This window comes from Nothobranchius furzeri, chromosome 16 (assembly GCF_043380555.1).
Source record: "Nothobranchius furzeri strain GRZ-AD chromosome 16, NfurGRZ-RIMD1, whole genome shotgun sequence".
In the NCBI taxonomy this organism is placed as follows: Eukaryota; Metazoa; Chordata; class Actinopteri; order Cyprinodontiformes; family Nothobranchiidae; genus Nothobranchius; species Nothobranchius furzeri.
This window is the reverse complement of record NC_091756.1, coordinates 29,102,205-29,162,169: the sequence shown is the minus strand read 5'-3', so window position 1 is coordinate 29,162,169 and position 59,965 is coordinate 29,102,205. Positions and strand designations below refer to the sequence as shown.

The window sequence follows — 59,965 nt, the reverse complement described above, 5'->3', positions numbered from 1 at the left end:
ACCCCTAGGGAGCTTCAGAAAACAATCAGCCATCCACCCATTCACATGCATATTCACACGCTGGTGATGATGAGCTAAGATGTAGCTACAGCTGCCCTGGGCCTGTCATACACTGGTGCCACCAGTCCCTCCAACCATCACCAGTAGGCAAGGAGCGTCTTGCCCTAGGACACAACAGTAGCACTCTCTTGTTGGAGCCGGGATCGAGCCTGTGTAGGGTTTGGTAAATTGAGTGCTTTAAAAGCTCAATATCTATACTACCTCTACTTATGACCAATAAGCTGTGATACTCTATCTAAATATAGAATATCAACCCTGCTTGGTCTTTGTGTGTTTATCAGAAGATTCTAGGTTTCTTCATTTATTAAGGGATTGTACACACTTCATTTTGATTCAGAAAAGAGTCAGGTTTATAAAAGTAAGAATTTATTTCACCAACAATTAAAACATGACAACTAAACATTTACTGTGATGGATGGAACTAAACGTGATGTATGAACCTATGTGTGAATGCAATGTTAGCCAGAACTTCCATATCTAGGACAGCTGAGTTCTGGATGTAAAAGAATTTGGTTCAAACTTCAATCATTGAGCACAGATTAATGAAACATTTCATTATATTATAATTATTATAAGTAGCTATAAACAAACGTTTATTTAATGATTATCTAGCTTATAAGTTGTAGAAATTCATATTTGATTTAGGAAACCATTCTTTGATTTAGCAACTAAACCGGGCTGCGGGTGTTCCTTATATGGAGGCATGAAGAATCCTGACAGATTGGACCTTGAGGAGAGAACATTATTGTTGACATTTCGTTATCTGTGTTCAGAGCAGCAGGCTCTGAGTTCCAGCTGGTGGGATGAAGGCTGGCTGATTTAAAGGGAAAACATACAGTCTCGTGTCTCCTTTTTGACCAGATGTTGAATGGTCAAACAGTACCTAAAAACTGACCATTGCTGGACATTACACCTGCAACCTTCTGATTACTGGACAACCACCTGAGCTACTGCTGCTGAGGTGTGGAGAGCAAACATTCACGATGCAAGTAAGTGCCCATGCCTATTTGGGCCCACCATGGGCTTTTGTGAGCTATGACTGGGGTAGTGTGGGCAGGGCAAACCCACACTTACCCCAGAGTTCACTCACAAGGATCTTGTGCATGGTTGTATGAATGGTGCATATATGTTGCCCTTTTTACAAGACACACTGTACCGGCAAATCAGCGCAATATTACTGCAACAGCTGTCATGGTCTGCGTCTGTGTCTTCCCTCATGTGTTCTCCTTCCTCTAGGTTCCCATTTTGGGTCTCACAAGCGCCCTCATGTGTCCTTTGTCTGCGTCTCATTAATGTGTCTTCTCTTGTAGCTCCAGCCTTTTTGTCCCCAGCTCGGTGTGTGTGTGTGTGTGTGTGTGTGCGTGCGCGTGTCCTTCCCCAGCTGTGTGTGTGTGTGTGTGTGTGTGTGTGTGTGTGTGCACGTGTCCTTCCCCAGCTGTGTGTGTGTGTGTGTGTGTGTGTGCGTGCGCGTGTCCTTCCCCAGCTGTGTGTGTGTGTGTGTGTGTGTGTGTGTGTGCGCACGTGTCCTTCCCCAGCTGTGTGTGTGTGTGTGTGTGTGTGTGTGTGTGTGTGTGTGTGTGTGTGTGTGTGTGTGTGTGTGTGTGTGTGTGTGTGTGTGTGTGTGTGTGTGTGTGTGTGTCCTTCCCAGTCAGGTCTGGTGTCCTGCTCTGCTCCTCTCCTCGTTAGTGCTTTCACCTGTGCCAGTTCCCCACACACCTGCTCCTCATCTCCTATCACTCCAGCCCCAGTGTATAAAGCCTCTCCTTGTCTCATTGTTCTTGTGGGTCCATTGTTGCTGTCAGTGTGACTGATTCTGTCAGTCCTGCTCGTTCCTTTAGTGTTTTTGGATCTCCTGATCATCCCCTGCATTGTTGGACTTCGGCTTCCTGCTCCTTTTGGTTTTTATGTTCGTTTTGGGTTCATCCTAAAATAAAAGGATTTTTCTTTATCTACTCCTGCCTCGTGTCATCCTGGGTATCTGCATTTTGGGTCCGAACCATCCTCCATAACGTGAAAACGGTGTGTCTTATAAACACGGCATGCCGGCATGGCAATGTACAAACTTTGCAGCATTCGTTCTGCCTTGCTTGGTAGTAATATTGAGGCAACTGTCTGTCTTAAAAACAGCGATTTTGCCCTGGCGCAAGAGAGGGAGGTGTAATGATCACATGAAGAGTTGCTGCCAAGCTCAGGCCAGCAACTATATTGAAAACGAAAGTAAACACAAACCATAAAATTCAGTTTTGTAAACAGACTCAGCTGAGACGTAAAACTGAATGGATGCAGAGCTCCAGGAGCTTCTCTCCATTAGAGCTGGAGGTCAGATCACCAGAGACCTCACAGGGAGTTTGGAGGACAGACACCTGTAGGAGCGGCTTGTTAAAAAAGCTTATTGAGTGTGGCTTTGATCGCAATAAAAGCAAGTTATGTCCAAGATAAACGGAGGTCCCCGGCTGTGCAGAGGCCGCCCCATACCCTCTTTATACCACCATCGTGTAATCTTCTGTAATAAGGACACGATTGCACAACATTACCGCCACGATCTGACCACTTATAAACAACCTAAGGCTCCCTGATGCCGCTTCAGCGTTGCAGGAAATTGACAGCATTGTGTTGTAAAAACAACATGTTTTCCCATTTGTTGGGGCCATAGCGGGAAGCCTGTATGTGTGCGACAGGGTACCGCTGTGCAATGTGGGGCACATGAGGGCCCAACAGTGATGGGCCAATGTGGGGCAGTCCACACATGTGGGCCAAGCCCTTTTGGGTCCCTACATGGCCCCAAATGATGGGACCCGCATGTGCCCTACATTTCACAATGACTGTGTCCCATAGTGGGCAACCATTCGTTGAGATCCCACACGGGGGCCCAAACTGGCATGTTCACTGGGTGGTAGAATCATATGGCTGTTATCCAATCTGAGGCAAGATGTCCATAAGACTCCAAATCCTGCAGCCTGTGGCCACTCTCTGTGACAGCAGACTTGTCCTTGCTGATGCAAGAAATTCTGAGCTGTTTTGCCCCAAGTACAGCTTGCAAGGCATTTATTCCTACCAGAGACCACTGAAAATGTTTTGATTAAACTAGTTTCACACACCTTTAATTCTTGGAATATTTTACACCCACCTATCTAAAAGGTATAGCATCAAACCAGGTTTCCCAAAACAAGGAAAATAGTTTGTTTGGTTTTTATTTTATCTATCCATTATCTGAACCCGCTTGTTCATGCAGAGTTGCAGGGGCTGGCGCCTATCTCCAGCAGTCAACGAGCAATCAGGCGGGGTACACCCTGGACCGGTTGCCAGTCCATCGCAGGGCAACACAGGATGAACAACCAAGCACACACACACTCACACTTAAGGATAATTTAGAAAGACCATAATAACCTGACAGTCATGTTTTTGGACTGTGGGAAGAGTACCCAGAGAGAGCCCACACGTGCACAGGGAGAACATGCAAACTCCTTGCAGAAAGACCCCAGGCTGGTACGTGAACCCAGGACCTTATTGCTGCAAGACAACAGCGCTAACCACTGCACCACTGTGCAGCCCTGGTTGTTATTTTAATTCTTTTAAATTGTAGATTATAACTTGCCTGATATGAATATTTGTCAGCTGACTTCCCAGATAAAAGGTAAATACCCTCAAAGAAAATTTCCTTTTCTTTCCCAGCAGTACCACCCCAGTGAAAGGTGTTACTGCTAGGAAGGAAGGGCAAATCAAAAGATCTCTTCAGCAATCCTTAAATGGTTTCATCAGTTAGTTCAGGTTTATCGTTTCACCTACAGCAACAAGAGAGAACTAGTTTAATTTAGCTGTTACTCGTTGTCTACATAAGATCAAACTGTGCAATGCAGGCTGTGAAGTGTGTGGTGGTTGGAGATGGGTAAGTTAACTCTATTTGTAATTAAATTTCAACTTTATTGTTTAACACTCTGACACATGCTGTAGCAAATCAAAGCAAAGAGTTGGTTTTGCAGTTTGCAACAGGAAGATCACGGCTAACAGATCAGTTTGATATCATGTATTGTGTATTATGTATTTCTACTCCAGGCTTTATTTTTCAACCCTCTTGCAGTTTTTGTCTAAATTTAGAGCACCGCTGACACATACTGAATAATAAACACGCTCATTTTGTATGTGTCATTGGACACCTTAAGAATGAATATGTTAAAAACAATTTGCTGATATTTGCACATTGTATGTTGTTATTATACGAAGGAACAAGTGTTTCAATAAAGGTTGGAATAAAAGCTTGAGGAATCCTGGCGAGACCAGTTCAGCACATTTACTGGAAGAGGTTGAACTGTCAACCACGTGTGTAGAAGGAATGATTTGTGCTCATTTACTGTTGGATTGAGATTGTTTTGATGGTTCTTTTACACAGAAATCATCACGTTCATAAATGTTTTAGGACTCTAAATGGAAAAGCAGTCCATCACAATTTAATTAGAAACTTTCATAAGTTTAATAAGTTAATTGCTATAACTTGATATACGTGGCTTTAGGATGGTGCTGCTGACCTTAGTGACACATTCCATCCATTAAACCTTTGAGAGTCAACTTATTTACCTGTTTAACAAGCTGAGTTAGTTCTTAGATATCTGATGAAGATGATCTGCTGAAAATGTGTTTGCACACCAATCTACTGTCTTGGTATTGCTCTGTCTGTCTTTTCAGGGCTGTGGGTAAAACATGCCTGCTCATCAGCTACACCAGCAATGCCTTTCCTGGAGAATACGTCCCCACAGTGTAATCTCTCTCTCTCTCTCTCTCTCTCTCTCTCTCTCTCTCTCTCTCTCTCTCTCACTCACACACGCACGCACGCACGCACGCACACACACACACACACACACACACACAATGTTACCTTGTTGGGCTCACATCAGAAATGTGTTTGTGTTACCTCTCTGCAGTTTTGATAATTACTCTGCCAATACACTGGTGGATGGGAAAGCAGTGAACCTGGGTCTGTGGGACACAGCAGGACAGATGGATTATGACAGGCTCAGACCGCTGTCCTACCCACAGACGGTGTGTTTTAAAAAAATAATCACACGAATGCACTCATCAGCAGAAACACGTACACACCTCTGTGTGTCTTGTGCTCATTAGTGTCAGATAGAATTAGCACTGTCATTGTTTTACCAGCATCAAATCAAAATGAATTTCTTGACTCTAAAGCTCAAAACACTCATAACTGCTAAAGTACTTCCTGTCAGGAGGGTGACAGATAGTTTTATGTTGATGATAAGTCACAGTGAAAACAGGGGTGTCTCAAGGATGTGTACTCAGTCCTTTGTTTTTTCCTCTGACTGTACTGCTAAATACATCACAAACCAACTGTTTCATCTGCTCTGATGATGAAACTTTTCACAGAGCTAGAACAGAGAAAATGGAACAGTCAGTCAGCAATACTAAATGATTGTGATTTTAATCTTGAGATGCGCTATGTGATAGATTGTTTCTTCCTCTTTTTCTATAAACTGAAGAATTTAGAAGCAGTGCTTACCTAATCTTCATTCACACCTGTGTTTATTTTATGTCATGTTGGCAACATTTTTAATAGATTTTTTTTGTCATTTTTTTGTCAGGATGTGTTCATAATTTGTTTTTCACTTGTCACACCATCTTCGTTGGAAAATGTCCGTAGCAAGGTGAGTATTCAAGTCCGAATCCATTATTTAAGAGGCATGAAAAATGTTTTAAGCTAACTTGTTTTCCAAATTTGCTACAGCTGCTTTAATTACAAAGTAAGACTACAACACCACTTGTGTAAATAAATTAGGGCCTTGTGTCTAAAACTATCTCTTAAGATACTACATTTTGCTAAAATGCAATGATAACGTGTCTAGGGTACAAATTACATTCAATATTTTAATAATGTAGAAAATGAAGTTCTGCTCTGAGTTTGTCAGTAGTGTCAGTCTCTGTACTCCTCCCTCAGTGGTATCCAGAGGTACATACCCACTGTCCCAACACTCCAACAATACTGGTGGGCACCAAGCTGGACCTGAGACAGGATGAGAAAAAAGTGGAAGAATTGAAACTCTCTCCTCTCCTGTCTTCTCAGGGCGAGGCCATGGCTAAAGAAATAGGTCAGCTGTAGCTCAACATAAGCACCAAATATATTTTTAAAATGTAATTGTCAAATTGTTTTGTTCTTCAGTACCAACAACATCATCTTACAGTCATCACTTGTGTTTAATATTAACACAACATAGTAATGAACATAACCAATCATTTTGATTTGTACAGAATGTTATGGAAACAAATGCAGGTTAGGTAACTGGTTTTGTGTATTTTGGTCACCAGGTGCAGTGAAATACCTGGAGTGCTCAGCTTTGACACAGACCGGCTTGAAACCTGTGTTTGATGAAGCTGTCAGGGCAGCGTTGAACCCCAAACCCCCTCGGAGGAGGAGGAATTGCAACGTTTTGTAAAAGAGATCCAGAAAGATGAGAGAACCTGGATCCAGGAACAGTTCTGGCCCTCAGACAGACCTTCATCACCTTGTTGCGAAGAGGATGAATTTGAACTTTTTTTTTTTCACCTTAAAGTTTTCTGGGCGCTCACGTCTGATTAGTTTTTCGGACAGAGTTGATCTTTTTATGTTCAAAGACATTAGCAACGTGAGTCAGCTTCAACTTTGTTTACATGAATCAGTTTTCTATTGTGATTTTCTTACCGTCTCTATTGAGATACTTTTCTGACTTCCACATGAACACAACATGCCTGAGTGTGTTAATCAATACAGATCGTGACTTAGTTTAATTATTATTCTCATTAGTTGATCAATAAGGATGTTAACTGAAAACAGGTCACCTTCTGTGTTTTAGTTTGAAATGATCATAAAGTAGGGATGTTCAGTGGAGCCCACACATTTGACTTTGTAGTATATTTTGATGTTATTATGAAATAATTAACCAAGTATAATCTACCAAAATATCTTTAATTGCATAAAATTTGTTTGACTTTTTTAAATGTATTCAGTAATTGCTCTAAAACGTTTATTCATATAGTGTTCACACCTGCTTGGACTAAACAATGATCAATACATTTTATTTATATAGTGTCCTGTATTGTGTTATATTGTGTAACTTGTCACAGGAGTTGTTATCAACATGTATGCAACAAATTCAGTTAGTCAGGTTCACTTTCAGTACTATCCTAACTGAGGCCAATGAAAAAAGAGTGATCAGATTTAATTCTGTAACATTCTAGTTTAGAGGGAAAACCCAACAGTACTTCACTCTTCAAAAATGTCCAGCAGCGGCTCTACTTCCTGGGGTTCCTGAAGAACAACACCCCTACCAACAAGGTGCTAGTGTCATCTACCTGCTCTGTGAAGCATTCTGATAACCTGCATCCTAGTGCGGTATATGTACAGTCTATGGTGACTACGGACAAATGCATGAGAGAGTTAGCAGCCTTGGAACAGCTTGATGAACTACTCTCCCCACATGTTTTAAAAATGCTAATATGCTATGCTAAATCTGCTATGCTAAACAATGATTTCTCTATAGAACTACAAAGTCCGGCTGGGGGAGGAGAGTACAGGTCTGCACTATGGAGGGGGGCGGAGTTTATAGCTCCTCCTCCAGTTTAAAGAGACAGTACCCAAAAACGGCTCGTTCTCAAGACTCTCCTCAGAACAGGGGTAGATGAGGGTCTGTAGAGCAACAATAATGAGGAAATCAGACCAAAGAGCTGCAGTTCCACTGTTTTTAGACCCCCAACTGAAGGATTTAGATGTAAAAAGGAATAACTTAAAAGCATGTTATGTCTCCTTTAAGTTTGCCAGCTTAAGTTTGCTTGTGTCACAACAGTGGAGGGACTGAATATTTTTGTCACATATGAAAAGGTTTTAATTTGTTTTTGCCTTTGTTTTGTCACAGGATGTGTTCCTAATTTGTTTTTCAGTAGACCTTCCATCTTCCTATGAAAACATTCGTCTAAAGGTGGGAACAGGCAGACAAGTGTTCAGCTGAACCTTGGCTGACTATTGAATATGAATCATAATGAATGAAGGCTAACCCAGTAACAATAACTTTGACACTAGGGGTGTAACAGTACATACATTTTCCGCTGCAGAACGTTTGGTTTGGCTCAGTATCGAGTTGCCACATGGACGTTTAATTGTGTTACACACATTAGCCATTAGCCAGCAACACAAACAGCTGTGTTCATTTTAGGGGGTGCCTTCTTCAAAAGACTCAGTGTTACAACCAGGTTCGGTGTTTAAAATGAAGGACATGTCGAAACAGAGCAGAGGCGTGTGCAGGTTGGTAAAATTCAAGCAGTTTTTATTATAAATAAGGGTTTTAATAACACAACGCTCCAAATCTAAAGGTTGAATATATAACAGTGTTAAAAAGGCAAGTGGTTACATGTTTAATATGAGCATTCTCAATTAAAACAGACATCTAAAAAGCTCCCAAACATATCCCAAAGGTGCACTGATCACACTCACAAAAGTTTGGAGTTGAGAAGGAGCCAGCAATCTTGGTCCCTCGTCTGTTTTAAAAGCCTAAAAAGCACTATGGCTTTCTCCCATTTAAAACAGTCTGAACTAAAACCCTTAAAACACTAACGGAGCCAACAGTGAGATGTGGCACATATCTGGTCTCAATCTCTCTCTGAGTCTCAGCCAAAGTCATTATCCAGTGGCAACTCCTCTCCTTTATGCTGCACTGGGCTGATGAGGGGATTGGGTCCAGGTGTGTAGGCACAAGGGAGGAAGAGGGGAGGTCTCTCATGATTGCTGTGTCTTTGTGAAGGTAGGAGATGGCAGCAATTTATGTCCTAAGCTCGCATCCTTAGGGCAAAAAGGCACCAGCTGTAACACTCAGTCAACCCAATCAGTGTAGTTTGGTATTGGTACCAGACACCAGTTCATTCACTGAATGGTTAGACAGGAAGTGAATGGCTGTAAATTTAGATTAGGGATGCGCCGATATGAAATTTTTGGGCCGATACCAATATCTGATATTAAAATCACTGTTATGGCCGATAACCAATATTTGCCTATATCGATATACTGACATTAATGCTTCTAAAAGCAGATTTGTATAGAATGAAAATTTTTAAAGCTGAATTTACATTGTTATATACACACACCACACACATTCACGCTTCTGAGATTATTACAATCACTGTCACGTGACTAAAAAAATACACATCACCCCCTCACCCTCTGAAATACGGAAACAAAATGGAAAAACATCAGTTGTTACTATAGGCCCGGTTTTATTTATCAGACGATAACAATATGTTAAAAAATGACAAACACTGGCCGATACCGATATTGGTGCAGATGTATTGTGCATCCCTAAGTTAGATCTTACATCCCGTCCTTGTCCTGCCACCGTGCAACCACGACACTAAACAGAAGGTAATGGCACCTGCCAGGCAAGCTATTTCTGTCCGTAGCAAAAGGATAGCTGTCGTTGTGTCTTTGGGCAAGACATTTAACCCCCCTTGTCTGCTGGTGGTGGATGGAGGGACCGGTGGCACCTGTCAGTGTGTCCCAGGGCTGCTGTGGCTACATTGTAGCTCATCACTGCAAGCATGTGAATGTGTGAATGGCTGGTTGTGCTGTAAAGCTGTTTTATTTACCATTAATTATTCTATTTTATACATTTTTATGTTAGCATTTTGTTGGAGTATTACTGCATGTAGTTTTATTTTTATGCAGAAGTGCACATTTTCTTTACCCCCTTTTCTCTAACTGTAACGCAAGGAAAGAAAACAATCTTTAATATAGCACCTCTCAAGATAAAATCACAAGGCGCTTCAAAAACACACACAAAAAAATCAAATATAAAAACGATTTCAAAAAATGATTTAAAATATGTTTAAAATGAGAAAAAAATAAAAATTGTGATTAGAAAAAATGTAAGGAAAGGGATAGAGAAAATGAATAGGAAGGAGGGAAGTCATGGATCCTGGGAAAGGCGAGGGTGGTGTGGGAGGAGACCAAACCTTCAAAACAAAACCAAGATAGCTATGTACCGAAGAAGAATTATTGAATTGCTGTTACACCCCTATTTGACATATAACAAAATTGTGTGTACTGCCATTGTACTCTCTCTCTCCCTGTTCTCTTTTTTAAAGTTGCTAGTAGTCACAGTATCTGCTCATATTCTTCAGTGGTATCCAGAAGTGCATCACCATTGTCCCAGAACACCTATAGTCCTCGTGGCCACCAAGCTGGACCTGAGAGATGACACGGACACCCTGAAAAAGTTGGAAAAGGGGAAACTCTTTCCGATCTCAACTTTACAGGGCGAGTCCATGGCTAAAGAAATAGGTCAGTAGAAGTGAAAAAAAACAGCTACTACTACACCTAAAACACATTTGAATGTATTTGTTTTAATCAGAGGATGTTCATCAATAGTTGCTAGTTGTAACTTTCGCTAAAGTACCTGGGTCATAAATCATGTTAACACTGACAGTTCATACTGGTTCCCTATTGCTGGGTGTACTCACTTAGCTAAAACAATGAGGAACTTGTAGGTTCTAAATAACAGGATAGTTTGCAAACGCTTATTCTGATTAGTTTGTGATTTCTACTCAACATTTGTAACGCTTTGGTGCTGAAGGCCATGACCTGGATAATATTAGGATGAGAGAGTGAAAATTCAACTTTTGGCCTCAACAAAAAATATAATCGATTATCCTATGATGATGTTGTGGAAACAAATACTAGATAATATTCAATTTCTTTTTTATTAATCCAGGTGCAGTGAAATACCTGGAATGCTCAGCTTGCACACAGTCTGGTGTTAAAACTGTGTTTGATGAAGCCATCAGGGCGGTGTTGAACCACAAACCCACTAAGCAGAAGAAGAAGAACTGCGTTATTTTGTAACAGAGTACAAAACAGTAACAAAGAGTACTTTTCAGTTGTTGAACTCATCTGAAAGCAACATCCATCCACATATTCTCAGTACCAGCATATACAGTGTGTTCATATGTGTCTGTTATATGTATGTTTGTTCCTGGGAACTATAAAAACACTAAATAAATTCATTCCATATCACCACCATCAGACTGCAATAAATCTTCACTTTCCATGAGAAAGTCCAGAGGGACAGGCCACAGTGGAGAGGAACTACTCCATTTTAACAAGATGGTGGCTGGACAAAAGCCTCAACCAGCTGGACAATCTTCCATGTGTTTCTTCCCATGGTTACTCATCCACAGTGAGCCCTAGGGCATAGACCAGACGATGCCCGCACAGCCATGGAATACACCTCATCAACACTAACACCATATCGGAGCAGGCAGAGGGAGACTAGGGGTCTTAGCACACCTCTGTTGTCGCTTGGCTTCCTGGGGTTGGAGGCTAGGAGGGAGATCCGGCCGTCCGGTTGGGGTCTGGGGTGGTGGGTTGCTGTGCTCAGCGTTGGGCAGGGGAGCCTGCTCATCAGCACCCCAGCAAAAAGGGTCGAACTCTGAGAACCGGTAATGGTTGTGCCTCATGTGCAGCAGTACCGGGACCAGAGTGAATAGGGTGTGTATGGGGAGCATGAGTGGGTGCCTGGCGTGCATTTTTGTAAGTCTTTGGTTGTATGTGTATGTGTGAGCATGAGGTGGGGGTGGTCGCCCCTGGGTCCCGGGTCGCTGGGTCCCGGGCTCGACTGGCTAGGGGGTGAGTTTGTTGTCTAATAGCACAAGGAGACAGTTTCAGTCAATCAATCAATAAATCAATCAGTTGATTTTTATTTATATAGCACCTTCTACTGCCTTTGCAGGAGTCCAAGGTGCTGAACACAACATACCATGGAAATAAACTAACAGACATATAATAGGACAATTAAAAAGGTTGAAACTGAATTAAATTACATAAAAGCAAAATGACTGATAAAAGTAAGTCTTCAGGCGACTTGTAAAAACCTCCAGTGATGGCGACTCTTTCACAACAAGTGGCAAGTCATTCCACAGAGTAGAGGCCATTACTGAAAAGGCCCGATCCCCTCTGCCCCTGTACCTGGCACAAGGGATAGACAACCCCGACCAGCAGAGCGAAGAGACCACAGTTCAATATGCTGTTTCAACAATGCAGCCAGATATGGAGGAGCAAAACCATGTCAGGACCTGTAGACATGCAATAACTTTAATTTTGTCCAGTAGCACACAGCCAACCGATGTTAAAGATGCCAACACATGGGTAATGTGTTCTCTTTCCCTCGTCCCAGTCAAAAATCTAGCTGCCGAGTTTTGGACCAATAGCAGCCGATTCAGTGCTGCCTGATTCAAACCAGCATACGATGCGTTACAATAGTCCAGTGTTGACAATACAAATGCATGTGGCACTGACTGAAGTTGGAAAGACAACTGTACATCCCGCCCTATGACTGACATCTGTCTATGGGTCAAGGCCATCCTATATAATAACACATATACGATATCTTGTCAGGCTATAAAAGTAAAACATTTACACATATGTTTACAAAAGATTGAATCTTGTTTCAGTTGATTAGTTTTTAATCAATGTCCAGGTGCTCTGTGCGTGCTTTTTCATTTGGCAAATGTGGTTTGTTTGTGTGGGACCCAGCAGCACTTGTGCGGTGCTGTCAACTGTAAAGTATGCTATTGAGACACAGAGACTGAAAACTCAAGCTGGAAAACAAACTGATGTCAAAATAAAATGTGAAAAGGACAAAAATGAACACTATGGACTTCAGTTGCTGACCCGATAAGCTTGTGTGTTCATTTGAATGTAATATCATGTCTAATTTATCTGTAAATTTGATAATTGACTTCATCTGTAAAACTGCTTATTTGGAGAAAGGAAATAATTGTTTTTGGATTTGTAGTCATTTTCCAACTGTTCATTTTTATACTTATAATGGACTAAGAAAATAAACCTTTTTACTCATCGTCCCACCAAGAATTTTTGTTTCCACCAGCCGCCTGTGGATTCTTCATTTGCTTGAGCGTAAAAACAATCTTTGTCAGAACTGTAATGTCTTCTTTATCCTTACATGTGAGCAGGGGCACCCCCAGAAAGAATGGGGTCCTTGTGGTAACTGGGAGAGTTTAGCCTGTGGTGATGCACTGCTTTGCTGCTTTATGCTCAATATAAATCCAAAACAATTAAGTCAAATTTGAGAAATCCAAATATTTCAGAAAAATACATTTCGGTTATTTGAAATGTTGTTTTGAAATTTATTTTAGAATTATATTTTTTAGTTTGATTCACCTGTTGCCGTCTTCACAAAAATTATGGAGACATAAATGTTTTAGAAAATGGTGAGAAGCAGAAACATAATATATTTTTAAATAAATTCAGGGTATTTCTTTTCTCATTGATTATATAATTTTTTCTTGTGTTTTACATTTTTGTCTTGAACAAATAAGATTAATTCATGGTTTGAGTGAACAGTAATATAATTTATTAACACTGTTTTTTCCTGAGGGGGGAGACAGCAATTTAGGAAGGGCCCCCCTGGCCACCCCTTGGGATCGCCCCTGCTTGTGAGTTATTGCATGTGTATTTTATGTTATGTCCTTCTTTACATTCAGCAGGTTGTTGGATTGTTTTGTTTACAAACTATAGTTAGTCGGTTGACTTAAATCCTGTTTGCTAGTCTAGAAAGTAAAAGAAAAATCTGATCTGAAACTGAATTTACTAGAATAACAAAGTAATCTTCCCTGTTGTGCTTAACATTGGAGATTTAAAACAAAAGAGCACACAGCATGGATGAGTTCCCTGATCTTACAAGTGGTAACACCCTTGTGGGAATTGTTGCTGCTGTTAAGGAAGGCGATGTCAGAAAATTCCTTCAGGAGTCTCTGATGTTTTCATCAGCCACGCCAGGTTGTTCTTCACTGACAGCATAAGAGAACTGGTTCATTTTAGCAGCTAGTCACTAAGAGAGGTCGAGCCGTCTGATGCAGGCTGTTAAGTGTGTGCTGGTGGGGGACGGGTAAGTTCATTCTGATTTTTATTTTAGCTTAGCCTTTGTTAAAACAACCAAAGCTAACAGATTTATTTTGGGATGACCTAGATAGCAACACCTGATGGACAATATTGTTCATTATGTTGTTTTTATAGGATCTGTTTTTAGAAATATATTCCAGTTTTATGTTTGAGAACTTCAGAGACCAGAGAAACCATTCAAAACTATTTGATTAAATGTTTTGAGGTCATAAAAAAACTAAATCCTAGATTTTTCTTCTATAAGAGGATGGTGTAATTTTCTCTATGCTTCATAATCTGCAGTTCTTTTTCAGAAACAAGAACTTTTGAAATAATACTTTATAAAGAAATGTTTGTATTTCATTGAAGCATCACAGCAAACTCAGATGCTATCACTTTTGTGTTCCCTTCCCTTCTTTTTACACAAAATTTAAGGGTGTCAACCTTTTCACTTGTCAAACTAGACTAGTTAGACTGACTCGGTGAGCTGTAAAACATTTTAAATACTTGTGTAGATTATAATTAGCTGAGAAGATCTTGGTACTGTTCAGAGTGGAGATGTGCATACTAAACACAATGGTTCTCTCTTGGGTTTCCCCTCAGGGCTGTGGGTAAGACATGCCTGCTCATCACCTACACCACCAATTCCTTCCCTGTAGAATACATCCCTACAGTGTAAGTCCTGTGTTGCACATCATGATGTGAGGCTATAGTGTGCTGAATGCTAACTTTCCTACCCTGCCTGCAGCTTTGATAACTACTCTGCTACTGTGATGATGAAAGGGAAACCGTTGAACCTGAGTCTATGGGACACAGCAGGACAGGAGGACTATGACAGGCTAAGACCCCTGTCCTACCCACATACGGTGTGTTTTTACAGAGTAAATGTGTGCTGTACACTGTGTGACTTGGGGAGGTATTCTCCCCTCCCCTCTCTACTAAACTCAGTGTCTCACTAGAACAGGCTTAAAGTTTTTCCTGATTGTCTTCATCTGTTCTCTGAGCCAGAGGCTCATGTGAAAGTGAAAGCAAAAGTCTATTTTTTAATTAAAAGACTGAGCCCAGTGAAGCTTTCAGTCATTCATGCATACATACATGCTAAGATCACTTTTGTTGTTGTTTTTTTCTTCTTTTGTCTGGAGCGTCATCCCGTCAGTCACTGAGAGTACATTCCCACCAGAGATTCCAACAATTCCAAAACATTATTGTAGGAGGATCAGGAAAAACAGGTTACCTCACCCTGACTAAGGAAACCAGGGCACCCTTCTGGCTGAGGGGTGGGTGCAAGGGTGGGGGTGGGGTCATTGGTGTGTGCCATCAACATATATACTGGACAATTCATTTCCAAAGGCTCCAATAACACGCTTTTGTGCCAAAATGGGAGGTGGCCACCACCGCCATTTTGACCGTGTCACAGGTTCTGTGACAGGTACTCTACCTGCAAAACTCAAGAAACTCAGCAGCAAAACAAACAAAGCTACTTTCATGAAGTCAAAAGCTGATTTTTGGGCATAATAATCTGTGTTCTAGTAAAAAAGATAAAACTTGGTTTGTGTAATCCAAAGTCCCAGCATCACACTGAGCTGATTTCTGACTGTCTTGTGCTTTTTTTACCTGCTGGAGGATGTTTATAAGTCTCTGATGCCACATTTCGCCATTTTCCGATTCTTCATAATAAAAAAAACTCCACGAGGTGTTCTCAGCTGCTCTACTACAACAAAGGATGTGAACTGTGGAGAATATCCGGTTCTGTCCTGACCTGAGACTCTGCCCTGCAGGTCTTCTGTGCGTGTCTTCATGATCGCTATACCCCTGTGCCCTAAGGCTCTCCTATTCTTTGTATTGGAGAGGGGATCCAGCGCACATGCACCAGTTAGCGTAGGCCTATGGTAGAGATTGCTGCGCCCAAAAGAAACAGGAAATACGCCCCAAGACAATTTGATCGTGGTAAAGGTGTAAACAACCTTTTTGAGCTACACTTAATCTTTTCAGATAGTCCTTGCTTGTGCGGTGTGTAACCAGCACTCTGATCCACACAGAAGGTCGTCGGGACCGCTCTGAACATAAATCTGGGTTTTTCAAACATGTTGGATTGTCTTGGTCTGACTTTCACAAATAAGCGTGCTGCCTGTTGATTCTAGCCAATCAGAAAGCGGATTGATAGAAGCACGTTGCATGCTCCTACCATGTTTGTTTACTTCCAAGTCATGTTTGATCTTGCGAGATTTCCCATCTGACCAGGGAAAGCCTGTGTGTGAAATCAGTTCCTGTGTCGTTTTGGCCGAGTTCCCCAACACAACACTCTGTACGACTAAAACTGGTATAATAACTATGATTTCTACCACCACACGTGTGGTCTCTCATGCTTTGAAAATTGTCAGACAATTAAAAAATCCTGCCATGTGAACCAAGCTTCAGTCTGAGGTAGGGGTAGACCAATATGTTGGTTGGCCAGTTCATCGAGATGATATATACCGTTTTTTTTATACGTTGGCATTGGTTCATATTTATCCTGAGTAAAGTCAATTTAAAGTCAGGCACATCCTCTGGCAGCCTGGTGCTGCTGCAGAATTTGATTTAAATGTATTTTTAAATTTAATAACAATATTATTTAGGTGTCTGACTATAATACTAGCAGTGCACAAAGTTAAGATTTAACAGTTAGTTCAATCCAGAGTTCAAAACCGATTCAGCTTCAGAAATTTTGTGCATCAACTGATAATATTGGTGACATTTTAGCATGAAAACAAGGTGGAAAAAGATCTAGATATCGGGCCATGGATGTCGGCCTTCGGTTGACCACGTCCCCTACATATTGGCATATTGACAATAGAAAAACCAGTATCAGTCGACCTCTGGTCTAAGATAATGGTTCTCCACTGGAGAGGGTGGAATGCTCCTTCTGGGTTGGTAGTGAACCTCTGCCTCAGGTTGAGGTGGAACTGTCTTTATGTCTGGGGATGAAGTTCTTTGTGCCTTGGTAGATATGCTGGAGTAATAGTTTCTTCTAGTAGGCTCCTGGAGCGTGTCATGGGGAGAGTCTTTGTGTCTTCTTCGTGTACAGATGGAGGGATGGATGTATAGAGAATTGGAGGGTTTAATTATGACCAATAAGATGTGATGATTCTGTATAAATATAGAATATCAAGCTGATTGATCTTTGAATGTTTAACCAGAAGAATTTAGGATTCTTTGCTTATTCAGGGACCATAAACACACTTTGTATTAATTCAGACAGAGTCAAGTATATAATTAAAAATAAACTTTATTTTCTAGACTAATTATAATACATGACAAGCTATAAACAATGATATGTGATGAGTGTATGATGTGTGATGATGGAATGTGATGTATAGCAGAACCTTTGTATCTGGAAGAAACTGAGTTCTGGGTGTAAAAGAAATTTTGGTCTGCTATAAAATAGAGAGTTGATTGTTTATAGAACGGCATCAGACGCAATCTTGTTGTGTCTATGAACCCTGATGGAGACCCTCTTTTGGATCCGAGATGTCGGGGGGTCGGGTGACTCCAAGGCATCGAAGTTTTTAGACTAACCGCAATGCGGCCAGGTCAGTCCAGAGTTGTCTCCAGGTCACAACAGGCATGAAGGTTGTTGCGTCTAAGACGGATGGACTCTTACGGAGTCATGCGGCTGTGTCAGCTTGCAGCGTGCAAACAGGTTTTGACTGGATGACAAAGAGATGTTTCAAAAGGGCTGGTTCCAAATTGGCCACTTCGGAGTGTCAGCTGGAAACTGAGTGACTCTGCAATCGCTCTAGTTTTAATAATCTAGAGTTTATCATTTCTGCGAATCAGAGTTTGACATGTTTGTAGGCGTACCAAACATCCCTCAGAAACCACACCTTCCAGACGCAAGCTGTTCTAATTCTGTAGATAAAGAATCTTTAAACTTTATGTGAGATGGCCTTAACCTGAATTTGCATCTAATGAACATTGTGTATGAGTGTAGACAATGATTCACTTGTTAAATCAAAAATCACTGATCATAAGATATAAATGTATCATTATATTAATAATATTCATTTCAACTTCACTGAATTAGGCACAGATTATTCAAACATTATTATTGTTGTTTATATAACATCTGGTTCATTCAACTATATGATTATTTATGATTATTTATCGATATGGATCGAGTTGTACAAGTTCACTTTTCATTCAGAGTGTGGCATCCTGCAATCTTATCAGAGGAAAGCTTTGTTTGGAGACATGGACTGACAATCTTGTCTTCATGGAATGTCAACAAGCACAGCAGTGTCTCCTGGGTTGTGCAAGATAGAATGTAAAATCCGCTTAGAAAATGGAATTATATCTGTAGATGACCGGTCACTATGTAGGTCAATATGTAGGTGAAAATTGACCCTTTCTGGATGTTACAGATGAGAAATGAACCAGTGGATCAGGGCTTCATCTGTACAAATGAGGGTGTTACTGTGGTCTGAGCTGAGACAGAAGACATTGCTCTTAATTATATCTTGTTATGACCTCACCTATGGTCAAGAGACCGAAAAAAGGAGATCCAAGTTACAAGCTGCTGAAATCAGATTCCTCCTTAGAGCAGCTACAAGGTCAGGAGCTCTGATATCCGAATGGAACTACTGCTCCCGAGCACCAAAAGAGGTCACCTGAGCTGTCTGATAAACGTGTAGGATACCTCCTTGTGGAGATTTTCCAAGTTTGTTCTACTGGGAGGAGACCCAGGACAACAATTTAGGGATTATGAATGTTCTCTGGCCTGGGAACAGTTGCTGGTGAAAGGAAAATATAGACTTCCCTCCATGACCCAACCGTAGATAAGCAGGAGAAAATGTATTGGTGGAGATTTTTCTCTGAGTTGATACATTTTTAATTTTGTGTTTTGTCCTTTTTTTTGTTCCTAGGATGTTTTTTTGGTTTGCTTTTCACTAGTGAGTCCAGCATCATTTGAAAATGTCCGTTGCAAGGTGAGACAATGATTACTAGTACTGAAACACAAATCAGTGTTTAGTTTCAACACAGAAACCTGACATTTGCCATGTTTAAGAACATAAACTTATGTATAAAATGTAAAATGAAAACATCTATGTAGTACTGTACACCCTTCATGTTTCTTGTACCATTGTGGCTTCCCTGAGTCATTGTTCTCCTCCTGCAGTGGTATGATGAGGTAAAACACTACTGTCCTAATACACCTATAGTCCTGGTGGGCACCAAGCTGGACCTGAGAGAGGACCAGGAAATGGTCAAAGAGAAGAAACTCTCTCCCATCACATCTGCTCAGGGCGAAGCCATGGCTAAAGAAATAGGTCTGCTTCACTAACTCATTAAATTATTTTAATACTGCATACTTTTAAAGTTATTGGCCAGAGGCAAATTTATTTTGAATGACGTGTAAAAAAGTATTAAAACCTCAAATGTAATTAAGGTTTTCGGATTTCCACAGTTGGATTTTTAAGAAAATCCGAAGTTTTTGAGTAGCGTGGCAAAAACACATACTAGTAAGCCCTGGGCAGCTGGTGACGTCTCACAGGGAGCTCTGCTCAAACAGCTAGCCTAAACAATCCCCAACTCAGGTTTATCTGCATTAGCATTATAGCAGAGGACAACGTTTCATCAGTAAGATGTAGCAGATAAATCCTCTGCTAGTCAGTCAAATTTTTCCTATGGATTACTACGAGGAGAACAGATATCGAGCGAGCACCTGGTGGCCGGGCTTTCACCCATGGGGCACCTGGTGGCCCAGCCCAAACCAAATACATGGGCTCATCCAACTGTGGAGTCATCACCCGCAGGAGGAACATGAAGGGTCCGGTGCAGTGTGGATCGGGTGGCAGACCGGCGGTCCGATCCCCAGACAAGAAAACTGGTTATTGAGGAGCCAGAGCCGGGAGACCTGGGGATGGACTGTCCAATCTCTGGGGCAGAAGTTGGTGAGGTAGTCAAACAAACTACACAGCGGCGGAGCCCCGGGGGAGGATGAGATTCGTCTGTTCTGTTCATAACCTTTATGGACAGAATTTCTAGGCGCAGCCGTGGTGTGAAGTGTGTCGAGTTTGGTGGCAGGAGAATCTCATCTCTGCTTTTTGCAGATGGTGTGGTCCTCCTAGCTTCATCCAGCTCTGACCTTCAGCTCTTGCTGGGTAGGTTCATGGCCGAGTGTGAAGCGGCTGGGATGAGGATCAGCACCTCCAAATCTGAGACCATGGTTCTCGACCGGGAAAGGGTGGCTTGCCAACTCCGGGTCGGGGGAGAGGTCCTACCTCAAGTGGAGGAGTTTAAGTATCTCAGGGTCTTGTTCACGAGTGAGGGTAGGAGGGATCGGGAGATCGACAGGCGGATTGGTTCAGCGTCTGCAGTGATGCGGACGCTGAGCCGATCTGTCGTGGTGAAGAGGGAGCTGAGCCAGAAAGCCAGGCTCTCGATTTACCGGTCGATCTACGTCCCAATCCTCACCTATGGTCATGAGCTTTGGGTAATGACCGAAAGAACGAGATCGCAGATACAAGCGGCCGAAATGAGTTTCCTCCGTAGGGTGGCCGGGCTCAGCCTTAGAGATAGGGTGAGGAGCTCGGACATTCGGGAGGGACTCGGAGTAGAGCCACTGCTCCTCCGGATCGAAAGGAGTCAGTTGAGGTGGTTTGGGCATCTGGTCAGGAAGCCTCCTAGACGCCTCCCTGGGGAGGTGTTTTGGGCATGTCCTGTCGGCAGGAGGCCCCCGGGTCGACCCAGGACATGTTGGAGAGGTTACATCTCCAATCTGGTCCGCCTTGGGGTCCTGCCGGAGGAGCTGGTGTAGGTGGCTGGGGAGAGAACGGTCTGGAGCTCCCTAGTTGGGATGCTGCCCCCGTGACTTGGACCCGGACCCGGATAAGCGGAGGAAGACGACGACGAAGTCAGAAGTCATTAAAATAATGACTCGAGTCCAAGTCATGTGACTCGAGTCCACACCCCTGGAGTTCTGTTTCACAAAGCAGACTGCCCCCGCGACCCGGACCCGGATAAGCGGAGGAAGACGACAACGACAATGAGAATGGATATCGGCGAGTCGGAGGGATACAGCTGGGAGATTCAGCTTGTCTGACTCGGATGAGCTGCAAGTTGGTTAGACTACAAGGCTAAAACATAGCTGAACATGTTCAAGACTCAGACAACATGCAGATGAATATGAATGCTGATGGCAAAGCCGACGTGGAATGATAGTGAGCATCTTCAGAACCAAAGTTGGTACCATTTATTTACTTTGATGGTAGATAGTTAACATAGCAGCTAACTCTGCTAGCCCCATCAGGCTGTGCCAGTATAGTTCAATAATCTACAGAAAAAATAAACAATGTGCTGCCAGTTTTACGCTGCGTGTATATGCTGATATAACTGACTGCTAGCCTGATCTGCCAGACTCCTCCCCTGTTTAATTCTGCACAGAGAAAGGGTCTGGGAACTCTATTCAAATAACTCCATCCCATGAGAATTCTAACCGAACCAATCAGAGCTGAGTAGCGTATATCACACACTATAACGCTGAGTTTCTCATAAACATGGCGACTGAAGCGGAGTTCGCTGCAGCTCTTTCCTTTGATCTAAATGACTTGGACACGTCTTTAAAACAACAATTAGAAGCGCCAAAAGCCTTTCTTCTAAAGAAGAAAGACTTCAGACTCCATTTTTGAATACAGCTAAAAAACTACGGCATCGCGGTCATCACACACAGCAATGCTCAGTTTCTCAAACAACGAAGACAGCGGCAAAGTTCACTGCGGCTCTTTCCTTTGTTCTAAATGACTTGAATGTCTTTAAAACCACAAGAAGAAGCGCTAAAAGCCTTTCCTCTAAAAAAAACAAAAACAAAAAGATGGCGTCGCCCAGAGACTTAGACCTGCTCCCATGTATTTTAGACCAGCTTTTTATGGTTATATATTGTGAAACTGCCAAAATTTTTCAACAACTGGGCATTTTTGAATTAATTTATAACAACAATTTGATGGATATTTCCAGAGAGTAATGGTAAAAACTACACATGGTCACTTTAATGTTACTATGTTAGTTAGAAATGCATGAAAGACTCCGACATATGGCTCAAACTTTTTTCTGCAGCTGTTTTCTGTTTTCTTTGAGAGCACAAAGTTGAACGTATTCAGCTAATCTAGTAGCATTAGTAGCAGCTGCTGCCTTGTAAGACGTCATGCTGTGACATCTGCGCAGCACTGAGAGGATTTTGATTTTCTATAATGATTTATGACAAAACTGCATAACAAAATGAAAAACTGAAACCAATTTATTTTTTATAGATGGTAAATTAAACTGAATTTCTACAATTTTCATGCAGAGTCTGGCCAATATCTATAAGGCGTTGTATTTTTACTAAGGTGGATAGTCTTGTTTATGTTCTTTTAACTTTTCTAAATGCAGTAAGCTAAGAGACATCATATTTATATCAGCATGAAGTTTTACTTCTAAAGTTTGCTTAACAGGTGCAGTGAAATACCTGGAGTGCTCAGCGCTGAGGCAGAAAGGCCTTAAAACGGTGTTTTACCAAGCGATCATGGCGGCTTTGAGCCCACACCCAACTGAAGAGAAGAAGAAAATTTGCACCTTTTTATAACGGGGGTCCACAGGGCCCCGAAGACCTGTTAGCGGTCAGATCCCGGCCCATTGGACGTTTGCAGGCTGGAATTCCACCTTTTGATTCTCCATGAGAAGAAGACATGGACATGAAGCATTTGCAACTTTCCTGGGGAGAACGTGAGGATGGAAGACGGGAGTTAGAGGGTGGGGATTCTAAGAGAAATCCATAATTATTTTTAAAAATATATTTTGAGTATTAATTTGTCATAAAATGACTTTGGGCTGCTCAATTATGAAAATAACAGGTATTTCATCATTATTATGATCATAACTGTTTAACACCATTACCCAATGAGTTTTTATTTCTACACTCTAAGCTAAAAACACAGCTGAACACTGCCATGCGGCTCGCCAAAATAAGGGCATCAGGGACACACAGAGAACTAGACTGATTAAATGTCTTGTTTTCAAATGAGTTTGTCCTCAACTTGAGCTTCTTGGCACAGATGAGCTCATGAGACAGTCACCATAAACAAACCTGAAGTTCTATCCAAGTGTCAGGGGAGCTGAGACGGTCTAATTCCTGGAGTGCAGCAAACAGAATTTTAGTTATTGCATTCGTCTCACTCTTAGAAGCGTTCTTAACCAATCCACTGCTCCTCCCTCTCTTTATATCACAAGAACACAGCATGTAATAAATGCAGCTTGGCCATACTCGTTGTTTATCTGTAAGCTGATGCTCGTTTGCACTGATGTTTTGCACAGAAAAACTTCTTTTTCGTGAAGGTTTTATAAATATTAATGTATGGATTCCTCTTTTCCTCTGTGTTTTGTAAACTCTGAACCAGTGTGATATTAGATGAAACGTGTAATTAAGGTTGTGTTTTTTGTGCAATACGAAGCAATTTTAAATTTCTCGATTTTGGATTGAGCGACAGCTAAGAAGACTGGTTGGTTTTATTTGACTCAAATCACTTTATTTATTAAATAATTACACCGTAGAATTTAACAGTATATAAATGCTATTGTTGAGTAAACAGTTTGATCAGTTTTATGATTAAAATGTGTATGCAAACAATTCAATGTGAAGTTTCTTTTTCTATCTCAGAAAACTGAATGATTTCTTCATTTTCATGTGATCATATTTTCAGGACCTGTTTACAACTGACCATCAGTTACAGTTTTTCTCAATTGTTTACACACATTTTCTGAAAGCATGCCTCATATTCTCAGAACTCTACACACAAATCCAAAAAACGCACACAATGGGCAAAACCCCTCAATTAACCTGCAAAATGAAACTTCACATTCAAAACAATGTTATTTCTCCTCACAATGTGATTATGTTGTCAAATGACACACACAGACCATCATACGAAAAGACATTTATAAGAACCAGCCGAACACTTATGTGCTCAAGGTAAAACACTATGGAAAACACGTCTTCTCCATTCATCATAATGACTGAAGCCTTTTTGGTTCAGTGTTACACCTACTACAGACAGTAAATGCATTCTTTGACTCTTTCTGAATTGCGTTCAAATGGTACCCTGTAGACCTGCTTCATACTGAGATGGTATCTGCGCAAGACACAGTCCAGTGTTGACAGGCTGACCCTATCAATATTTTGAAACATGTCATTGTTTTCTATTATTTTTCTCTGTATTTGCCGTAATGTTATGGCATTGTTTTCTAGGACCATGTTCATGATTTCAGTTTCCTGTTCAGGAGACATAAGACGTTCCCGACAACCTCGTTTTGGTAATGTAACAGAATGAAATGACTGTTTTCCACCTAAAAGTCATTCCCCCCCTCTCCTCAGCAAGAACTAATCTGCATGAGATATTGCTCAAGGTCTCATGCTCTGCTTCTAAACTGTTTCTCCTTTCCAGCTCAAGAGAAGAATGAAGACAAAGGACTCTTTCTTTTTAATAAGTCAAAGAACTCTATTTTTAATAAAGCTAATCAAACTAAGTGTTAGTCAATAATAAAATGTGAACCAGTTTGTGAAATGAAAATATTAATTACTTGATATTATAATCCTATAGAATATAATAAGTAATATAACTTTAAATGTTTCCACTAGAGACTGATCACCCGTAATGCTTAAAAAGTCACATGACAAATTGCTTTTACTGATCCATTCAGAACCTTCCAGATCTGATGCGAGGTGTGGTTTTGGTGGTGCTTGGTATATCTGTCCCTTTTTGATTCGACCGTGAATCAAAACATCTGAAGTATAAAACTATGCCCACGTCATCTTTAACTTCAGTTCAAAGCGTTCTAGAGAAGTTGTCGGAGTGGCCAATCCGTAACTTTCCTCTTCAGCCGAAAGAACCAACGACAAGCTGGATAAATCTGTTACTGTTCCACCTGCTGCAACAGTTCGTTTCAGAATAAAAGCTGAACCATCACGACCCCGTTTTGGGTCTTGCTAGATGCCAATAAAACTGTCGTGACCCGGAAGATCTCAAAGACTGGTCTGATCGGCAGCCGCGGCTGTTCTACAGGCTTCGGCTCCAGAAAAGTCCAAGCTGGACCTCTACACCTCCTGATCTAGACGGGGACTTCCACCAAGGATACGTAGACCGACAGAATGGCGTCTCAATGTGTTTTAAAAATCTCCAAGCCAACATCATCTTCACTCCCATCAGAACTAATCGTTTCTCCGGATCTGCTGGTTCTGAAATATTCACACATACACCATTCTCAGTCTTACCTCACCTTAGTTACACCATACACCTAGTGTTAAAGTTAGTCTAGTTTTAATTTGTTTAGTAATAAATCTTTAAGATCCAATAAAAACATCTGATCTTCTAATTAAATTTACTTAAAGATCCATTAAGGTGATATTTCATACTATGGGATATCTCACATTTTATGGTTTCTAATTGAATGTAGGAATTTCTTCTCTACTGTAATCTTTCAGTTCTGCCAAACAAATACTAAAATACTGTGAATACAAAGTAGGTTTACATTTCCTAAATACTGGAAACGTACTTTACAGTATTTTTACTGTCCATTTTCTAGTGAGAGATTTCTTACCTATTCTCATTTCGGAAGGTCCGGATGATGGATGCTACAGTGTACCTGCTCAAATTTGGCTGTACTCTTTGCCCAGCCTCCCTCATTGTAAGACCATGGTTGACGACATGATCAACTAAAGTGGCTCGGATCTCATCAGAGATTACGGTCCTTGGTCTTCCTCGTCCTCCTCCTTTTACTCTCACTCCTCTGGCTCTGCCTCTGTTTCCAATGTTGACATCCATTGCTCCAACACAGAAGAGCTCTCCTGTTGCCCTTTTATGCTAAAGCTCTGATTGCTGATTGTAAAACTGTGTGATGGGTGTTTGCCCTTGTGATGAGTCAGTGTGCTTATTTAAATAGCAGTGTGTTCCTTGTGAAAACAAGATATTTTCTGCATGAAATTTGTGCCAACAGCAGAGAATTGTGTGTAGTGTTTTGAAAAAAGTGTGTTTTAGATTTGCAATTTGAGTGCAAAGCAGGAATTGTGATTGTAGTTTGGCAGAATTGGTTAAGGGAGTTGGTGAATTGGTTACATGTTGTGGTCATTGTGTCTCAAGTACCAGAAAATGTGTGTAAACAATTGATAAAAACTGTAAAAACAATAAAAACTACATTTTGATCAAGTAATACAAAAATAATTTGTAACATTGGATGGTAGAAATGATGAATTGTGCTTTTAGCCATGCAGGTGACTTCAGGTTGGACTTTTAATCTAAAGTGACCAATGGGTTTGTGATCGATTGGTAAAACTCTCTCAGAGATGTCATTCTTTCATAGCCGTGATTTCTCTTTCTGTGCCACGGTAAGACCTGGTTATCCACCTGGTTGTGTTTTAGTTGTCGTACAACGTAAAAGGACTGACAAACGCACAAGATCTGTTCAGTTTTGACCATCTTTGTCCAACAAAACGAATCCGAGATAAAGCAGGATCCTTATTTTTTGTCTTTCCATTGGTCAAATACCAGCTGAGCAGACACTGCATCTTCCACTCCCATTCCTGCAAACACAAAACAATAAACCACATGATCTAACAGATCACAAACAAAAGCAGACATGGACAATTCTTCATGCGGTGAGACCTACCAAGAGACTTGAACACGGTGGTTCTCTCTCTGTGAGCAGCTTTAGATCCGTTGATAACATCTCCAAGCTCTGCAAACACCTCAGCCTGTGAAAATCAGATTCCAAATTGTTTATTTTTCAATTTGTTTTTGTGTGAAACATCACTACATGTTCTAAAAAACTGACCCCAGAGAGGATGATGTCACCAGACTCAGTCATCGCCCCCTCTCTGCTGTCCACGTACACAATGGCGTCCTTCATCAACACATCGTCCAGCTCCCGCCAGTCGGGTCTACAAGCCCCGACCGCTGATGGGTGAGAGAACAAAAACATCTCAGTGAAACTACGTTGATTCAGATGTTCGTCTGAAGGGAACACAATCCCAGCAGAACCCTTGTAAAGACCTCTGCCTCCATAACAGTGTTTGTATATTCCTCTAAACCCTCGTTATTAAATTCCAGAAGAGACCCCAGCAGAGGCTGTACGTCCTCAGGTAGCTCAGGAGGAATGACCTGAAGAGGAAGTGGCTGGTGGCGTTCTACGCAACCATCGAGAGCATCCTCCACTACGACATCTCTGGGTGGTTTGCTGCTCTGCTGCAGACACAAAACCCCGCAGAAAATGATCTTATCTGCAGAAGAGCTCACTGGCTGTCCTCTTCACTCTCTGGAAGATTTTGCCACTTCATACTACGTCAACAGGTCCCTCACACCCCCGTCACCGCCTCTTTGAACCCCTGCCATCTAGGAGTCGCTACAAGCCTTAAAAGCAAAAACCAGCAGACTGAGGGCCAGCTTCTTCCTCTCAGCAATAATAAACCCAACAGAACTTAGACCTTCAGCGGTATAACAACCATTTACACATCACTGCATCCAGGAATGATTTATTTTTATGATTTATATACTTATTCTATTATATTCAATTCAATTCAATTCAATTTTTTATATATAGCGCCAAATCACGACAAGAGTCGTCTCAAGGCACTTCACATAATAAACATTCCAATTCAGGTCAGTTCATTAAGCCAATCATAAAAAATGTTTCCTATATAAGGAACCCAGCAAATTGCATCAAGCATTCCTCATACTAAGCAAGCATAAAGCGACAGTTGAGAGGAAAACTCCCTTTTAACAGGAAGAAACCTCCAGAGAATCCTGGCTCAGTATAAGTAGCCATCCTCCACGACTCACTGGGGATCGAGAAGACAGAGCAGACACACACACAAACACACACACTCGCACACGCGCACGCACGTACGCACACACACACACACACACACACACACACACACACACACACACACACACACACCAAGTAGTGTTTCCATGGTTACATTGTGATTTATTAGTAAATATTCTATTTGGTGAGAGATAAACTTTATTGTATTTATCCTAGTGAATCTATAATTAAACGGATAAACTAGCAGTAGCACATCCAACGTCAAGGAAAGCAAAAAGTTATTATCAGGAGAGGGATAATGTTTAAGTGGTTAGCAACAGTGTGCTAGATGATGGCCCCCTCCATGAGGCCACCACAGCTCAGCAGAACATCATTGTAGCTTCTTCTGGGAAGAAAAACATTTAGAAAAAAAAATAAAGTTAACAGCTGAAATTGCAGGAAATAATACAGTTAAAGAGCAGATTGTAGAAGAAAGTAGTCGAGTGTGAAAAGTGGTCAGTGTATCCTCCAGCAGTCTAAGCCTATAGCAGCATAACTACAGAGATAACTCTGGAAAATCTATCCTATTTAGATGGAGGCATGTTGGAGGCAGGGCAAGGGAGAGCCGTCTTTACCGACTATATACTCCACCTCCCTCTACTCCCCCACTTGTCCTGATTTAGGCCAACATCAGATTTTAACCATAGGCCCTATAAAATAAAAATGTTTTAAGCCTAGTCTTAAAAGTAGACAAGGTGTCTGCCTCACGGACTAAAGCTGGGAGCTGGTTCCACAGGAGAGGAGCCTGATAGCTAAAAGATCTGCCTCCCATCCTAATTTTAGATCTTCTAGGAACCACCAGTAGACCTGCAGTCTGAGAGTGAAGTGCTCGGTTCGGAACGTATGGAACAATCAGATCACTGATGTATGATGGAGCTTGATTATTAAGAGCTTTATATGTGAGAAGAAGGATCCTAAAATCTATTCTGAATTTAACAGGTAGCCAATGTAGGGAAGCTAAGACAGGAGAGATATGATCTCTTATTTTAATTCTCATCAGAACTCTAGCTGCAGCATTTTGGGCAAGCTGAAGACTTTTAACTACATTCTGTGGACTTCCTGAGAGTAATGAATTACAGTAATCCAGTCTTGATGTAATAAAAGCATGAACTAGTTTTTCAGCATCACTCCTGGAAAGGATGCTTCTAATCTTAGCAATATTCCGAAGGTGGAAAAAGGAAATCCTACAAACCTGTTTAACCTGGGATTTGAATGACATGTCCTGGTCAAAGATAACACCAAGGTTCCTTACTTTGTTCTCGGAGATTAATGTAACGCCATTCAGGTCGTGTGATTGGCTAAGCAATTTCCTTTTCTGGATTTCTGGTCCAAAGATGAGAACTTCCATCTTGTCTTGATTTAAAAGCAAAAAGTTTAGAGTCATCCAATTTTTTATGTCCTCAAGACAAGCCTGTAATCTACCCAACCGATTAGGTTCATCAGGGTTAATGGATAAATATAACTGAGTATCGTCAGCATAACAGTGGAAGTTTATCCCATGCTGTCTAATGATTTTACCAATTGGGAGCATATACATAGTAAAAAGAATTGGTCCAAGCACTGAACCCTGTGGTACTCCACAAGTAACCCTGGAGTATGAAGACGATTTGTCATGTACATTTACAAAATGAAATCTGTCAGACAGGTAGGATTTAAACCAGCCTAGCGCTGTTCCTTTGATCCCTACATGTTCAAGTCTTTCTAAAAGAACATTGTGATCAACTGTGTCAAAGGCAGCACTGAGATCTAACAAGACTAGAACAGACACAAGATTCTTATCTGAGGCCATGAGAATATCATTTGTAACTCTCACTAATGCAGTTTCAGTGCTGTGATACTCTCTAAAACCAGACTGAAATTCCTCAAACAGAGCATTAGTGTTTAAATGCTCACATACTTGGATGGCCACTATTATATCCAAGACTTTGGATAAAAATGGAAGGTTAGATATTGGTCTATAATTCATTGGGTCATCTGGATCCAGAGAAGGCTTCTTAAGTGAGGGTTTGATTACAGCAACCTTAAAATCCTGTGGTACATACCCATTTACTAAGGATAGATTGATTATATCTAGAATGGGGGCAGTAACCAAAGGAAATGCTTCTTTAAATAATTTGGTTGGGATTGGATCCAAAATGCAAGTTGAAGGTTTAGATGAAGCTAATATTTTTGATAACTCTGATATATATTGTGTTTGTTGTGTCAAGTACACAATGCAAGTGCAATCCACTTCCAATGTCTTCACATAAAGCAGTGTTTCTTGTTTCTGGTCAGGACCCCCCTGTGCTGCATGTTTTCCATGTGTCTGCTTCAACACACCTGATTTACATACTTGCAATGCCTCCTCAAGAAGACATCGGGTGCAACAGATGCCTGTTAATCACTCATTCATTTAGGTCAGGTGTGTGAGGCAGCAGAGAAACACAGGTGTTTGATAAGGTAACATGGAAAACATGCAGAGCAGGGGATTCTGGGGACCGGAATGACATATAGTAACAATCTGATAATATGCTCTCAATGGAAGGATCTGATTATTATTATTAGTGTTATTAGTGATGCATCAATATGACATTTTTGGGCCAATACCGATATTCGATATTAATGCTTCTAAAATCAGCAGATTTTGTATAGAATGAAAAGTGTTGAACTTATTATGTACACACACACACCACACACATTTATGCTTCTGAGATGATTACAATCACTGTCACATGACTGAACAAATACACACCACCCCCTGAAACAGATAAACAAATGGAAACAAGATGCAAAAAATATCAGCTGTTAATAACGGCCCAGTTTTATTTATCGGACCGATATGTTAAATAACGACTAACATCGGCCAATACCGATATTGATGCTGACATATTGTGCATCCTTAATTATTATTATTGCTGTTGTTATGTGGTGTTTGTCTGTGTTGTCTGAGAGGAACTCTTCTTAGGGACCGATTATCTACCGACACTGTGGAAATGCTTGTTTGTGACAAAAATGTTATGAGACTGCTTCAGATTTCAGCCCCAAAAATAACTAATGTATACAATTATGACAGTGGCTTGCTCAGAAACAGAGAGAGAGAGAGAGAGAATACATAACACTGATATTATAGATTGTTTTTGCTTATCTCCAGACAGTTTTGCTCTAAAGCCTTCTAGATATCCTTTTATCTTGTGAAAGTCTCTCTTCTCACCTGCCACGTGAGCTCCCGGTGTGATCCACTGGCTGTACAGCACCGGCTCTGTGGACCCGGTTACTGTCACGATGACGTCAGCTCCCCTCACCGCCTCCTCCACTGAGGCGCATCCCTTCACAGGACCTCCAACTGATTGGATGAACCTTTCCACTCCTTCTCTCATTCGACTCCACACTCGAACCTGAGGTGAAACAAGAGGATCAAATGAAAAAATTAGGAACATAGAAAATGACAACAGAACTGTAAATGTTCTTTTCCTGTATAGAATGTGTCGGTTTTGCGGACCCTAGCACCACCAGGTGGCATGGTCGGGGTTTTACAGCGTTTTGTCTAACTATTGTAAAGATGTTTGTATAAACAGAGGACCCAAAAGTTTTAATAATCTGTCTTAGACTATGAGATGCTGTTTGTAAAGTCAGTCATAATTTAACAGCAGTATTTTGGGTTATTTAGCTAATCGTAAGAGAAAAAAAAAAAGAAAGTTAGCTTTTCTAAATCATATTGTCATCATATTATTCATACATTTATAAATGTTAAAGTTCCCAACTAAATATTTGGTTTGCAAGCTAAATATTTATTTTGTTAAATATTTTGGTCAAACCTAAACATTCAGTTTGTAAAATAAACATTTAATTTACTAATTAAAGGAGAACAGCATGCTAGCATGCAGAAAGACCCCAGGACACTATTGTTGCAAAGCAACAACGCTAACCACTGTGGAGCCCCATGGAGCTAAATATTTCGTTTACAAAATGAATATTTAGCTCCAAATTAAACATTTATTTCCCAAAAATAAATATTTAGATCCCAGCTACATATTTATTTTTGGAGCAAAACATTTAGTTAGCTAAATCAATACTTAGGTTTAGCTCCAAAATAAATATTTATCAAGGACCTTAATATCTGATTTGAAGCAAAATATTTAGTTTGTAAACTAAACATTTAGTTCTAAATTAAATATTTAGCTACTAAAGGAAACGTTTATTTTACAAACTAGATATTTAGGTCTGACCTAATTATTTAGTTTGTAAAATAAATATTAAAGATTTAGTTGCTTACAAAATATTTAGTTTGTAACCTAAACATTTAACTCTAAATTAAGTATTTAGTAGGGGTCTAATTTATGAATGTATAAATAACATGGTGAAAATATGACTTTGATAAACAAACTTCTGTTTTTTTTTCTCTTATGATAGGCTAACTAACCCATGCATATTGTTAACACTTTGGCTTCACAAATGGCACCCCATATTGGAATGCAGCTTTTTCTTTAAGTCCTTACAGCATAAATTAATTTGATCTGAGAAGAATGACTAGTTATATTTGTGCTACTGCTTAGCATCAGTTCACAAAGAGGAAATGAGAAACACAAAATGTTTAACAAATAATAAAAAATAACAAGGTGACAGTGAATCAGAAAACAGGAGCACACAGGGAGCAGCTCAGAAACAATGGACTACTCCTGCTGGGAGGGCGGAGTTTTGGATTAAAAACAGATGGTGAGTGAAATTTGACAGAGTCTAATCTAAATATTAAAAAATAATAACCCAATTAATTAAAAAACACACCCCAAAGCCAAAACTGTAACTATGACAATATCATCTTTTTTTTCAAACAGATTAAACCATACAGATGTTGACATTTTTATTGTGCTGCTTTGTACAAAGACGCACAATAAAAGCATCTGCATTCACTCTTTTCTACACAGTAGCTTGCTGCGGGAGCGGATGCACGGATAGGGACAGGAGCAGGATCGGAGGTCTAGCTCTGTACTGGGATGCCCTCTGGAGTCTGTTGTGAGAGGAGGATGCTGGCTAAGCTGACATCGTCATGAACAACCCACATCACCCTCTGCATGAGTCGGCGGGTGCACTGAGCACCTCCTTCAGTCGGACTGATGCACCCCCGCTTTAGCAACGAGTGCTTCTGCAGGTCATTCATCCCAACAGCAGTTAGGATTTATAACACATTATGATGTCATGAGTCACTTTAACACTACGGTCACCACTCCATACATAATGCACCTGATATATGTATGTTGTACATGTGTGCTACATGTTCACCTGTATTTACAGATATGTAACACTTGGACAGTAAATAGTTGTAGTAGAACAGCTGATACGCTATTATGTATTATTACATGTACATGGCTTCACAAACATCCATTCATAATGCTCACTGCGTGTCTACATAGGAACTCCTGTTGTGTCATCTAGTGTCTTATTATAGTGTTTTTGTATTCTCGGTCATTCTTATTCTCTTTTGCTATCTGTCCTGAGCCGTGGTAACGCACACAATTCCCCACTGTGGGATCAATAAGGTCTTATATTTACATTTATGTTCATATTTGCTCTACAAACATTAGTTTGCACCTCTTTAAAAGAAAACATCTCTGTGAAGACAGTATAATGACTCTGGGCCTGCTTGCCGGTCCCCAGGATGGCCAGAACTTCTGCACCAGGACGCATCAGCAGCTGCACCAGAACCAGGAGAAGGTAAAGGTAAACTCAGATGAAACAGGACTGGTTCTTTATAATAAACAATAACAGAAGTGCCTTAGCAGAGATGGCGGAGACTGCAGCGGTCCTCGTGGCTGTGATGACCTCTCCATCCATGACCTGCAGGTTAGGAGGAAGGTGTGAGTGTGGAGCTAAAGCGTCTGAGGGAGAAGAATCAGGAGTTGAACTCACAGCCTTTAGGTTGCCATTCTCTGGATCCAGCAGCACCACTGAGGCTTGAACAGCTGGTAGAGCTGAGCCCTCCTGCCTCTTGTAGAAACACACAAACTTGGTGGTCAGGATCCCATCCCTCTCCATGTATGTAGGCATCAGCCCCATGAAGCTGAAACAGATCAGTGTTACCGAGCTTCACCCTCAGCAGCTGAACTTTCTCCGTGAGACAGAAATCTGACCTACCCGCTGTGTTTCTGCAAGGGAATCGTGCTTCGTACAGGCTGGATCACCTCCGCACTGTCACGGCTGGAGAACTTCCCCAACGCGACCTCTAGGCTTGGGATCAGATCTCGGTAGTGCAGCAGACTTCTGACCTCCTGCTCCCAGATGACCACGGGCGGCTCCGCCATGGCTGCTGCTCCTCCGGGTACGAAGTCCAACCCGGAAATATGAGCTGCTTCTTCTTTTGTTTTAGGTTTTAATCTGCAGTTAATGTTCAACTAATGCGAAAATCTGAGTTCATTCAGGGGCAGCAGAAAATCAAATGCTGCATTCACTGAACCTCAGAAGTAGGAAATCCACAATTGCTTTACGACTTTGCAATACTTCACAAAGATGGTACTTTGCAACATCCATAAATTGTACCGAGAAAGCTGTTTTAAGAGCCACTAACCAGCTGTTTACAACTGACTATCGTGGTCCAACTCAGTTATGACACGGTGGACCCTGCTGGGTGTGCTGGCGTCACTGAAATACTTGCTTTTTCTACTGCCGTCAAGCAAGTCCTCCATCGATTTTTACTGGCGCAATTGCAAGAGAAATTACGGTGTATTCGTTCAGAGTGCCTTTAAAAATAAAAGCGCACTTCTACGAACGTGCTGATGAACACTTTTTCTAAGTTTGTGTAAAACTGTGTGCAAGATAAAACTGTGTCATTAATTATTTTATTTATTTAAAAAATACCTATAATTAAAAGAATGAAAATGTTTTAAATGCTTTTTCTGTAAAATTGTGTGCAAGATACGTGTTTTTAATGATTTGATCAATTTCAAAATTTCCTTACATTAAAAGAATGAAAACTATTTAAATGTTTTTTCTGTAAAATTGTGTGCAAGATAAAACAACATTTTTAATTATTTTATTTATTTTAAAAATACTTTAAATTAAAAGAAAACATTTGTGTATTTTGCCATTCTTACACATCTTGCACACAATTTTACTGAAAACATGTTTAAATTGTTTTCGCTCTTTTAAAGGTATTTTTTGAAATAAATAAAATCATTAAAAACGCAGTTTTATCCTGCACAAATTTTTACAAAAATAAACAATTAACTTGTGTTTATTATTTAATTTAAAGTTTTTTTAAATAAATAAAATAATTAAAAATGCAGTTTTTTCTTGCACACAATTTTACAAAAAAAAAAAGATTAAATCTTTTTCAGTTTTGTAATTGAAAGTGAGTTTTTAAATAGATGAAATCATTAAAACGCAGTTTTATCTTAAGGCACAATTTTACACTAACTTAGAAAACGTGTTCTTCAGCACGTTCAGGCACACATCCTATAAGTGCACTTTTATTTTGAAAGGGACTCTGACCGTAGACACCGTAATTTCTCTTGTAGTTGCGCCTATAAAAATCGAAGGAGGGTTGGCTTGACGGAAGTCTATTACTGGTATCTCCATCTTGGGCACACTGCCGTTTCAATTGTATTTATTGCCTTTGGTTAAAGAAAGCTCATCAACATCGCCTCCAACTGCTAACCTGATGCTACTATGCATTTAGTTGCCTAAATATGATCAAATCATGGTAGAGTAGGAACTTTTTACAACTTTTTAACTGTGTCCCTCTGGTCTTTTGTCCTCTCACATAGGGTTAAAATAAATAAATAAACCTGGGTTTGACTTTAGTGCTTTTAAAGGCCATCTTCCACTTTAAACTCGTCTAAGCATTTTTGGCCAACATGTAAACTCTGGTGTGAAATCAAGTTTTTACCTGTTGAATTAGTGATCATTGCCGAGGTCAAAGGTTATCTTAAATTACAAAAAAACTTCCAAGTTTACAATCTAATGGACAACCAAGCGTTGAACCATTTTGAAGATTCAGAAGTTTTACTTGATCTAACTTCAATGCTATATTCAATATGTGTGAACTACCTGTGCAATACCCGGATGTGCATTTGTACGGCTGTTTTTATGCCGTTTCTTCTTGGAAACTGTTTTCTATTTTTATTCGGTTACAGTAATAGCCTAATGCCCTTGTGTATTTACCTGTGTAATTTTTCTTATTCTCTAAATGCTGCCGTAACATGCTTATTTCCACACAGTGGGATTAATAATGTGTTCTGTTCTATTTATTAAAGGTTGAATATGGAACAGTTTAATAAGCTATATTTTTCTAAATAATACCTCCGCAGGGCATTTAGAGGTGTGCAGAATGAAGCTACAGTATTACCTTAAAATCACTTTAATTAAAAAAGTTATCCAACATTTATTTTAATGTCACGACACTGGGTTTATGTTTCTATATACCAGCCACTAGAGGGCACCACTGCAGGTTGCCAATCAGTCCACTTGGCACAGTGAGGCTGGTACTGTGGAAAATAGCTGACTCTGGTGGTCAAGCATCTGCTTCTGAGGCCAGATGTCCTTATCCTTCTCAGAAGAGGAGCGACCATAAAAGATCTGAAACCAGTGAGTTTAGGTGAAGCTACAGCAGATGGACCGAGGCCTGGGCGACATGGCCTAAAATCAACAGTACAAGGATTTCTCTTCCATAACGATAACCACAGGTATGCACAGAAACAAAAGTTGTCCACTAGACGGGGCTGTCACGTGTATTACATTGAGTCACAAAGGCCGTGTTTGAGCCGGTTCTGTGCAGATTAGATCACCGGTGGTAGGCGAGCAGTGCATGCCGGTTAGATTTGTGTCCAACGTGAACGTAACGCTGACTGCCTACGTAGACGATAACCTCATGAGATCAAGGTGGCCGCAGGTTTTGGAGCAAGGCATTGCAGTTGCTCTCCACCGGCTGCAAAACCTAGAGCATGACGGGAAATGCCTGGCTCTTGCCTGATCGAAGATCTGATTGGTTCCCATTTTGATCCAAGCATCCTGTGATAGAATGCAAAATGTTAGTTGGTCATGTGTATTCTGTAAATCATGTTACGTTGATGACAACTATAGGCCATAAAATGTGATTTGATTTCTTTTGTCACATTTCCTATAAGCAGACTAAAAATCTACAGCTGAGAACCTTTACTTATTACACTCATATCTTCATATGCACGTCTACAATATACGATATCCACAAGCATGTGAGGACGTTTCAGCATCTAACAGGCACCAGAATTAAAATAAAAAATGAAACAAGTATGAACGCAAACGTGGTATCGTCATCCATCATCACCCGCAAGCTACATGCAGGGAAATCTGTCCGACTTAAACGCCGGCTTCCAGCCACTCCCCCTGCTGCTTTCCAGACGAGGCGCTGCTCAGCTCGAACAAGGGCATTTTTTTCGTGACTCAAGGTGGTACCATTTCTTAAAGTGACATAAACATTGCTAACCTACAGACATATTTTCATTTTTTCAATTATAGTAGGAGTCACCGCTCGTCTAGGAAAGGAGCTGGATCAAAAAGTGGAAAAAACAAAATAAGAATCCGCACATTTCTATCTGCGATGTAAGAGTTTATTGGTCAAGCTTTCGGTCAGAGACCTCTTACATCGCAGATTGAAGTGTGCGGATTCTTATTTTCTTTTTTTCATTTTTTTAATTATCAAATGTATTGAAATGTGAAAAATTATCTCGTTAAGTCAGAAATTTCAATGACGATAAATTTTTGATTTATTGCCCTAGATAGCCCCAAATAAATCATTTCACATGTCGGCAGCCAACCTAATACTACACTACACTACAATCTCCATACACTAAATGTTACCTTGGTGTTCCTGTTCCATATTCAACCTTTAGGTTTTCTCACATTTCTGCTAAATTATGTAGAAAATCAGATTTTGCTGCACAGTACTAAAACTCTTAAACTGATGTTTCACAAGGCTGCTCACAGTCAAATAAAGATTTAAAAAGAATGACTTTATTAAACAGGTGATGGCTGTGCAAAGTGAAAACTAAAATCAACTTAAAAAAGCAAACAAAATATCCATTTGATTAGCACTTTTTTTTTCTTTTACCAAACATAAAATAAGATGGAATTGTGGATGCATCAACCCAGCTGAGCTGCTGTTGAAACAGTGCTTAGAAATCACACCAGCAGTCTCTCAATAGCCATCTGAACAGACTGAATCTGTGGCTTGAGCTGAGAGCCCTCCTTTATGGTGACAGAGGTAGCAATGACGGGGCGCGACACCCCACAGGCTCGGCCCAGCGCCTGCTTGGAGCGGACAAACACATACGGCACGTTCTTGTCCTCGCAGAGAAGTGGCAGGTGGAGGATGATCTCCAGCGGTTCAGCGTCAGCAGCCATGACTATAAACTCAGCAATGCCTCGGTTTAAAGTCTTAGTGGCTGAGGAAACAAAAGAAATACATTAATGTGTGTAAATCAAGACTACAGAGAAGTTAAGCTTATGGATGATTTATCTTTTAGTAGGAATGTAAGAAAATATCGAAATAGCAATATATCACAATATTTTTTCCTGTGATATTATATCGATGTTCAAAAGCTGTGTATCGATTTTTTTTGGAAGAATTTACGTGCAAACATTTATGTATTTTCTTTTCTTTTGGTGCAAATCAAATGCCGTCCGCTAGTCAGCAGTAGTGTGAATGGAGTTTGTTTCCACCACTGAAATGTAAATCCCTCTATTTTGGTTCAGATACCTCATGTTAATCATGTTAAGTATCAGTTTGGGCCATTTATTGAATTTTCCTACAATAATTTTAGTCTAAAAAAATCGCTAATATTTTCCGGCTGAATATATCGCAATATATCGTGATATATTGTCTCCCCTGTATCGTGATAAGTATCGTATCGCCAGAATTTCACCAATACACATCCCTATCTTTTAGCATTTGTATATGCAGAATTGTTTAAAAACAACCCAAAAGCCACATATTTGAGAAATATGGCATTATTTTAGTAGACTGCGTTTGATAATGTAAAATACTAAAATGACATTGTAAGTCTTAAAGGCTGCCCTTTGTCACCCGTTCTGTTCATAACTTTTGTGGACAAGATTTCTAGGCGCAGCCAAGGTGTGGAGGAGATCTGTTTTGGTGGCCGAAGGATTGAGTCTCCGTTTTTTGCAGATGATGTGGTCCTGTTAGTTTCATCAGAACGTGATGTCCAGCTTTCACTGGAGCAGTCTGCAGCAGAGTTTGAAGCAGCTGGGATAAGAATCAGCTCCTCTATGTCAGCGACCATGGTCTTGAGTCGGAAGAGGGTAGAATGCCTTCTCCGGGTCAGGGATGAGGTCCTCTCTCAAGTACAGGAGTTTAAGTGTCTCTGGGTCTTGTTCACGAGTGAGCATGAGGTCGACATGTGGATTGGTGATGCATCTGCAGTAGGGCTGGGCAATATGGCCTAAAATCAATATCACGATGAGGATTTCACCTCGATAACGATAAACGGACGATAACTACAGGAATGCGCAGAAACAAAAGTTGTCCACTAGATGGGGCTGTCACATGTTTTACATTGAGTCATACTTTTACGAGGTGGTACAGCTTCTTAAAGGGACATGAACGTTGACAACCTACACACATCTTGACATGGGAAAATTATCTCGATAAGTCAGAAAATTTGATAACGATACATTTTCGATTTATTGCCCAGCCCTAGTCTGCAGAGATGCGGACATTGTACCGTCTGCCATGGTGAGAAGAGAGCTGAGCCATAAGGCGAAGCTTTCGATTTACGTTCCTACCCTCACCTATGGTCACCAGCTTTGGGTATTGACCCAAAGAATGAGATTGTGGATACAAGCAGCCAAAATGAGTTTTTTCCACTAGGTGTCTGGGCTCTCCCTTAGAGATAGGGTGAGAAGCTTGGTCATACAGGAGGGGCTCGGAGTAGATCCGCTGCTCCTCCACATTGAGAGAAGCACGTCCAATTGGGAGGAGACTTATGCCCAGAACACACCAGCTGCGAAGAACCGCGGAGTGGATTGCTCACAAAATTTGTGCGCTCTCCGCTCCTCTTCTGGTCACATCAGGCGAGAATTTTCAACGAGCACTTCTGCTCACGCCTACTGTTTTCTAAACATGCCCTTGCTCTGTGTGTGTGTGTGTGTGTAACCAGTTTGCCTTGCTTGTTGATATTGGACACTGTGCTGATTCTGCTGCTGTGCATTTGTTTGTATTCACATTTATTAAATCCATCTTTTGCTGTAAACACTGAATTTTAAATTATGGTAACACTACGTTTTTCTGCAGGTGTGTGTTTGTTCCTTTTCATCTCTCTAGTCTATTTAGATACACAAACATGATCACTTTTATCAATTGCAGTGTTTTATTGTGAATTTTTTTTTTGTTAAATTTACCAGCCTGCCTCTTCTGCTTTAGTTTACTTCCTGCCAGAATTGTTCACTCACGGCTCACGTAAAAATAGAGCTCACGCCAAAATGATCGCTGCACGGAGCGAGCCTTTGTGGCGCTTCCCAGCTGATGTGACTGAGAGCATAGGTTAACAGGGACAAAGCGCCCGTCGTTCAACAGCGCTTCCTTGCTACTGTATTATCTGGGTGCCTCGCCTCTGACAGTGCACCCAGGGCAGCTGCGGCTACATCGTAGCTAATCACCATCAGTGTGTGAATGTGTGTGTTAATGGATGAATTACACACTGTAGAGTAAAGCGCTTTGGAGTCCTTACTCTGAGAGGCGCTACACAAGTGCGGGTCATTTATCATTATCATTTGAACTAGATTAGAACCAATTCCCTTTCAGCCAGACTAACGCGTTATATGCATTTTAAAAAACTACAGAAGTCTTTTTAGGGCAATACTTTGGTTCTCTAGTGTGCATGTTAAGGCACTGTATATGTCATGGCTGACCAGGGGAGACCTTGGGATTCTGCGGGAGGAGCTGGCCCAAGTGGCTGAGGAGAGGGAAGTATAAGCCTCTCGACGTAGACTGCAGCTGCCGTGACACGACCCCGGATAAACTGAAGAAAATAGATGGATTGGTCTTAATGCGCCATTCTAATTTTTGATAATGCAGCTGCCATCAGCCTCCAGTGAGGCAAGTGTACAGCGCTGCAGACACGCACATGTAAAGAAGAGCTTCCTGCTTCCTCTGCCGCAGGATAGGAACATCTGTCACATGTCGATGTAAAATTCAGATTTAAAGTATTACATATGAAAGGGACCCAGGTCTAACTTGATAATTATGACGAATATGTGTTGTGAACGTCATTAAAAGCAGATGTGGGTCATAAAAAGCAGAAGTGGGTCACATCTGAGAAAGAAATTCTGGTTCGACCATTGAGTCAGCAGTGAGAACACGGCCTATGATCCAATAATTACATGTAAAAGCAAAATTTTCACCTTCTACGTTTGTTTCGTTACAAATTCTGTTATAAATGTTGAGTAAAATAGCCGAATAGTTTCCACACCTTCGTTAGCTCCCTTCCTCAGCTGCTTGTAGTTGGAGGCTTGCTGCACCAGGTCCAGGATGGTTTTGGTCAGGGTGGCGTCGGCCAGAGGGTAGGCCTTTGGGTTCACTTGGGGCTCACTCTGGTCACAAAAATGAGAAGGTTCAAAATAAGCTTCAACAGAACAAACCAGCTTTAACAAAAATCACATTATCTTATTTTAAGAAAGCGCACAACCGTGTGTTCTTATTCATGCTACATGCAAGCCCGTCTGTTAGCCTATTAGCTCTTACACTAAGCTCACCATTTTTGTAATCCGGCCCTCTCGGCGAAATGCTTCACGGAGGACTATTTGATTTGTCTTCAGAATATAAATACAATCGAAACGTGAATTATTCTTGTTTCATTCGAGTTTTAATAGCGCCACAAAACGACTATTATCTGCAGCATGCACTAGATCCAAACGTTGACCCCACGTGTGTGATGGTCGTCAGGCTGCACATGCGCACAGGGAATGTAATTTTTTCAAAACAAACTTTATTAACAAACAACATGAACAAACTGAAAAATACTTTCTAAAGTTCAAATAAAGTTATTTTAAAACAGCTTTCGAGTGTGTATCATGGTGTGTATTGCTTTATGACACTGTAAATGTCGAGGGGATATCTTATAAACCTTTAATAAAAAAAACAAAAATATGAAAGAAGGTTTAGACTTTTTATCTTTGAACCCGTTTTCGTTTTAAACCTGAGGCGTTTGTGGGCTTTCATGAAGTCGTTTTTTTTTCTAAATTGTGGACTGTGACTATTAGTTGTGGGAAAATGCTTTATAAAGATGATGATGATGATGATGATGATGATGATGATGATGATGATGATGATGATGATGATGATGGAAAGTTAATTATAGAATTACTAATTATGTAAATGCAAAATATTAATCAGTGTCACGATCTAATCAGATTTAATTTGCCAATTATTTTCCACACACAATCAATTTGATTCATATTTCCCATTTGCTGTTCTCGAACTCTTTGTTTTTTGTGATTTTAGATCTGGAAAAATTGTTGATGCAGTTTATTTGTTGGTCTGAAGAGGGCGCGCGGTTTATGCAAGCTAGAGATGAACGCGCTATGCATTCTGGGTAGGGCACTTTCCATTCAGCCATATTGTATCGTTGTCCTGGCTGAAGGAGACAGGAGAGATGAAGGGGATTCGGGGAATCAGTCAGTTAACGGTGAGAGCTGACTTTATTTGTTCTGAAAGTTTGCGTGACGGGATCAGTGTTCCCATCCCATCCAGTCGCTGTCACTAACTGTCTTTGGGTGGTTTTAAACCATACCTGTCTTGTCTTGGAACAAGCAGCCGGCTAAGCTTGACATGACTGTTTAATCTGAAAACTTGATGTGACCAAGAATAACTATTTTTCTAGACATGTATGTATATGATCATGAATTAATCTCCACTGTGTTAGGCTCTAATGACTGACTCCTCAATTGTTTAAATGTAAGATAATTAACAACTAGCAGCTAGCTAGGCTAGTTAGCATACCAGAGGGTACGTAGTAGCTTTAGCATTTTTCAGAAGGCTTAACTCTAGGTGTGTGTATCTCACTCAAATACATATCTGGATCGGTGAATGAAGACTAAAATTATCAAGTGATTTTCATTTGGAAAGAAACCTTCAATCTTTGTACGACAAAAGCACATTTTAAAACATGCAATTAACAAAAAGGAAATCCCAACTGTTCATTCACTCGGGGACACACAAAACACACACTTATTCAGGGTGGGTTATCTCTCTTTAAAGTTGGTTCAATGTGAAATTAAAGATGGACAGTCATTGGTGCCTTAAAAGATTTACCAGCATCAGTGGCTGTCTCCTGATGTCCATCGTCTACTGGTTTGGATTATAATCTGGCAATGAGGAATCTGATAATGATAAATCTAAAGCGTGTTTTCTATAAACTGATTGTATTTCAACAGTAAATACAACTAGTTTTTGTACAATAACCCGTAAATATGTGATAAAGATGCAAATTAATTGTTTAGAGCAGTTATAGATTGTGAATTGTCATCAACATAAGGTGCTTTAAAACATTGAAATGTCACCTTGAAGATGCTTGCATTTGATTTTGGTAAATGTAGAGGAACCTTGGTCCTGTGTTTGTACAGTATAATATTACCCTTGAAGAGGTGAACACTCCTTGTTAAAACTCATTTCTAGTGCCCTTGCTTCAAAGCAGCATGGCTTTAGTTGTTTTGTTGTGTTGTGTTTCTCCAGACGAGGCTGTATGCAGCCCAGGCAGCCCGTAAGGTGGAAGCCACTGGGTTTCAGCCACAAGATGTTCAGGTGAGTAGCTGATGTAGGTTTAGGTGTGATGGTATAAACTAATCTGTTTATTTTCTGCTTTAACCGTTTACCTATTTTTTATTTATTTATTTATTTTTTGTCCAGCTGCATGTAATTAAACTGGGGTCTCATTCATTAAACATTTGTAGAAATATTCCTATATTCCTTCCTTCGGTTGATAAATGAGGTCCCTGGATCTTGGACAAGCCTTTCATGCTGATTGTCTGTTGTGTGACGCCGCTCACACGTGTGTTTATGTCCAGGTAACCAAACTGCCCAGTGGGCTGGTGATTGCATCACTTGAGAATTATTCCCCAGCCTCAAAAATTGGTGTCTTTGTTAAAGCCGGCTGTCGCTATGAGACCTCTGACAACCTGGGCGTCACCCACCTCCTCAGGCTGGCCTCCAATCTGGTACGACAGTTCAGTACAGCTTACAGTAGTTGTTGTCCTCATCAGCCTTCTGGGCTGCAAAATCTTTATTATTATTAAGAAATGTAACATTTAAGCCTTTTTAATTCTCTCCTGTATTTTAAGACTTTGACATTTGTCTCGTTTTGATAGCAGTCTGCTTTTTTTCATTTTACAGACAACCAAGGGAGCATCTGCGTTCAAAATCTGCCATGCTATCGAGGCAGTTGGAGGCAGCATGAGGTCAGAAATGACCTCCTAAAAACTGATGTAGAAAAGTTGAGGCTTTCACAAGTGCTCACTGTGAATATTTTCATGTTTCTGTGCAGCGTGACTTCGTCCAGAGAGAATATGGTGTACACTGTGGACTGCTTGAGAGACGACATGTAAGTGCTTAAACAGGCACTTGTGATGGGAATGGCTATATTTTTAAAATGTAACTGGTAAATGGCTGCATGGCGGCGCCGTTGTTAGCACTGTTGCCTCGCAGCACGAAGGTTGCAGGTTTGAAACTCGGCTGCAGCCTTTCTGCGTGGAGTTGCGTGTTCTCCCCATGCATGCGTGGGTTTCCTCCGGGTACTCCAGTTTCCCCCACAGATCACAACATGCTCTATAGGTTATAAATTGTAAGTCGCTTTGGATAAAAGCGTCTGCTAAATGAATAAACATAATAATAATAAACTTAATAGTAACTCTCCCTTACAAACCTTGAGCTTTTTCCTCCATCTTTCTATCGTTCTGCAGCGATACGGTGATGGAGTTGCTGATAAACGTGACAACAGCTCCAGAGTTCCGTCCGTGGGAGGTGTCTGAGCTCACACCCAGAATGAAGCTGGACAAGGCTCGCGCTGCACAGAGCTCTCAGATAGGTGGCTCTTTTTATTTCTCCTACAGTACACACACACACACACACACACACACACACACACACACACACACACACACACACACACACACACACACACACACACACACACACACACACACACTGAAACGATCACAAAGCATTAGAAAGAGTAGATGGTGTCCCGCTTTTTGTGTTCCACTTGGTTTAGCGTGATTAAAGTTGTGGAACACTGAAAATCTATTTTTTCAATTAATTTTTTCTGATTATAATGGGTCATTCTGTTTTTCATGCAGGCTGAACATGAAAATAGTCTCCTACACCTATCTCCTGCAACAGTCTCTGATAGAAAATAGATGGCGAAACTCTAGGATTTGAAAATCCTGACATATCTACGTCACCCTGTCCTTTAACATTCATGGACTCACTCATCTTGACTCACAATGAGGAGGGCTGTTGTTGTTTTAATGTCCAGGAATCAGCAGCAGACATCTTGGCTAGTTTAAGTTGGCCGTTAGCAATAGCAACTTCACCACACAGCAGAACTCCTCCTGGCTTGTGTTATTTGTAGAGATAAAACATCCAAGTAGCAAGGCAGTGGTAGAGTGGCATTGCTGTTATCCAATCCTAGGCGAGATGTCCAAATATCACAAAATCAGACTCCAAACCTTCCGTCTGAAGCTCAGCTGTGATGTGGGTTACTGCTAGTTACTGGAAATGGTGCACCGCTATAGTCCCTCCCACCATGGGAATGACTTACAAGAGACCAGTTCAAATGTGTTGATTAAACAAGTGACCAGTTCTGTAATGATGCCACATGGCTGTTTGATTTCATTATAAGTAATGTGAAAAAACCCAATTATTCATTATAACACCAGATTTATCCTGTGACAATGTTCTTTTAACTCATTCACTGCCATTGACGACTAAAGTCGTCAGCACATCATATGCATTTTTTTTACTGTGTGGGCATCGGAACGAGCCCCCGCACGGTGAGAACAAACATCTCAGCTCTAAAGCCGATCTTCATCCACGTACATCACATGTCACATGACCAGGAAGCAGAAATTCCATGAGTTAGGAGATCGTTTTGGGCCGCTGCTGTAAAAAAAAAAGGTGAGGCACCAACCGGAAAAGCATCTGTTGATCACAATTCGACAACGGATTACGAAAGAACGTATAACGCTAGACACATGGAGATTCTTCCTGATGTAAGAGGTGAGTCTCCGCTTTGTTTTGGTAGTTTTGGCGTTGACATCATCATAGAGCACAACGTTTTGTAACTCTTCAAAAGACCGTGAAAACTCTGAAAAACGTTGGCAGCGAAGGGCTTTACTGATCAGAAAACGGCCGACAGTGAACAAGTTAATATGTAAAAGTTCAGATGTCTATAGAGGAGCGAGGTTATGGACGTCCTCATGGAGGAGAATCTGAACTTTAAAACGAACGCACTAGGGTTAAATCCCTTCTCCAACAGCAACGGCATGGGTCTGCTATTTCTCCCAACTTTTCAGCATGTGGTTCTAAGCGCGTACTGAGTCGGTCCCAAAACGTGGTGTCAGGGACTGTCGGTCACGGGTTGGCTAGGAGGCGGAGTCGATGGTTGCTCCAGAACTTTCTGCTTGTTGCCATTTTTGAGTTCAGAGACCGAGCAGAATGTTGAACATCACCGCTGTTGTTGTGGGACTTAGACATTGGTGGTGGGCAATATGGCCTAAAAATGTTATCACAGTGTTCCTGAGTACTCTGACAACGATACAACAAAGCACAATAAAATGTTGTTAAAATGAATTCACTACTTCTTCAGCAGTATACCAGGGCCCTATTTAGGGATGTCCCATTCCGATATGAATATCAGAAGTCATTTGCTATTGGCCCAAAAACGCTGGATGGGATTATATCGGACTGCATCAAAAATCTCCGATATTAGCGGTCTGTTAAGGTTCAGATTTTTGAAACTAATGGTTTTGAGAGAAAAAAGGACACTTTTTTCATACTTACCGTTTTTTGTTATTGACTCTTGCTCTACGACTGAGTAATATCACATGATCAAGCCTTTCATACATTCCACATTATGAAATGTATGTATGATTTAAGGCTGGGCGATGGGACGAATGAATCGGCCATCGGCGGTATTGGTGAGCCGTTACGGTTGTTCTTTACAGGAGGCGATTTGTTTGTTTATTTGTTTGTTGTTGATGAATATTTTACACGTTACGCACAGAGAACATCTCGGAGGTAACAATCAAAAAAAGATCTCCATCAGCACATCTGAGCCTTTTCTCACCTCCTCCGCCTCTGGCTGCTGACAGCGCACTCACAAGCGGCGCGCTGAGGAGGGGTTCGGAGAGCGTCTGTGACGCACTCGACATCGTGCACTACAGCGCGGGGTTGAGCGGAAAGTGGAAACCCTTCCATCTTTCAGAGCCTGGAAGACTTCTGGTTATTTCGTTTGGAGAAACGTTTCCTGATTTAAAACTCTGGCTGAAGTAGCGCTCGTCGTTATTCAGCACCTGCTTCGAGTTTGTCAGCAGAGCACGGATCCATCCAGAACATTATTTAAACAGTCATGAGTCTGTCTGAGGCAAAAGTCTGGAAGCTCATAACCTCCTCAGCAAGCTCCCTAGAGACATCTGATCACACACAAGCTGCAGGTGACCAGGTCGGGTTCACGCGGCGCAGGAGGAATGTGCGTCCGAGCCGCAGCAGGTTACATGTTCCCAATTTAAGTGAAATGGTTTAATTGCATTGTTCGTGTTACTGGGGCATTCTGATCAGCTGGGTTGCACTAAATATTAATTAAAATGAATGGAAATTTAACGAATGATTATTCATTATTTAGAAAATGAAAGTGACGGGGTAAATGGATCATGTGACCTCTGGCAGCGAGCTGCCTCCTCAGAGTGCGTCCAAACGCAGCAGCGATTCCTTCCATCCCCACTTATAAAAGAAACAACCCAGAAGTTTTTGTTCAGAAAGAAACATTTTGCTTTTATAAAAACCACAACAGTGGGCACCACGGGGAAGCAAAGACGAGGCTTCTGTTTAACATGTTAACTGTATTTAATACGACCGTTTATACGTCACTCTACCAAACTACAAATACAAAATTAAACAAAAGAAAAATATTAATTTCTCTTCCAGCAAACATATGTGCTGCGCTTGTTTAAAAAATCTATGTTTTGGGCTTCTTCTGTGTTCGCAAATCAGTCCGTGCGTCATGACGTCACATGCACGAGTAAATCGTCCATCGACTTTTTTTGGACTGACGATTGGCGGTGGGAGAAACGACACTAATCGCCCAACCCTAGTATGATTTATACAGATATTGTATCGCATTGATGTCGGTATCAGTCTACTGAAGGCTGCAATGTCTGTATTGTATCAGAAGTGAAAAAGTTGTATCGGGACATCCCTAGCCCTATTACATCCATTTTATTTATTTCCAAACTTCATTAATTCAGTTTTTATTTTTCTGAATTCCACATTTCCATATTTATTAACCTAAAAATCCTGATATTATAACATGAAACGATAATTAAACATATCACTAACCAGATTTTAAAATGTAACCGTTACAAACGTGGTTCTGCAGAAGACTGAGTGCTTTAGCAAGGTCTTAGATTTTATTCATCTTTCTGTTAAAAAACATATTTCATGGTTGTTTCAGCAAATTTAGCTGTCTCTGTGTTTTGCAGTCAATGTTTAAGAATTACTAGAGGCGAGAGGCCAACAGGAGAGCTTGTTTCTGTTCAGAGTTCAATAAAGTTCAAGGAAACGAGCCAGGCGGACATGACTCTGTAACCCTGACCCCCCACCACACACACACACACACACACACACACACACACACACACACACACACACCCGTTTGCAGCACTTTACCACAAGTAGACAAAGCTTTTCCATTTTTTTCAACAAAAATATTTGATGCAGGAAAATAAACTTGCGTCTAACGTAGAAGCAGCAAGCTAGCAGGAGCCGGTCACGCCTGTATTAATGAAGCTGAAATTCTAGAGTTAACAGGTGTGTTCTGTTTGTGTGGAGAGATGGGCTGAGCCCACTCAGGTGGCAGGTACGGGGGCCTGCAGCGGCCATAATACCTCAGCACTACCGTGAATCCTTCCCTACATATGAGCCAACACTCTGAGATTCCAGCCATGTTTGCCTTCACAACTTTATAGTGCGTTCCAGCTGTCCTCGAAGCTTGTTTTTCCGAGAAAAGTTAGCCAGAAATGACACAATGAACTCGGAATTTAGAATGAATAAGGACTAGAGAGGGACACCAAAGAGAAGAGGTGTGAGTGAACAGGAAGAGTTTCCTTTAGCGTGGGCGGATTTTATTAGTTTCTTCCTCACGTGTAGATAAAATGTCTCTTTAATGGTTGTTATAAGCTGCACTATCAAATCCAGGCCCTGATGTAAAACAAACCCATCATCCCCTCCAGGTTTCTGTTTGATTACGTGCCTTTCTCTTCCCCAGGTGTGGTTGAGGGTCTACACGAAGCAGCCTATAAGGACGCCCTGTGCAACTCCCTGTACTGTCCAGACCACATGGTCGGCAACATCCACTCTGAACACGTGAGTCCTTTTAGTCTTTTCTACATCCGTGCTGATGGAAAATTTATACTAGAATGTGTTTTTTCTCCTTCCAGCTGCATCAGTTTGTCCAAAACAATTTTACAAGTGGAAGAATGGCTCTCGTTGGACTTGGTAAGAAGAGTGATCATATTTAATTTACTCGTCACAGAAAACTAAACACCAGTTATGTGGGTATTTTAATCATAATGGAGAAAACACGCCTCTTCCCTAATAACTAAAGCCTTGTGATGCTCACCTTGAAACCAGGCGTAGACCACGCAGTGCTGAAGCAGGTGGGGGAGCAGTTCCTCAACATCCGCAGTGGAGCCGGAACCTTGAGGGCCCAGACTCGGTATCGTGGGGGTGAGCTGGGCCTAACCATTAATCACCTGCAGGATTATTCACACTAACTTGAGCTTTCGACACCTCCAGTTCATGAAGCCTTAGAAGCTGTTGTGTGTTCTGCAGGAGAGATCCGTCTGCCGGGCATTGGCAGTCTGGTGCATTCAGCCGTGGTGAGCCAGTCAGCTGCTGCAGGCTCCAGCGAGGCTCTGGCATTCAGCGTGCTGCAGCATTTACTGGGAGCCGGTCCACACGTCAAGAGGGGATCCAGCAGCTCCAGCAAACTGGTCCAGGGGGTTGCCAAGGCAACAGCTGACCCCTTTGATGTGAGTGTCACTCTGATCCAGTCATTTACTCTCTATAGAGAGATGTGTTCACACATGGATTCATTCATTTATTTACTGTAACAGGTCAGTGCTTTCAATGCTAGCTACTCCGACTCTGGTCTGTTTGGAGTTTACACAATTTCCCAAGGTGCAGCGGCTGGAGATGTAAGTATCAAGTAGTTACAGTGGCGCTTTGTCCTTTTCATCAGAAGAACCAGCTGGATGTGTCTCCATGGTAACGGCTGTCTGTCGTTTCCACAGGTGATTAAGGCGGCTCTCGCTCAGGTGAAGGCTGTTGCTGACGGTGGGGTCACAGCTGCCGACCTCACTCGGGCCAAGTAAGAAACTAATCTAGATGATATGCTGAGAAGTACCCAGCACTGAAATCTGAGTGTGATAAAGATCTACCAGACTTGGCTTTAGGTCGGTTTGTGTTTCAGAGAAAACGGGGAAAATGATCAATGACAAACTGTGAGGCTTAAATAAACGCCTAAATAACGATGATCTGTCACATATCTGTGATTAAACCAGCAGAGCCCTGCTTGTTCACAGTTAAATTGTAGGTTCTAGTAGGTGGGAGTAGTTATGCAGGTTATGTAATAATTCATTTGTAATCTCTCCATCTTGGCTGTTTCACATGGAGGAGATCCAGTAGATAGCATGCAGATAAATGTCTCAGTGGGGTTTGTGGTGCATCTCTGAGCACACCTGTCTGGTTGAAGTGGGAAACTGGAGTTTCCATGTGCCTGTTTTCAGTTTTAACTACAGTTTGTACCCTTCATACAGCTGCTATCTGATCTTAGCTTGTTTTTCCAGAAGTTTACTCTTATACCTCTGTCTTAAGAAAGAACGAGATCGCGGATACAAGCGGCCGAAATGAGTTTCCTCCGTAGGGTGGCCGGGCTCAGCCTTAGAGATAGGGTGAGGAGCTTGGACATTCGGGAGGGACTCGGAGTAGAACCGTTGCTCCTCCGGATCGAAAGGAGTCAGTTGAGGTGGTTTGGGCATCTGGTCAGGATGCCTCCTGGACGCCTCCCTGGGGAGGTGTTTCGGGCATGTCCTGCCGGCAGGAGGCCCCCGGGTCGACCCAGGACACGTTGGAGAGGTTACATCTCCAATCTGGTCCGGGAACGCCTTGGGGTCCTGCCGGAGGAGCTGGTGGAGGTGGCCGGGGAGAGGACGGTCTGGAGCTCCCTAGTTGGGATGCTGCCTCCGCGACCCAGACCTGGATAAGCGGAGGAAGACGACAATGACCTCTGTCTTAATGAGCATGTCTCATCCTTCAGGGCCCAGTTGAAGTGTCACTTCCTGATGTCTCTGGAGACTTCAGAGGGCGTGCTGGAAGCCATGGGCACTCAGGCTCTCGCTGATGGATCCTACCGCTCGGCTGACGAAATCTCTAAAAGCATCGACAACGTCTCCTTGACAGATGTTGCTAATGTAAGGGAACAAATTGTTGCCCGTTGATGAAACAAAGGCAGGATTTTCTCTGGTTTTTACTTAAACATGACACTTTTCATGTTTCTCCAGGCTGCTAAGAAATTTGTGACTGGCAAGAAGGCCATGGCATCCCATGGCAACCTCATCAAAACGCCCTTCTTGGATGAGATCTGAGCGCCTCCTCACCTCACTGTTCATTCACAAAGCAGAATTTGTTTCCTCCTCATTTGAACAACAATAAATGTCTTTATTGGATTTTCGTAAGAAGACGATGGAAAAAACAACCATGTTTTAACACCAATGGGTGTTTGTAGGTGTTGGGTGATGCTCTGGTGCACCTCTGTAATCTCATCTGTCCACATGTCCCTGTACATCTGGTGTAAATTAAGGAATAAATTCTATCTACCTTATAAGATCTGAGTGTGTGCTGTCACTTTAAGCAAATCAGGCAAAAATCAGAATGAAGAATGGTGACAAAATCATTACAAAATACAAGCGTTTTAAACTTGTTATGGGAAAAAACTGGACAATTCACGCACAAAAACAGATCATAAATGCTAACGCTACATGTATCGAGACAGATATATTTTTATTCTTTAGAAGTTGATATTCTAGAATAAAAGACTTCCACTCTTTCTCGCGAGATTTGCCAAACAGCCACAAAGTCGTATTTTTAATTGCGCTGGTGTTAAAGAACATTGTGTAATGTTACAGTTAGGGCTGGGCTATACGGCCTATCACAATATATTGAGGATTTCACCTCGGTAACGATAAATGGATACCTACAGTTATGCACAGAAACAAAAGTTGTCCACTAGATGGGGCTGTCACGTGTATTGAGTCACATTTTTATGGACTCAAGCTGGTACAGCTTAAAGGGACGTGAATGTTGCCAGCCTACACACATCTTTTCATTTTTTTATTAACAAATTTATTGATGTGGGGAAAATTTTCTCTAAAAGTCAGATATTTTGATAATGATTACTTTTTGATTTACTGCCCAGCCCTAGTAACCTTATAGGGGAGTCTTTAAGGGTCTGGATCCCCGTCTGATGTCCTCTGGAGGAAAGAAAACCAAACGCACGTGTGTGCGTGCGTGTGCGTGTGCGTGTGTGTGTGTGTGTGTGTGTGAGACCAGATGATTCACACATGCTCAGAGAAGTCAATTTCATGTTTCTGCTGTTATTCAGCATTATTTCGGACAAGCCAGCATTTCAGCAGACTCTTCTGAATGTTGCACAGCTGTTGCAGTTTCAGAGACCTGGATCAAAGATGGGAAGAGTTATTGGATAAACTAGATGGTTATGTAATGTACATCAGAACAGACCTAATAGACGGGTATTGATTGTAGAAGACGTGAATAGAACCATAGTTGTTGAGAACCTGATGGAGTGTCTGAAAATTGAAATAAATGCAAAGAATCCAGAAACATTATTATGAATTGTATTTATCGTAGTCCAGGTTCTTCCGTAGACCAGCTTAACGAGCGCATTGAAGAGCTTTTTGGGCGATATAGAAACAAAATGACTTTGATTTGTGGTGATTTTAAATCAGATGAAAACAGGAAAACACCGTCTTCTCAAATATTATAAACAAATGCTTTTAAAAACACCCACCTTGGTTTTCCAAGGTTTGGAAAGGGGCTGTAAAAAATAAGTCATTGTGTCTGAATTTTGATTAGAAATCCTACAAAGGAACTCTAACCCTAACTGTATAAGGAATACAAAATCAATTAACCACAATAATCAGAAAGCAAAAAAAAAAAGACTACTACTATCTATTCTTAAACCAAAAAAAAACATTAAGGATACCTGGATGGTGTTAAACATACTAATAGCAAATAAAAAGAAGCCGGTATCGTGACCAACAATGAAGATAAGAACATTGTAAATGGTAATTTAGCTAAAATGTTGACATCAAGCATGAAATAATTATTAATACAAGTATGTTTTTGAGTGGTGTAAGACCCAATATTGTTTTACAAGTAGTACACAGATATACAAGTAAAAATCCTTGGATTTTCCCGGGATAGATATGTCTCTCATTAAAGAAATCATGCACTGCACCGTTGAACCTGCTACTAAACCTTTTTGAGTGGTATAATTCCTGAACAATTGAAAATAGCCAGAGTTACCTAGTTAGTGGTGGTAAGACAATAGCTTGCAACTATAGACCTATCTCTTTACTACCGCAGGTCTCAAAAATATTAGAGAAATTTGACTTGAAGCATTTACTAATAAGTTTGATCTTTTAAATGACCTTCAATATGGCTTTAGGAAAAATCATTCAACTTCATGACCAGTAATCGAATTTATAGAGCGTGTTGCAAAATCAATTGATCAGAAACTGTAGTGAGTGTTTTAACTGACTTGATTGAGGCATACTGCTTTAAAAAATGTGAACATTATACTATTTGTGAAAAAACAAATCAATGGCTACAAAGTTATTTAAGTAGCAGATTTTAATATGTAACTGTCAATAATGTGGATTCACAGCCGGTAAGATGGGGAATGCCGCAAGGCTCGATTCTAGGAACAAAATTATTCACGCTTTATTTGAATGACATAGTTTCCGTATCGACTCGGTTAAACTTATGTTTGCAGATGATACAAACTTTATGTGCACAGGGGAAGACATGAATGAATTACTGCAAGTGGTAGAAAATGAATTGGTTTTAATTAAAAAGTGGTTTGATTATAATAAGTTATCATTAAATGTAAACAAATCTAAATTTATGACATTTTCAGGGAACAGAGATAATGAAGATTCAAATTCAAATTGAAGAATACATTAAGATAACATTTTAGCTATGCTAAACTATCACCATGCTTCACTGTTGGGATGTTAGCTGAACTGAAGACACACAAATACACACCATGCTGCCACCACCATGCCTCAGTGTGTAGTTGGGATTAGAATCCTACAAGGAGATAAACAATGTTCCACCTGCTTTATCCTTAAAACTTGGCATGATTTGTCATCTACTTTTAATCAAATTTTATTATTGATAATAGTATAAAATTAATAATTATGTAGTTCACACATCTGAATTACATTTTTCTCATTCAAATCAATCAATCAATCAATCAATCACTTTATTAAAGACACAAGAAGGTCCATAACATATATAAAAAAAAGAATAATTAAATAGGTAAAATACATGCAAGCTACTTTAGGCTCACATAAAGGTTAACATGCCAGTAATTCAACATGTTAGAATAAAACATGACAGAACTCTGTGAAGGGTTTGTCAGGGACTGGATTATATTGTTATTATAGTCCCTTAATCTACACATACAACTGTACACGAGATACCGTCTCACTGCAGGGCTTGTGGGAACACCCACACTAACAAACATTGTGCTTGTACTGCACCATCTTGGCTTTCTAAGCATTGTCCTTAACCCATCATTACATGCAACAGTGAGTTTCCTCATGCTGCTTTGCTTGTTCCGCCTCCATAGGTGGGCAGTGTACATAGGGGTACAGGATGCTTTAAACAGTGCAGTTTTCACAGGTACAGAACTCATTCCAAATCTACATATCAGTGTGTTCGCCTGCACATACAGTAGATGGCACTGTCTGTAAATGTCCACATCGTCTGTCAGGTCAGCAGATACGGGATGTCCCAAATATTTAATCACAGTGCATTCATTTAGAACAACACCGGATAACAGGAAATCAAAGTTTGCATCCATGTTTTTTATGTCTTGATGTTTCTTTCTTTGTCAGATTTATGCTCCTCCTTTTAAATTACTTAAGGCGTGTTCTAAAACACTCAAATGACCAACACTTCAATTAATCAGCCTTGTGATATTTTTTGTATTTTCTGTGGAAAGTAAATCAACTGAAATGTCATAATTATTAACGATTGTGAATTTTTGCCAGGGCTTCTTTGTAAACATCCTTATTCTTGCAGTAAAGTTAAATTTAAAGCCGAACATTAATGTACAAAGTAGTCTTAATTTTAAAGCGTGGGAGTGATTTAGCTAAAGTCAGGAAGCTGCTGACTGGATTTAATGAGGTCTAGGGAGCTAGAGCTCTGCACTCTCAGGTGTGACTGTTTTCCCTCTACTTTATTATGTACAGAAGAACAATTATATGGAAAATCGGAGTTATGTTGTTTCTGTTTTTCTTTTAGGCACTCTGTTTTATTAATAAGCAACTACGTGTAAAGAGAGAAGCAGGTAAACAAAGGCCACACTCATCTTCTCATTTCATACCCTGTGGACTGAGATCGCTGTCATCAAAAACGACATGTCTCACTTCCGGTGACATATACATTTTTCCTTTTCATGAAAATCTGCATGTGGCATTCGCAAAATAGAAATCATGTGAAAAGATTACACAGCGCTGCATCCGGACCTGCACCTCACCACAGCCGGTGTGCGTGCTCTGATTGGGCTCAGGGTTTTTTGATCTTTGCAGAAGCCACAGTTTCCCATCCGCACCCGTTCTGCACTCGGGGTAAATGATGCTCTGGAATGATTATGGGAATCTGCAGCAACCACAAACTCTGCTCACGCCCATATGAATTCCCTCTCTATGGGAGGACATAGATGTCAGAATTGTGAAGGAAATTATTACATTATTTACACTTTCCCCCAGTCGTTGATGTGTGGAGATGTGTTCAAGGAAAACAGGAAATCCTTTGGGGTTAAAGGTCAGCCTGCCGGACTGGTTATTTCTACACTAAAACTGATTTTTTTAACCACTGAGACATTACATATTTACATAAAGGCCTCATTATATTTAGAAATTTAAAGCACACTTGACTTTAAGGGATGCTTTCACCCTCCAGCACATTTCCGTTCAATTAAATAGAATTTAAAAAAGTAAATGTTTCTGTAGTTTTAATTTTAATGCTCTTTACGTATTATTTAGTTTCAGAACACCAAAAAGCAAAAGGAATGGACGTTAATTGCTCGTAACAGCAAATGTTTATTCAAACACACTTGATTTGATGCCGTTCTGAGCCAAATTAAGAATATGTTTCTCCCCTGCTCTCTTTGTGATATTGGTTGCTTATAATTTCGTCCACTGTGACAATTATGCTAATTCAGCACTCAGTGGGTTTAAATGGCCTTGATTGAATTTATAAATGCATCAAATGTGTGAAGCTTCTCTCCTGCGTCATCTTGCTGGACACTAAACAGCTCTGGGAAGAAGATTCTGTCAAAAACAAAACAGGAAGACTAATGAATAAATGACAAAGTGGTAGGATTGTGTGTTTCTTTCCCCCCTCCTTGGTGTCGCTGCATTGTTTCAGAGTTTTGTGTTATTGGACTTGATGAGCAGATTTAATTTTTGCTGAGGAGTTGGTGTCAGACCTTCCAGGCTGCCATCACTACAGGGAGTGCAGAATTATTTGGCAAGTTGTATTTTTGAGGAATAATTTTATTATTGAACAACAACCATGTCCTCAATGAACCCAAACAACTCATTAATATCAAAGCTGAATGTTTTTGGAAGTAGTTTTTAGATGGCGGCGTCGACCACTGGACTGGAGACGGCGGCGTCGACCACTGGACTGGAGACGGCGGCGTCGACCACTGGACTGGAGACGGTGTCGACCACAGGACTGGAGACGTGTCGACCACAGGACTGGAGACGTGTCGACCACGGGACTGGAGACGGTGTCGACCACGGGACTGGAGACGTGTCGACCACGGGACTGGAGACGGTGTCGACCACAGGACTGGAGACGTGTCGACCACGGGACTGGAGACGTGTCGACCACGGGACTGGAGACGGTGTCGACCACGGGACTGGAGACGGCGTCGACCACGGGACTGGAGACGGTGTCGACCACGGTACTGGAGACATGTCGACCACAGGACTGGAGACGTGTCGACCACGGGACTGGAGACGGCGTCGACCACGGGACTGGAGACGGCGGAGACGTTGGACTGGAGGGGACGTCGACCTCTGAACTGGAGGGGACGTCGACCTCTGGACTGGAGGGAACGTCGACCTCTGGACTGGAGGGAACGCCGACCTCTGGACACGAGGGAACGCCGACCTCTGGACACGAGGGAGCGTCGACCTCTGGACACGAGGGAGAGTCGACCTCTGGACATGAGGGAGCGTCGACCTCTGGACACGAGGGAGCGTCGACCTCTGGACACGAGGGAGCGTCGACCTCTGGACACGAGGGAGCGTCGACCTCTGGACACGAGGGAGCGTCGACCTCTGGACACGGGGGAACGTCGACCTCTGGACAGGAGGGAGCGTCGACCTCTGGACACGAAGGAGCGTCAACCTCTGGACACGAAGGAGTGTCGACCTCTGGACACGAAGGAGCGTCGACCACTGGACACGAAGGAACGTCGACCTCTGGACATGAAGGAGCATCGACCTCTGGACTGGAAAGAGCGTCGACCTCTGGACTGGAAAGAGCGTCGACCTCTGGACTAGAAAGAGCGTCGACCTCTGGACAGGAGGGAGCGTCGACCTCTGGACACGAAGGAGCGTCAACCTCTGGACACGAAGGAGCGTCAACCTCTGGACACGAAGGAACGTCGACCTCTGGACACGAAGGATCGTCGACCTCTGGACACGAAGGAGCATCGACCTCTGGACTGGAAAGAGCGTCGACCTCTGGACTGGAGAGAGCGTCGACCTCTGGACTAGAAAGAGCGTCGACCTCTGGACAGGAGGGAGCGTCGACCTCTGGACACGAAGGAGCGTCAACCTCTGGACACGAAGGAGCGTCAACCTCTGGACACGAAGGAACGTCGACCTCTGGACACGAAGGATCGTCGACCTCTGGACACGAAGGAGCATCGACCTCTGGACTGGAAAGAGCGTCGACCTCTGGACTGGAGAGAGCGTTGACCTCTGGACTGGAAAGAGCGTCGACCTCTGGACTAGAAAGAGCGTCGACCTCTGGACTGGAGAGAACGTCGACCTCTGGACTGGGGGCGTCGATTTCTGGTCCGTTGACTTCTGGACCGTCAACTTCTTGTCCGGGACCGTCGGCTTCTGGACCGTCGGCTTCTGGACCGTCGACTTCTGGACCGTCGGCTTCTGGACCGTCGACTTCTGGACCGTCGGCTTCTGGACCGTCGGCTTCTGGACCGTCGGCTTCTGGACCGTCGACTTCTGGACCGTCGACTTCTGGACCGTCGACTTCTGGTCCGGGGGCGTCGACTTCTGGTCCAGGAGTGTCGACTTCTGGACCGTCGGCTTCTGGACCGTTTCTTCCTATGTGATACCTACGCTGTTGCATAGGGCCCCCAAAGCTGCTGTACAGCTTATTCTAGAGGCCACACTTTATAATACCCTTTGGTTTCCTTTCATTGAACTAAATAATTACACAGAAGTTTCTGTTCATATTTGACTGCGTTATTAAATCGGCATTCTCCCTCACGATCTCTGAGCTCAGCTGAGCAGAAGTTGTTGGATGTTCTACGCTCTTGACACAGGACCACAGGTGATCGTGTCTTCTCTGTCCTGACACCTGCTCTCTGAAATGAGCTGTTTCTCCTTTTAAAGACTGGATTATCCCTAACCCTACCTCTAACTATTACCAGTCTACTCCTAACCCTAACTAGTCACCTTCACTGCAGCTTTTCAAGTGTCCTGAAGACACATTTCTATTGTATGGCTTTTATGTGATGGGTTTTTATCTTAATTGCTTGAGATACAACCTTTTAATCTATTTGTTTTATCCCTGTCGTTATCAATCCTATTGCTCCTAGGGGGGCGATGGCCTCATTAATACTAGTTTTAAAAGTAGTAAATACCACACTACACTACACTACACTTCACAATTTCCTTATGACTATTTCTAGACTAATTCATAATTGGTCAGAGTCTGATGAATATCCTTCTAATAGATAGTCATCTTCTGGTATCGTAGTATCGAAGAGCTTTCTCTGAATCTGATTTTGTGAATAAGAGCAGCTGGCCTCTTCGTCCTCAAAATGTTGATGATTTGATTCAGAAACCGGCTGGATCTCTCTCTGAGAAGTCAAGTGGCCGTCGTCTTCAATGATTACTCCTGTTTCTCTGCAATGTTCCTCCTCTTGTTCAAATGTCTTTTTAAAATCACTATCGTCTGGTTTTATCATGTCTTGAAGGAGTTGAACGTTTTCCGTGGCTTTGAAGTTGAAACTTTGAGTGCCGTTACTCATCTTCAAACTATTATCCTCTTCTTTCATCATTTCATTGATTTCAAATCATTGTTTTTTTTTTCACCTGATTTCATATAATGTCTGTGATAGAGGCTATGTCTTTCAGAATCTGGGTTTTCTCTTTAGCCCGTTGATTTGCACTTGTATCTTTCTGATATTGAACAGAGGTATGTACTTGTAGCTTGAAAGTTGTGAAATCCTGCTCCAACTTAGTTAATTGTTCTCTCAAGTCTTTGTTTATCTTCTCTCTAGTTTCCTG

The 59,965-nt window shown here is 41.4% G+C and overlaps 5 protein-coding genes across 5 annotated transcripts; 3 read left to right on the top strand and 2 right to left on the bottom strand.

Annotated features, from left to right (window-relative positions):
• The first annotated feature begins 3,755 nt into the window (after positions 1-3,755).
• On the top strand, positions 3,756-7,358 carry LOC107388172 (ras-related C3 botulinum toxin substrate 1). Its single transcript, XM_015963583.3, has 6 exons — positions 3,756-3,946; positions 4,741-4,812; positions 4,977-5,094; positions 5,655-5,717; positions 6,008-6,158; positions 6,376-7,358. The coding sequence occupies exons 1-6, from the start codon at positions 3,912-3,914 to the stop codon at positions 6,501-6,503; spliced, it is 567 nt and encodes a 188-aa protein (XP_015819069.2). The 5' UTR covers positions 3,756-3,911; the 3' UTR covers positions 6,504-7,358.
• Positions 7,359-13,817: 6,459 nt separating this feature from the next.
• LOC107388173 (ras-related C3 botulinum toxin substrate 1) lies at positions 13,818-22,738 on the top strand. Its single transcript, XM_015963584.3, has 6 exons — positions 13,818-13,997; positions 14,594-14,665; positions 14,739-14,856; positions 18,892-18,954; positions 19,146-19,296; positions 22,459-22,738. Exons 1-6 carry the CDS (start codon positions 13,963-13,965, stop codon positions 22,587-22,589), a joined length of 570 nt encoding a protein of 189 aa, XP_015819070.1. The 5' UTR covers positions 13,818-13,962; the 3' UTR covers positions 22,590-22,738.
• Positions 22,739-26,268: 3,530 nt separating this feature from the next.
• Positions 26,269-34,519, bottom strand: crym (crystallin, mu). The gene is made up of 8 exons (XM_015963585.3): positions 33,968-34,519; positions 33,743-33,893; positions 33,608-33,670; positions 33,425-33,526; positions 31,050-31,233; positions 26,828-26,949; positions 26,663-26,747; positions 26,269-26,576 (listed from the first exon to the last, which is right to left on the bottom strand). The coding sequence occupies exons 1-8, from the start codon at positions 34,132-34,134 to the stop codon at positions 26,512-26,514; spliced, it is 939 nt and encodes a 312-aa protein (XP_015819071.1). The 5' UTR covers positions 34,135-34,519; the 3' UTR covers positions 26,269-26,511.
• Positions 34,520-37,797: 3,278 nt separating this feature from the next.
• snu13b (SNU13 homolog, small nuclear ribonucleoprotein b (U4/U6.U5)) lies at positions 37,798-41,759 on the bottom strand. Its single transcript, XM_015963587.3, has 3 exons — positions 41,579-41,759; positions 41,296-41,416; positions 37,798-38,250 (listed from the first exon to the last, which is right to left on the bottom strand). The coding sequence occupies exons 1-3, from the start codon at positions 41,579-41,581 to the stop codon at positions 37,988-37,990; spliced, it is 387 nt and encodes a 128-aa protein (XP_015819073.1). The 5' UTR covers positions 41,582-41,759; the 3' UTR covers positions 37,798-37,987.
• A 613-nt stretch (positions 41,760-42,372) lies between these two features.
• uqcrc2b (ubiquinol-cytochrome c reductase core protein 2b) lies at positions 42,373-51,981 on the top strand. The gene is made up of 14 exons (XM_015963588.3): positions 42,373-42,510; positions 43,557-43,625; positions 43,889-44,038; positions 44,214-44,278; positions 44,365-44,421; positions 44,780-44,904; positions 49,363-49,460; positions 49,535-49,592; positions 49,728-49,823; positions 49,929-50,128; positions 50,213-50,293; positions 50,390-50,466; positions 51,415-51,568; positions 51,659-51,981. Exons 1-14 carry the CDS (start codon positions 42,478-42,480, stop codon positions 51,740-51,742), a joined length of 1,347 nt encoding a protein of 448 aa, XP_015819074.1. The 5' UTR covers positions 42,373-42,477; the 3' UTR covers positions 51,743-51,981.
• Positions 51,982-59,965: the final 7,984 nt, after the last annotated feature.

Bases quoted from the DNA above. Each gene is read 5' to 3' on its own strand.
- uqcrc2b (XM_015963588.3), top strand. From the start codon at position 42,478: ATGAAGGGGATTCGGGGAATCAGTCAGTTAACG. The intron at 42,511-43,556 runs GTGAGAGCTGAC...GTGTTTCTCCAG, and splicing joins GGGGAATCAGTCAGTTAACG to ACGAGGCTGTATGCAGCCCA. The intron at 51,569-51,658 runs GTAAGGGAACAA...ATGTTTCTCCAG, and splicing joins CCTTGACAGATGTTGCTAAT to GCTGCTAAGAAATTTGTGAC.
- LOC107388173 (XM_015963584.3), top strand. From the start codon at position 13,963: ATGCAGGCTGTTAAGTGTGTGCTGGTGGGGGACGG. The intron at 13,998-14,593 runs GTAAGTTCATTC...GTTTCCCCTCAG, and splicing joins TGTGTGCTGGTGGGGGACGG to GGCTGTGGGTAAGACATGCC. The intron at 18,955-19,145 runs GTGAGACAATGA...CTCCTCCTGCAG, and splicing joins TTGAAAATGTCCGTTGCAAG to TGGTATGATGAGGTAAAACA.
- LOC107388172 (XM_015963583.3), top strand. From the start codon at position 3,912: ATGCAGGCTGTGAAGTGTGTGGTGGTTGGAGATGG. The intron at 3,947-4,740 runs GTAAGTTAACTC...CTGTCTTTTCAG, and splicing joins TGTGTGGTGGTTGGAGATGG to GGCTGTGGGTAAAACATGCC. The intron at 5,718-6,007 runs GTGAGTATTCAA...CTCCTCCCTCAG, and splicing joins TGGAAAATGTCCGTAGCAAG to TGGTATCCAGAGGTACATAC.
- crym (XM_015963585.3), bottom strand. From the start codon at position 34,134: ATGGCGGAGCCGCCCGTGGTCATCTGGGAGCAGGAGGTCAGAAGTCTG. The intron at 31,234-33,424 runs GTGCAAACTAAT...GTTTCACCTCAG, and splicing joins AGATGTTTTCTTTTAAAGAG to GTTCGAGTGTGGAGTCGAAT. The intron at 26,748-26,827 runs GTCAGTTTTTTA...TGATTTTCACAG, and splicing joins GTGACATCATCCTCTCTGGG to GCTGAGGTGTTTGCAGAGCT.
- snu13b (XM_015963587.3), bottom strand. The intron at 38,251-41,295 runs GTGTGGAAACTA...TTGTTTCCTCAG, and splicing joins GAGGAAGGGAGCTAACGAAG to CCACTAAGACTTTAAACCGA.